We start from the raw sequence: 70,932 nt of genomic DNA on the forward strand, positions 1-70,932 counted from the left end.
CAAAACAATTCTTCTCAAGCGGAGTTGACTTGATCAAATCTGTGAGTGATACCAGATAAAACTCTGAAATACAAACATCTACAGTATGTGCTGTGTATCTTCCTGTATGATCATCCTGCATCAGCTTCCTGTGCTCACACTCATACACTGATGAATTTGGAGTCGGCCTATTTCATGGTGGAGACATTTTGAAATGTCACAGTGGGAAAGGTCCTGGTGTAAATAAGTAAATTAATAGGGAGAGCATTTCATAAGCACATACACCAACAGTCCCTTTAAATTCAACCGAGCTGCACTAAATCTCACACTCATAGATATCAGCTCCATAAATATGATTTTAAAAATCAAGATCCAAGAATTTGTCTCTGAGAAATTGGTAAGATTGTAAATAAAACACCCAACCTCAACATGTTAAAGAAAGTGAATAATAAAACAAAAATCCTGGATCTGCCCCTGATCTGGATTCACACCAAGCTCCTGATAATCCTTTCAGTAGTTTTTGGCGTAATCCTGCTGGTAATTTATTCAAACTTTGATCAGAACATAACTTCCTTTGCGTAAAGGTAACATCTAGTGTTGATTAACAGAACTGAATGTGAGAAGGGCATGCTGTTAATGTGTTTCTATTCACCCTTAACCAGTCACCCTCACTTTCCTTCTGACACACTGTCTTATGCTCTCTATTCATGTTGAGGTTTTTATGATTTCCACATTTTATGGGGTCATGTAGAATTTCATTTAGTTAATAAAAATATATGAAAACATAAGATATAAGATAAGATGGAGATGGGAGATTGTTGGGCCCTTTTTTCAAAGATTACAGCAACAGCACAATATACAATAGAGTTCAATACAGTAGAATAAAACTACAGTATTCAAAATAATCCAAAAACATGTAAACTTTATGTATTATTGTTTCTGACCATTTCCATTTGAAATGACATGTGTAAAATATAACAGCACACAACTTATTCGAGGTCACAATGTAGAATACTTTCTTCTGTTTTATTTATTTTATATAATGTACTAAATGATATAGATTAAAGTAGCATGTTATGGTTCTACACTTCTTAAACGACCTCCTGTGCAGAAGGAAGACTTCGTGTCACCTGACTGAGACGTCCTCCCTCTTGTCTAAAGACCGGATCCTGTCAACCAGGCAGGAAAAGGCGCACTGCCGCTTTAAATGGCAACAACACCTCCCAGCAGCAGTCACTCGATCCTGGATGAGTTCCACCGCAACGCACACTGAGCCTCATACTACAGACAGAGTGTGTGTACTGCAGAGAGAGAGAGAGAGAGAGAGACACACACAGAGGGAGCCGAGCAGCTGGGAGTGTGTTGACTGGTCTGATGTGACCACAGGAGAGTGCGAGGAGCTGCAGGTGAGTGTCTCTGCTGACTTCTCTGTGGACTGACGCGCAGATCATTAATTCTACTTCTGTGCACTTGATGGAGACCCACGTCCTCTGAAGTGTGGATGTGTCTCTCAGGAGGAATCAGAAGGTGTTTTAAAAAAAAGAAGTGCTGAGCTCTAGTCAAGATGGCGAGTTCCGCGGAAGCTGAGCCAACAGGTGTGTCCGGTCGCACCTGTTGGGAACACGCCGGCTACAAGCAGTGGTTCTATTCAGTGAGCAGTCCAGAGTTCTCACCTGTGTGTTGTGTATCTCTCTCCAGGTGTTTGTGTGTCTCCAGCTGGACATGGATCACCGGGGTCCGTCCTCGCCGCGGTGGATTAAGTGAAAACACACCGCGCCTCCCTCGGGCTCTTCCCCGGTGCAAGTGCGAGCAGGTGGATCCGGTTCCTGCGTCCGGCTCCGTATCCCCCCCCCCCCCCCCTCCTCCTCCACCTGTCACCCTTATGGGGAACCAGGTGGAGAAACTTACGCATTTGAATTACGCAGGGGTGCCCACCGCGGACCCGAATGGCTTCGACCCGGAGGACGAGGGACCGCGCATCGGCGTCTCGTACATCTTCTCCAACGACGACCAGGACGACCAGGACGAGCCCATGGACCACTACTCTTCCTCCTCGGACAGCGGGGGCCCGGGGAGCCACGAGGAGAAGCCCTTCGACCCACAGGAGGAGGTGCAGTGCGCGGTGTTCTACCGGGAGGAGAGCGTGTTCGAGAGGAGCAGCGGAGCCGCCACGCAGCCGGCGGAGAGCCTCCTGAACCGGTGCCGGCCCGGGGACCTGCTGGAGTTCGTGGCCACGGGGCAGTACCCGCACTGGGCCGTGTACGTGGGGGACTTCCAGGTGATCCACTTGCACCGGGCGGAGATCAAGAACAACTTCCTCAGCGACGTGAGCCAGGGCAAGAAGGGCCGGATCGTGAACGGGCTCTACAGGTACCGTGCGCTCCCGCCGGAGGTGATCGTGCGCAACGCCCGGGACTACGTGGGCTGCCGGGACCAGGAGCTCTACTGGAGGAACTCCGAGTGCTTCGCCGCCTGGTGCCGCTTCGGCAAAAGGGAGTTCAAGATCGGAGGGGAGATCCGGATCGGGAAGCAGCCGTACAGACTGAAGCTGCTGTTCTCCGAGAAGCAGCACCACGTCCTGGAGTTCCAGAGCCTGGAGGACGTGATCATGGAGAAGAGGAGGAACGATCAGATCGGGAAAGTGGCCGTGATGCAAGAGCTGGCCAACCACCTGAACGCCACACATGAAATCAAAGAGGAGCGATTTGTCAACTGAGAGTGGATGGTTCAGAGGAGAAGGTTGACAGACGTGAGGGAACATCCATGCCTTCCATTGAGACAACTGGGACCATGAGCCTGTGCCACAGACGTCCAGGTTGGAGCAAAAGCTATGACATCTGGAGGTGACACTTGTTCTGGTCTCAAGTGCATTACTGAACTTCATCACAAGTGTCAAAACAAATTTTTATTAGCATTAGAGTGAAAATCAGACGCCCTGGTGACACATTTCCTTTTTTTTTCTAGAAGAGAACCAAGGTTTTACACTCCACCCGACCTTCAGTGACTTGATGGATATATTCAGAGCTGCAGTCTGGTCTGTTTTTGCAGATGAAGTGAGAATCAAATTGTCCATAATTAGCTTTCTAATCCAATGAGTCTTTGCACAGAGGAGCAAACCCCCAGTGACGCACTTCAACCTGAGGAGAAGAGCCTCCTCTTGTGCCACTCAGGTGTTGGACACCGCTACAGAGACTGTGGTTAACTTGACTGTGTGTCAACTTGGAGGATCTCTCCTCTTGTGCTTTATAACTGATCATCACACAGCTTTACCCACTATGTGACTCTGTTGTTGACACGGCTAATTAGCCACGACTGTGCACTTTTAAATCGATTCATCCCTTTCAACAGTTTATTTTTTGGAATAAAATATGTTTGTATGAAGGAATATGGAAATAAATCTATATTTGAACAGTAAAGATGTTTATTTTTTATGTTTTTTAAAGAAGGGTTGTGACCTTTTACATATTTCAGCTGAAAGAGTACAGGTTATTCTATATTCGACCAAAACCCTGCATCCTTATCACAGCACTGTTTTGCACTGTGCACAGGATGTGAGAGCAGGTACAACTCCACCATCACACTCCCAGCTCCCACCCTGTTTTTTTTTTATTCTGATGTGTGACAAAGAGTGCTTAAAGCTGCTAACGCTGCCACTTTCCAGTTTTGCTCTGAATATTTGCCTCTGAGCGGCAGTTCCCCGAAAAACGACTTAAACCTCAACTTTGTTATTGGCGTGCATGTCAAGTTGTGTTTCAACGTTGTTGGACATTTTGCTCTGTTTACACCTCATGACATTTTTTTCAAAGTTAAGCTGCAGGATAGAAAATGTCATCCGCCCATGTTTGGCTTTCCTTCCTTCCTTCCGGGAGAATTACAGCATTCAGAAAGGTGTGTGTGTGTAAGTGTGTGTTTAAGCACAAATAGGCCTTTCTGCGCCACATTTCTACTCAGTATGTGTAAGAAAAAATAGTTATAAAGTTGAAATATACTGTATCAGATACAAATCGAGCTATATTTTTAAAGCGAACCTCTAAGTAATGTGAAACGACAAATACCTGAGAAACTCTTGCAGTGTGTTCAAATACAGAGGCTGCAACGGAAATGACTGCAAGCTCTGAGGTTGTTTTGAACTGCTAGACGTCTTGATTTCTTCTTTCCTCCCACTGTGGTTCAGAGCAGCTGATGGCTCTTTCACAGCCGGTCGGTGGATGAGTACTTTGCTGTTTGTCTTCCAGTATTTGCATGGAGATAATTCTGTAGTCACTTAGCTGCAGGTATGGTCCCGCTGGACCCCAAAACCAGGATCATCATCGGGTACCAAATAATAAAGCTGCTGGATGCATTAGCATTTCTTTAATCCTCTCTGGTCCACCACAGCGATGAATTGTGTGTGTGTGTGTGTGTGTGTGTGTGTATGGGCTGCATATTTATGATAATGTGACATCATATTTTTTAGAGGCATTGGGTGAATACCCAATGTTAATGCAGCTGCTAGTGGAGTTGTGTCACTGTGAAAATTAAACCATCTTTATCATGTGTGAGAAAATTGAAATGTAATTATACTGACATCTTCTAAAGGACATTACATTCAGTTTGATTTCCTCTGTTTGTGGTCTGTGCGTGAAGATGCTGTGTCATAAAGACATTTAGATAAGAAAAAAGCCATAAGGCTGTGAACTTATAACCTTAAGTTCAGTTTTATTGGGCAACTTCTATGTTAGTCAAATGTCAAAGCTGGGCTGCTGACTTTTGTATACAAAGAAAAGTTTACATTCTATGTTTCACACAAAAACGACAATACACAAAAACGACAAGTATGCTTGTAAACTATACAACATTTTGCAAAGCAGATTTTTTAAATAGTTGAAGCTTCTGTCGTAGTATGGATGAGCAAAAGTGGAGATGTTTTGGAAACAATGACGCTCTCACCCACATTAGCTTCCTGTTTGGTTCATCTAGTCACAACTCAACTACCAGCAGTGAAAGCAAAAGGTTGTTCACACTGTCAGTAACAGATCCACTTCATCATCGGCCCCAGTGTCAGAATCAGAAAGCTTTATTATCGTTTCACAAAACAGTACAACGAAGCTGATATGCAGCACCAAAAAAAAACAATCCATACACACACCTGTCCACACTCATGAATAATATATTGCAGTGAGAAAGATAAACCAGCATATTAAGAGCATTGTATCATACACACATGCCCAGTGCACGTGAATGGTCATGTTATATGAGTACGGGTGTGTTAGCATGGACGGGGAATATTAATGCTACAGGAGCTAAAACACTTGTGTGGACAGAGATCATTTTAGTTTTAAATTGAAACAGTTTCAGTATGGATGTAGCCTAAATCTGTTTCACTTCCAGTAATCTGAGCCATTGTGCATCCCTGACTGAACAACAACCGAACAGAAGAAATACCACCAGTGAGATCTGTCTCTATACAAAATTAGACGTGCTGGTGAGAGTGATATGTTACAAAATTCTCTTTTACCCTGCTCCACACACCAGAGGAAGCTTTTGGTTTGACACGTCAGCTGATAGGTGTCAGCCTTTCGGCGAGTCAGCCTGTCATGTTTATGCGGGACAGGAGGAGAGCCTGCACCCTTCAGGCTAAACTGGCAACACTACAGAAGCCGGGGACAAGCCGGAGCTCAAATCAGTCCCACCTTATGTTTACAAAGAGTCCTTATCTACACAAACTCCTCCCCACACGCACACGTCTGACTTGAAGAGGACCGTGCTCATGAGGAGATGATATCTAACGAGGGCTAAAGGAAGAGGGAGTGTATTTCAGACGTAGCCTCGAGCCTTACGATTGTTATCCATGAGAGACAAACACTGTAGCTTCAAGACGGATTATTTGAGGACAGTTTGAACCTTAGGGTTTTAGTAGCTTGCCAGTTTTCCGCCACTTAAACTTTTGCTCAAACATCGTCTCTGAGTGGCTCACGCACGTCTTCGCCAACAGACACGATTCCTTTTCAACCAATACAGAATATGAATGGCTGTTGGGAAAGAGGGTGCACTTGTAAGATAAGATAGTGAAACAGATTACTGAGATTACACCAGCCTTTGATTAGGAGCGGCATGTTGGATATTTCAATTATTCCTGGAGACAGGGCTGGGCAACATCAGGATAGACTTTGAAAACTGGGCCATTTTTCCTCTCCTGATAATGGTTGTGAAAAGTATGAATTTGTTTCCTCACCTTCAAAACTGTTTGGCAGACACAGGGGCAGAGTGCTGTGGGGTTTACTTTGTCAGGTAACATCCACAGGCCCACTCACCTGAATCATTCAGCCTGTGTTTGGAGAGACAGCTCCATTTCCTGTGAGTATAATGAACCTCCCAGAACCCTTGTAACTATATAATTAACTGCACTCTATTCATTAGCAATCATTGATCACACACAACTTTCTTATTTCCACACTCTACTGAAAACTTTATTTCTTCTAATGCCCACCCTGCACCAGGTTAATAATTAATACGGGGCTCCCACCAGTTTGGCTCGGACTCACTGTTTACTGTTCCTCTCGGACTGGCGCTGCGTTGTGATTCTTTCTTGTCCCGACGTGGGATGACTTTTTGTTTTTACAGCTGCACAATGGCAAAATCCATTCCCTCCTGGTAACATGGACTTCTAGGTTTCAAAGCTACATTCCCATAAAGCCAACTTTTTACACTGTTTCTGCTTCGCCTGCTTCTTTTCAACGACAACAATTTTATTTAGTCTGCATGCTACGGCACAAACAGACGAGTGACCAATGTTCTCGTCCTTCATTTGGGGGTTTCTTTTTCACCTTTACTTGACAAATGTGGATTCGCAGGAGCGAGCGTCAGGCTGTGAAGGTAAAGCCCTTTGTTGAAAGCCAGAGCTGGGGAATTGCTTTGCTCAGAAATGATCGCTTCGAAGAAATGCTGAGGGTTGAAAGGAAATAACAAGGAAACAAGAATACAAAATGATGTTGCACATCAGGCCGGGAAGACGATTGGGAGACATCGGGATATCTGTGCAAGACGGTGTAAGAATATTCTTGATTTGACCGTTTTGTCTGGAGGAAGAGAACAAATTCGTACTTCTTAGATGACAGGAGCTGAAGAGAGAGCGTTTCAGAATGGAATCAGGCTCTATTCTAGTTTGAGCTGTTGTGTGCGGTCAGCCGGGGCTGTCTGGTTTATATAAGCACGGCCAGACAATAGGGAAGGGCTCGGGGAAACCTTCAATTGACTTGCAGTGTTTGTTAGGAGGGGGATGAACGGAAGAGAGAAACAGACAGACAGACAGACAGACAGACAGACAGACAGACAGACAGACAGACAGACAGACAGACAGACAGACAGACAGACAGACAGACAGACAGACAGACAGACAGACAGACAGACAGACAGACAGACAGACAGACAGACAGACAGACAGACAGACAGACAGACAGACAGACAGACAGACAGACAGACAGACAGACAGACAGACAGACAGACAGACAGACAGACAGACAGACAGACAGACAGACAGACAGACAGACAGACAGACAGACAGACAGACAGACAGACAGACAGACAGACAGACAGACAGACAGACAGACAGACAGACAGACAGACAGACAGAAGGAAAGAAAGATGTTACATACTACCTGAGAGAGGAAATATTTAATAGACTAACCGTGTTTGTTCAGAGAGAAAGAAGGAAGGTAGGTAGGAGAGAGAGAAGGAGAGAGAGAGAGAGAGAGAGAGAGGAAGAGATGAAATAAGAAATAAAGAGATAGAGAGAGGGACGAAGGAAAGAAGAAAGAAGGGATGATAGAGAGAGAGGGGGAGAGAAAGGAAGAAAGAAAGAAAGAAGAAGAGTTCTGAGCCGAGAGAGGGAGCAGATATGAGAGTAGTTATTAAACTCACACACTTGAAGTGAGATGTGACTGAGAGTGTTCCAGTGCTCTGACCTGTCACTTCAGTTATTTACGGCCGCCTGATTCAATAACTATCAGCGTTCATCTCGTTTCCTGACCTGCAGCCTCGTCAGTTCCACTCACCAGCTCTGTGCTGGTTACCACCCATTAACAAAGGGGGAAAATATAGGAAAATTACAATTTAAGTGGGTCTAATTATGCTGATGATGGACCTTTTTTATGGACGAGGTTAACTAAGCAGAGAAATAGCTCTGACTCAATTGAGCTCCTTCTCAGTTGTTATCTTTAACTCAGCTTGTGTTTTGTTATTATTTTATAATTCACTTACATTACATTTGAATCAATTCAGTACCATTGTGAGTACTTGAAATTGTGTATCAGTACCCAACGATATTTTTTTCCCATACTTTTCTCTCTCTGTAATACCAGAAAGGGTAATAACGTAAAAATCGATTGAATAGACAGACCAGGAGGTGGCGCCCTGCATATTAAGGTTGCGATTCATATACAGTCAACCTCCACTAAAAAATGCTAACCACAGTACAAGCTAACCAACAGTTAACAAGAACGTTCTCCAGCCACAACTAATCCAGCTGGTGAAGTCTGTTGAGGATTCACATAAAGTTTTGTCGTCCACGGAGGGTTCAATCAAATATACACTGTTCAGCTTTATATTTAGTGTTTACATTTTACATTACTAATACTACAGACTGTTGTTCTCCTTTAACTTTTGAGGAGTGAAATCACACTTGAGACCACTTATGGCTCACCACTGCCTCTGATTACCGACACCGGAGCATGATGGACACATTCCAAGAAATGTAGCATCGCATGCCCCACAGATACTCTAGCACACACGTATCAATGCGTACAACACTTACAGAGGCTTTCATTGGATGCTACTTGCACCCAGATGATTTAACTTGCTTTCTTATCGATTGATTCAACATGAATCGGTGCTCGGTTGTACCCTTGAAAGGTAGCACGTTCGATACCCAACCCGATGTACATGTATGTGAATTGTATCACGCAATATCCCTAAATATATAACCAGGTTCAGACTCCGAAAAACAGCAGCAGTAAAGAACCACACTCTGACAATCTGTGAGATTTTGTGTGCAGTTCACTTTACCTGGCAGCAAGAGTCATAATCCCCCTGAGCTTCTCTTCTCTGACAATTAATAGAGCCTACCCTCGCGGCTGTCTTTTCAAACCTTCCTCCCAGATCTCAGAGAATCAAATTAGCGCTCATCAACTTTCTTGCTCTTCTTTCATTTTAATTCCGTACTGTGCACCTGTGCTCCGCCAGTGTAATTGTCAGGGATGGAGCTGTGTTTTCTTATGCCTTTCACAGAAATTTAAATAAAACACCATCTGTATTCTAATGTGCTTTCCCTCCTTTCTTCTTTTCCTCCTTTCTCTGTTGTCTTTCTCTTTGCTTAGTTATATTTCGAGTTGTTACAGCTGACTCGAAAGGATCTGACATTTCCACATCATGAATTGTATATTTAGATGACTGGATCTGGTTTGGATAAGTGATGGAGTCATGATCATTGGCGTGTGTGTCTTTACATTGAATAAATAAATAAAATAAAGTCCAGTTAGCTTTGCATATAAATACTAGACTGAGGGAAACCCCAAACACAAGGTAACAAAAACTCTACTACTTTTCTAGAGGTAAATAATTAACATGCTGTACCTTATTTTTTATAGCACGAAAACAAGTTGTTAAAAAACAACCATTTGTGGTTTTACAGGCAGGTAAGCCTATTATTCCTCGGTGCAGTTTCGTGGTGTTGTCCTCTGCAGATTGTCTGATAACCTCACAGTGACTCAACATGAAGCTATAGAGCCAGCAGGCGATGAGCTTGATAATGGCTCATTTGGAATTTGAGGATGATAATGTTGGTGCGATTGTGCTACACCGAAACGTGTTAGATGCTTAGACTTGTTTTTTACTGTGACCCTGAGAGCTCAACACACAAACGTGTGTAAAAAGACACAACATGTGTAAATGGAGAAATGTCACAACACGTGTGGAAAACAGGAAACTGCAAATACTCAACCAATTACTCACACACTACAAAATACTTCAAATATTACAAATAACTCACAACACAACCAATTACTACAACACTGCCAAATTCTCACAACGCTACCAGATACTCACAACTCAACCATATTCATACAACACGTCAAAATACTCACGACACTACCAAATACTCAGAACACTACTAAATACTCACAACACAACCAACCAAATACTCACAACTAAACCGAAAACTCACAACCATACAAAAATTCTCCACTTATGATGATTGCTATTACAATACGGCTTAAACTCTCCATCGTGCTACATTTTTGTTGCAAGGAGGCCAAATAAAAAGGTAAGATACTGAACCCAGAACTGCCCCTGGTGTTTGTGCTGCATTTAGCAGCCATTGATAAGACTAGAAAAAAACCGCACATTTATCTGTTAGATAATGCTATGTAACATTTAAGCACATCACATTCTGTCTGGGGATCAAAATTACCTATAAATATAATGCATTTTTCAATTGAACATACGCTTATCTATAATCCATAGATCTATTGTGTTTCCCTTTCTGTGTCATCTCTCCTGATTTAAAAATATCAATTAAAAAAGAGTATTGATCCGGGCTTGAATCACTGATCCGGTGTTTTGCAGGAGTGAGACTTCTCTGCATGATGGCTGTGGTCAGAGTGGGACCACTGAGGCTGAATGGAAAAAAGGTCTGCATGTTGTTGAGAAAAGGTTATAATCAGAGCAACATTTTATCTCTCTCTCTCTGTGCAACTTAACCTTTGCTCATTGACACACACACACACACACACACACACACACACACACACACACACACACACACACACACACACACACACACACACACACACACACACACACACACACACACACACACACACACACACACACACACACACACACACACACACGTTGAGAAGGAAGAGGTTTCCACGCTCACCTTCAGTCATTCATTAATCCATTCATGCCTTCCCACCAATGGGAAGAGCTGCAGTTTCTCATCCCACCTCCTACTGATAAACATCCCGTCATTCTTTGTGGCTGGCTGCTGTGAAAGCAGGTGTGCTCAGTTGTAACCTGAACAGCCTGCTGGCTTAATCAAAGATATGGAAATGGAAGTATCAGAGTGGGAGTGTGAAAGACAGTGAGAACACCCTTATGCACTTGTGGTCACGCATACCTGAGAGTTCCCTGTGTGTGTGTGTGTGTGTGTGTGTGTGTGTGTGTGTGTGTGTGTGTGTGTGTGTGTGTGTGTGTGTGTGTGTGTGTGTGTGTGTGTGTGTGTGTGTGTGTGTGTGTGTGTGTGTGTGTGTGTGTGTGTGTGTGTGTGTGTGTGTGTGTGTGTGTGTGTGTGTGTGTGTGTGTGTTCGATATGGAACTAGTGGGTGGCAGAGTAGCAGAGGTCTGGCCCGGCAGGCTGGATGTTGGCTGCTGATAATGAGACGCTGCTGGATCTAATAGAGGCAAAGCCAATTTAGACTCACTCAGTGGTCTTATGATATCAGCACATCGACCAGATTGATGAGAACTCAAAGACAAGCTGTTGTGAATCGGCATCAGAAGATTTGGAATTGCTCGGTCTAGAGTCTAGACAGCCTTAGGAGGGAAACAAAAAAAAACGGGCAGAGAACGGCATGGCAACAGGGCAGGAATTTACAAAACGAAATGTGGATATATGTCCTCTCCAAGAAACTGTCCAATTAAACCCTTTTTGTTTTGACACACTCACACTTCCCACACAAACATGCACTCACCCTAACCTGAGGGGTGTGTGCTCTGCTTGTTGTTTTAAAGCGGAACTGTGCTCGGCTCCACTTTGCTCGGGGAGATTTGTCACACTAACAAATCTTAGCAGGGTAATTGCAGCATCCCAGAGATCTATCAGTCTCCCATGTGTACCGCAGTTTATTGCCTCATAATTATGAGACTAATTACGGAGATGTATTACAACCCCCCCATGTGCAAAGATATAGATGCGCACGCACAATTCACACACACAAGCGCGCGCACACACATCAATCAGAAATACTGTAGCCGATGATTAAAATCTCAATTTGAAAATGGGAGGCGGTCATAACCACACAGCACCACCTTCCTGAGTCTGCGTGTTTTGCTCTGAAGCCAATGCGTCACTTATGTTCTCAGGTTGAGATTCATTGTCAACAAAGCACTTGGTTCCATTTTCAACAAAGAGCGTTGATGGCAAAGAAGCAATTTAGCGGCGTTTGGATTCCTTACACCCTCAAATCCATACTAGAGAGAAACAAAAGCCGTCATTGTATTCGCAGTTTGACATTGGAGAGTTTATTCTTCTAAATTAAGGTCAAACCGAGTCTTTTTCTTCTCCAATGCACGTATCACCAAGAGGATAGTGAAGCGTGGTGGGGCCGCAACAAGAAGCTCAATAATTGCAACAAGGCTCTTCTGTGTAACATCAATCAGGAAACAAGAGGAATAGTGAATGAATACGACTTCATATAAAGAGTATTATACTCTTGGCTCCTCAGGCGTATTACAGCAGATTATACATTCTTTGTTTGTTCAGAGGTGAGACGGGGAAGAGGAGGCACACACACACACACACACACACACACACACACACACACACACACACACACACACACACACACACACACACACACACACACACACACACACACACACACACACACACACACACACACACACACACACACACACACACACTTACTTCCTGGAGATCTCAGGGGATGCTGAGGACAATGGTGGGATACTGTACTCAAGGATGAGGTGTGGCTCCTGCAGCCCAGCAGGACTCGGGCAGTTTTTGTCTTTGCCCAGTGGGAGGCAGGAACCCTTGTGCGCCAAATTAATATCCATGACTACTTGGATGTGAGTCGCTGGACCGAGTCCACATTGGGACGAAGAAAATAACAATTGAAAGCTCCACGTAGGCTCTGTTTGTTTTGCACTCGGTCTTGGAAATAAAAAGATACAACCTTGTGTATGTTGTTTGTGATGGTCTGACCTCATGGACCCTCTTTCCATGAACTCCTCACGCTGAACCCACAGAGTGAGAGACTGCTAGAGAGCAAGCTGAGCTTCACCGCGGATGCAAATTAAACTTTGACTGAAGTTCATCAACGACTTTCTGCCCCCTCAGCAAATCGTGTTGTGCTCTTGATCGCTGTAGCAGTGAACCAGTGATAAGTAGTTAACTCTTTCATGATAAAGAATACATCAGTGCAACACCCAGGGTTCTGGCGAGGGGGAGGAGGAGGAGGAGGAAGACGATAACTCCATGTTCCTAAACAACAGGCAGGCTAATCTCCCCGTGCCTTCCCGTCCAGGATATCCCATTTGTCTCAGGAGTCATTATCCTGGCGGCTGCACTGGGATGTTTCTAAGCTCACAGTTTGTGCGAATTCTTGGGAAACTTTCACTTCTGTGTGGCATTGTCCGAAAACCATCTCAGCTCCACGAGTTCATCTCAGTTTTTGGTTGTGTTGTGAGCCACTTAGAGCAAAGGTTATCTCGGGTGCCAGATCCCTGCAGTGGCTGTGCAGACTGGCTGATGGGGCTGTGCCTATCTGAAGGAATGGTCTGTTTACCGGAGAAAAGCTCGGCAATTTCCTTTTTACAAAACAACACACAGCCCGCTGGCCACTGGAATCACCCGGTGTCTGAGTGCTGGATTGGATGCACGTATCCCAGCATCACACCCCCAATGAATCATGTTGTTCCTTTATCCTCACACACAAAAAAAGCACACAAATATTCAAATTCCTGTTTGGCATTTTCACCACGACCTTCAGATGAATAATTCACACCTAAAGTCCAGAGGGTGGCATGAATTGAACATACACCCGTCTGCGGCGGCCATTTCTGTCTGGTTTGCTGTGGGTTAGGTCGAATGATCAACAGACCGGCGCTTGGCCTCTTTGGCCCCGCCTCTCTCGCTGAATGTATGTACGTGGAATGTATGATCATTGAAAATCATTGAAAAGGGTCAGGCTGAATTTAAATACAAACACAGCCCCTAGCAACTACTCTTTCTCCCTCTCTCCCTCTCTCTGGCCATTCATTAATGATATCTATAGCCCTTTAAGCCCTTCATGAGTGTTGCTGGAGTGTCGGGAAGCTCTCTAATCCCCGCGTTGCTCTTTATTCTGCCCATGACGCTCATCCCCTCTGTGTCAGATCCTGAAACCTTGTTAATCCCCTGGTGGCATCGGGCGCCGGGCCCCAGCTGTCGGCTCCCATGCTGCGCTGCTTCGTGCCCGGCTAATTTGTGGCCCTGCTTGGGATGCTATTGATGTCACCCTGCCCTATCTGGTCCAATAACTTTTTTTCCAATCTCTCGCCCTTTCCCACTGCCTCCTTCCCCGCTCTCTCTCTCTCCCCTGGATGATGATGAAACTCCCAGCTGGCACCAAGTGAACGCTTTTTGTTCCCTCTGTTGAATTGAGAGTCAATGTCCTTTCCCTCCGTGCCTGCACATTACAAATCTGCCACAGAGCTCCTCGTCCCGTCCACCAAGAGCTGAATGGACGGGCAGCAGAGGAGGTGGAGATAAATGCAGCGCAGAGGGCGATTCACACTAAGCGGCCGAGAGCACACAGACTAAGCATTTGAATGATGGCAAATTAAGAATCCACAAGTTCAATTAAGAGGGCTTAACAATGCATCAGTATGCAGGGCAGCTCTCTTCGAGTTATTTTAATGAGGAGGAGGAGGAGGTGGGAAGGAGCAGACAGGGAAGGGTAGAGGGTGAGGGTGTGGGGGAGTGATTAGCACTGTTTTCTTTCTTCCTAAAGCTCCTCTGAGCAGCTCAGCAGAGCGGTGGGCTGCAGGAGGATTGTGGACACCTCCGTGTCGCCCACCCTGACTAACGCCACCAGCCTGGCACGCGGTGGCTGAAAGGAGGTGTGGACGCTCGAGAAGCTGCATCGGTGGAGATTATCACCTGAGGTGTGACCGAAGTGTTTGGATCATGTAGTCAAACACTTATCGAATGTGAAGAGGAAAAAGTCTGAATTTTAAGTTTTGTAAAAGTTCTCTGGCATGAGCATATGTAATCACTCTATTATGTTTTACACATAACACAGAGGAATAGTTAAACATGTTGGGAGAATAATTCATCAGCTTTTTTTCTATGATCCTGATCAGTCCCATCCTCACATGTCTGAGTTACATGCAAAGCTGGGAAGCAACTAACTTGGTTTAGCATTTCTTTGCAGAGCAGCTGTTTAATCTAGATCCTTTGGCAATCTAACTGTGACGACCTGGCTTCTGTCCACCAGGAAATAATTACAGAGCAAACAACTCCACCTACAAAAAGCATTTCCCTTTTTGAATGGAGGCACTAAGTAAACAAGATACAATCACAATCTGAGAACGCTAGTTACAAAAGTTGTATTTTTGAACTTCATAGAAAACCAGGCTATTGCTCTTTTCTTGTATTTAAAGATGATACAGTATTAAATGCAGCCGGTCAGATGGAGCAACTGGAAATGACACATGTGTTAAAGGTCCCTGGCTGGATACTAAGCATGATGGCCCTAATGGATAACATTAAGTAAGTTAAGTTTTATATAAAAGTATTAGAGTTATATTTATAATCCATCTTTGAAATGTATAGGGAAACCCTAAAAGAGCTGTGACTAAATGTAGTTTTTAACTCTTCCCTATTCTATAGGTCTATAGCATCTAGAGCAGGATCATCCATCCATCAATCAATGAACAAATTGGAATTTTATTTTATTTTCTTTCCATTCTATTAAACACAGCCCCCTGATCTACAGGGGCGGATCCAGGGTTAGGGTCGGGGGCACTGGCCCCAGCTGAAATCTCATTGGCCCCTAAGTGCCCCTGTCCTGTCAGTATAAAGTAAGCCAGCCACTTGCCACCAATGCAAACAATAAATAGTACAATTTTCTTTTTAAGTTAATAGGAGCTTGAACAAGGAAAAATTTTCAAAATAAATACTTTGATGTGTAGCTTAACTCAATGCTACAGAGCTAACAGTAAACAAGGAATGACTTAAATGTGCACCTTACTGAATCAGGAATTGTACATGGATGATGGAAGTATAAATTGCACCTCTGTGTAAATTATTGCTACAGAAATCCTAGATCTGCCACTGCCAAGCTAACTTCAAAACAGCTGAACCTTTATTCACATTTTATTTCCACTTATGTCACAACCGAAATGCTCAGATACTTCTAAGATTATTTGGTGTAAGGGGACATTCGATGGGATGATTACAGATTCATTTTCTATTTTGAACAAATAACACATTGACAATTACATTGACAGCCCCAGAATGTACAACCATTTGTGGAGCACATGAGGCTTTAAAGGGGCCTTGTTTAGTCAGTAAAAAAATCTGTCTCCAAGAACATTGAAGTGAATTGAAAAGAATTCGGAGAGACTATAGAGAAGGGAAAGACAAAGGCAGCAGTGACAGATGAATAGTGTCCGTTGAAGAAAGAGCAGAGAAGTAAAGGCGAGAACAGTCCAAGAGAAAAAGAGGCGGATTAGAGGAAAGAGAAACGCTAATACAGAGGCAGAGAAAGACCAAACTGATGATAGCAGAGAAAATTGGAGTTTAGAGCCTGGAGCTGAGACACTGGGAGACGGGATGTGGAGCTGACCCCGTTCCCAACTCCTCTCGGCATGGCCTCATCGATGTGACACGCATTACCATCGCGGCTCTTGTCGCTCGCCCCTCCGTCCCTTCCCGCCACCGCTGTCTCTCCAGCGCCAGTCGTGATCGCAGCCTCCCTCGAACACGCAGAGCCGAACCCAACGGGACGCTCTCCCTGTCAGCCCCCGACCCACTGTCACAAAGATAAAGAAGAGAAAAGAAGTCAGTACGAATTTTCCAACAGTCATTCTCCGCTGGCGGATTGTTCCTCACAGTCTCTCCGCTCCTCTATGGGTTTATCTGGCTATTCGAGGTCGGGTGAAGTTTTTACAGGTCTGGTACCCGGCGGCAGAACGATAGTTAGGGGGAAAAAAGTCATTTAGTTTGCAGAGAGTATGAACCCATGGCACAGGTGTCAGATCCCATTCTGCTGAAGCGACCATGGCTAGAGAGGAGACACGGAGGGAGTACGTTATGAGATTTAAACACCACTCAAATGCAGAAAATGCCCCAAAGGTTTTTGTTCTGTTAATTTGGGTTGGGTGCAGGCTGTGCAGACACATCATTAAACTCAACATGTTCACTCTCTCTTTTTGTGCGAGCATTTCACAAATGGAACCAGCTCATAGACCAGTAAAGACCCAAATTACTGTAATTTCAACCATCACTCTATGGGAGATGATTTTTTGTCTCTCCTGCCACTTTGTTGGAGGGAAATTGGGACGTGTGTTTGTCAACAAGAGTTTGTAATTTCTACGCACCAAGTATCTTGTCTGTGTTTGACAACCAAAAGCAAAAAAACCCAGTTATGCTCACAGTCAGAGGGGAAGCAGACAGAGAAAGTGAATCTTTAAACAGACTTGGTATGAATTCATCAGGCTGACAGATGGAGATCGTGAGAAAATTACTGGGAGAGAAATTGACGAAGGAAAATGTAGACTCTGTGGTAAAAGAACACTTACGTTTCCCATTGAGCGTGGTGGGAAGTTAAATCTAGCAGTCAGACTGACTCTACCCTGTTAGCTGAATTCAAATGTCTGCCTGTATAATTATGGCTGTTTGCATAACATTGACCTTCACCAGCTCCTGTGCCAAAGAGGTTATGTTTGTGTTTGTTTGTTTGTTAGTTTGTCTGTTAGAATGCACGATCACACAAAAACTACACGACAGATTTCCACCAAATTTGGTGTAAAAATGTGTAAGAAGCCATTTGATTTGGTTGCGGATCCTTGTTTTTCCTTCTCTGTCTTTATCATTATGAGATTAGGTGTTTTGCAACATTTTCATTGATTTCTCAGAGAATATTTTGTGGAACTTGATGAAACCAATCTGACATGTTAAGGGAACTGATATTATATGTGATTTTCAATGTGGTTTCATAAGGGGACTGTTGGGCCTTGGCAGAGGTATGCACTCTACTGGGTGACACTCTCTACAAGAGTGTTATTGTTTTAATCTTGCTTGTTTTAACAATTTCGAAGAAATCTGGCAGCTGCTGACAACTTTTAAGATGCATGCAACTTAATTGGTGCATGATGTAATATTCGAAGATATTAAATATGACAACTTTGTTTATTCCAGTTGTTTTTGTTATCTGGATCTAATGAATTAATAAAACAATGTGACATGCTAAGGAAACAAATAATTATGAGTGTGCAATTTGGTGCAGATCCAAATAAAAATCTGGATCCAGGGAATTTAAATGTGGCTTCTAAAGGGAACTGTTGTGCCTTGGTGGACGTTTATACTCTCATGAGTGCTATTCTAGTTCTCTCAGGGATTAATAGTGTCTCTGTAAAGTTGAATTTAAACCTTACTATCTGAAAATTGTATATTATCTAAGTCTGAGGGAATAAAGTTGTTGAAGACTTAAACAGTTTACAAAATCTCACTTTTTTCCAAAACAAAATCTTCAGCCTTTTAAGCAGTTGTCCCTAAAAAAAAAAAAAACAGCTTTGTGCTATTGTCCTGTCTGCTATTGTCTGCTGAAAGAAAGTATTATGTGCACCACAGTTCACACAAAGTTTGAGTGAGAGATTATGGAGGAGCCTGAAATGCCGGAGTGCACAAGGTTATGAGTTAATTCCTCGACAGCAGCGAGCTCATGAGTCTTGTTGATGGTGTGCGAGTAAGCAAACAATGTGACTCATGTGTGCATGTGCAATAAGGCAGAACAACTGAGTCACAGCATGTGCACATGTACGTATGTGCTTATTCCCTGATACATGGCTTCTCACAGACTCATCCTTACTCAACCTCCAGCAAGGTAGCATCTACAATATTTAATGCTGAATAGTTTAGTTGCCAATTTGTGGCTTCAGCCCTAGAATAAAATAATGTTTGGTTCTGATAATACATCAGATTGCAAATGTAATAGACACCCTGCAGCATCCTGCATGTAAACACAGTGAGATCTGTCTTGGATCGACCCTGGATTTACTTTATGTTAATGGCAGAGATCTTTGACACCAGAGCACTAATAACACACCGAGGTGTTGCACCATCGCTGGGAGAGAAACCCCAGGGCAGGCTTATGCCCTGGATTTCTATGAGGATCTCCAGCGGGGTGCAGAGAATGATTGGCATCGCCCTCTTCAGGCCCTTTCATCCTGACCCGGCAGCACCGTGCACGTGGTGCAACGGTAGCCAGTGCTGTTGCCCCGACAACTGATCGCAGGATTACAGGTTGGCAAAAAGAGGGGGAGGGAGAGAGGGAAAGGGAGTAGGAATGAAGGAGGGAGGGAGGGAAGGAGTAAGTGTTTGGATCAGTGGTCTTCAATCCGGGTGCTGCTTGATTTTTCATTTTGGTCAGTTAATGAAGGAGCGTCTGAGAGGGGACGCAAGGTGAACGCTATTAACTGACTGTTGGAGAGAAAACCATCAGTGCTCAGTGGACTGTGAGCTGAAATTGGAAACCGCTGGTTTGAACTGTGGATGTTTTCTTAATGAGAATGCATGTAGCTTTATACTGTGTATTCTCTTATTGCCATACACCATATTGTGTCGTGAAGAAAAAGCTGAAGCACAAACAGTCTGTCTGTTAGGCTTTCTCAGTATAAGGACCCAATCGCAGACCAAGATGCAAAAATACTTATTTATTTCAAAACAAAGGTAAAACCAAGGATCCAAATAGGCAAAAATGACAGCAGCAAAAACAGAAAATCCAATTCAAAAGTTGGCAAAAACAGAATTCCAAAAAGGGAAAAAACAAAAGATGATCAAAAATCAGAATGTCAAATATAATACAAGATAACAGACCTCAAAAACTCAGAATCCTGGCATGGCTTCTCACAGGAAAAAACGATACAATCCGACAGGGGACAACAGAAAGACTGGGCTTAGTTAGAAGGAGGAACAAAGGCAAGACACAGGTGAACAAATGAGGCAAACAATCAGGGTGATGATAGGGAACAGGTGAGGGGGACAAAGAGCGGGAAGCAGCAGAGGGCGGAGTCTCCGGACAATAACAGAAAACACATGGCCTGACAACATAAACACAACAAGCACATGACAACATAAATAAACAGGGGGAAACACATGGAATAACAAAACACATGCAGGAGGCACAAAGTAATAAGTCTTAGATCACCGTGATCTTAACACTGTCTGTTCAACTAACGCCACAAACTGTTCACTGATGTCTTCCTTCCCAGTTCGCAGTTGTGCTTCTCTTTATGTAACAAGATTGTCAATTTTATTTGGGGGAATTGTGATCGCTTCTGATCTTTCCCTCAATAACAAGTGAGAGCATGCTGTATACCCCAATGCTAACTTTTCTATATTGTTTTAATGCCATTTCATAATGCCATCATCTTTTTTATACCATAGGATGACAACTATGGCAGTTGCTCATCAGTGTTGGTGTGAATGTAACTTGGGAGGTTATCTGTCTTCATTGCGACATTTTTATTTTTTTATTTCTCTAACTATGATATGTGCTGCATTTAAACTGGGTGCAATTCTTTGTTTTTTTCATATTACACTCATATTCAGGCACAATCCCTAACAGAGGCAGTGCGACTCCTTCCCAGAGCAAATTGTATGACAAAAAAAGAACCTGTCTTGATGATGCAAACAGATAGTGAGCTACCTTTATAACAAGCTTTTGTTTGATTTTCTGATTGGCTTATTTCGTATCTGGTAGCTGTCCTTAGACGCCCTCTGACTGAGGGGTTGCCATGAAGTGAAATCACAGTCTGGACCTGTACAGTTCACAATATAGCTGTCAAAGGAAATGAATTGCACCAGCTGACTGGTTGGCCTTCCGACACAACCATCCCCTGATATCCAGTTAAGGAGCCTCTTCTCGTCTCTGTTTGACTCCATGTAGACCACACCATCAGACCACGGGCTGCGGTAGACTTGAATGTAATGTCTTCAAGAGAGAGAGAAAACTCGCTACTGCTGCTGCATATTAAAAAAAGCCGAGCTATTCTCTGCGAGTGAGACATGTCTTTATTCATCACCAGGGGCTCCGTAGAGACACAAATGGCTTTAGGCTGGCAGCAGTGTGGTGGGAGCGTGAGCTGCTATCTGACTGACTGATCGTTTTTAATAATCCTCACCCCCAGTGCACCCATTCGTCCATATTTAACCAGGGAGATGTTGAGAGTGGACCAGTATTTCTCTGTTTTTTCTATTAACCTAAAACAAGGACAAGTGTGTCATTATTTGTGGAAACAAGGGGGGGGGGTGATGCTCTGTCACTACCTAAATAACCTTGCATGGACCACACGTTGTGTTGAAAATGGTCATTACAGTTAATATGACAAACTGAAATCTCTGCTTACCGTTGACTCTATTGTCAGGTCTGTAAAGCTCCTTCAAAAGTTTGTATGTGACATAAGCACGTGGTATATTCTCAGTGATTCTCACTCCGCCCCCCCCAGGCATCTGAGAAATGTGCTTTATTTCTGTAGAAAACATGAATTCTATGTGTTCAATCTGTTTTGGTCTCCACAATAGACTGTGTGTATAGATGGATGACTATAGGCTCCACTTCCTCCCACTATCCAGACAAATTAACAAACGCAGCCATTTTACGACAAAGATTATCATTTGGAGTGCAGCAGCAGTCTGGGGATGGAGCTGCAGTGTCCTGACGATACATGCACTCCATCAATCCCTCAATCATAATCACAAATTCTGTCTCAGCTGTCAGTCAGGACTTGACGGAAAAATATGCACTTGTTTTATACATCAATTGATAAGAACTATACCTAAAAGTGCCAGAAACCATCTAAAAATGTATTCGACTTTTTACTTTTGTCCGTGCCCCATGCTAACACGGAGGGTTAATGACAGCAGGATGAATGACATTTCAGTTTCGGTTTTTATGCTTTGTTGTTTTATTCAGAAGAGTTTTACCCCTGTCATGATTCCTTACTCTCTGAAAATTGTGGCAACCTACTGAGATTATTCGAAGGCTCTTTTTACTAACATTAAGTTTGTCTGTCTTCAATAAATTATCCAGAGCCTCTTCATCACTGTTGTCAAACTTCCAACAAAGACCAATTACTCAGTTTTAACCTCATTACAACGGGTCAGGTCTGAATTTAAATAATACAAATCTTATTTTTTAAATGTTAATCACCTACAATTCATTTGCATGTCACAGCTCCAGAGAAGGGCTGTTATCCTTTTAAAATCACCCTCATGATGCTTTCAGACATGCAGTGAAATCCAACCATTCAGCCATTCTCCTGAAAGTATCCAGAGTTAGTTGCTCTGGATAATTTAGATAATAGAGTTTTTCTTGCCTGCCCCCTTGTAATATGTCCAAGTGAACCCATATGAGAATAGGCAGGAAAAGTCTGAAGAGTTCACAGTGAGCAAGTAATGGTGTCGTTTTCTTTTCTAACACATGAAGGATGCAAAACTGGCAAATGTGACATGAGAGGAGACGGACATTGGTCCACATTCACATACATGATCACTAAACAAAGATGTAGAATCCATACTTTACTGTAGCCTACTTATTATTATAACTCCTACTGTCCCTAAGTGCTGAAAGTATTGTACATTGTAAAAATTTGGGCTTTATTGGTCGTACACCATACAGAGGGCCAAATCACTGTAGGAATCTGATGATTATCATACATCTGGTAACACTGGTACTGAGTTCAGCATGAGAGGATAAAGAAATGTACCCCTGCCTCTCAGAGTGTGTATCATGATGATCTCGTGTCTCGTAAACACAATAAAAAACACTCTCGGAACGTAACCATTCAGTAACAGAGAAAACCTGCAAATAGCACTATACAACAAATCTACATATATGTTTGTTTTCGTATGATATAAGATTTTACTACATAAAGTTATTTAAGTCTTGTATAAGCCGTCTCTTATAATGAAAGGTGTTATAATATTTTCAGTATTTGCCCTCAGTAAACTGGGACATTACATAAGAGTTTAACCAAGGAATCTCGAGTCGTAAACCTCTTATCTGTTGATGCTAAACAACACCATTCAACAATGTTCCCTCTGTACCAAATGCACTTGGAAAATCTTGTTTGGATTTAATAGGCTGAGAGGAATTCAACAGCTATGTAAACATGTTAGTTACGTAAAACATGTTAGTTACATAAACCATATCTCTGTCAACAAGAGGCCTCTTTCCCACAGTGGGGTCAAGGTCAGAGCAAACTCAACATGTTGATGGAGAGGAATAAAAGCAAGGATTATGTTTCTTTTCAGTATAGTTAGATAAATATCAATTATATGGAGGCAACTGTGACTGTTTATCAGCCCTCAGTAATACATTTAGAGGGAAGGAGGACAAAGGCCAGAGTGCAGCTGGGACAAATCTGCAGACGTAGGTTTACTGAAACGGTTCACTGAGCCGACTACAGGAAAAAGATCCGCCTGCTTTTTATTTTAACAAATACTCACTGTGCCGTTATCAGAGTGTTTGGGTTCTGAACTTGAGCCAGCACATTAGCTGTAACAACTCGCAGCCATTCCAGGAAAGAGAAACAAGTGTCCAAAAGCACAAAACAAAACAAAATAGTGCTTTCACTGGAATGTTTGCTTCACATTGTCTCATAATATCTATGTTTGGAAGATTAGCCTCGAAAGAGAAGACAACCAACAGATCTGCTTTGAGAAAACAACACAATCTTACACAAGGTCAGAGCAGTGAACATCACCGAGCGGCTTTATCTGCCACCAAAGCACCTGCCTGTTATAGTGGCCAGTATTTAGAAATGCGAGGGAGGGCAGTGGGGGGGGGGAATGCATGGGCAGTGAGAGAGAAATTAGGGAGTTGGAGAGATGTGCAACAGGTTTCCAGGAAGAGAAAGGGAGGCTTAGAGAAAGGAGGGCTGGACAGGAGTGCAAGGACGATAACGTGGTGAATACAAAGACACAAGATAGATGATATGAGGAGGACGAGGAGGAAGAGGAGGAAGAGGAGGAAGAGCTCAGTAAAGTGAAAGAAACTGAGGACGATCAGCGATGGTAAAGCTAAAACAAAAGCTTGATGTCATTGGGTTTTCTGAGGGTCTAGATCTGTTCCCAATATTACTGAGGCTTGATTCTTTCTTCAGTGGCTGTGACTCGCGTTCCACGTGGCTCCCCCCACTTTCTCTTTCCCCATTTCACGCTACTGTCCTGTCAATAATGACTAAATGCCCTTGAGTTAAGCCCTTAACGATCATTGGTCTGTATCTTTAAAGCGACAAAAATGTACAGAGCGGCATCAGAGTTCATTTGGGGTTGTGTTTGCCCACTTTCATATTCACAGTCCTTTTTGTTCTTTTTTTTTCTCTCTACACCATAGACTGTATAGAGAGGGAGGGGGTATCTCCACCTCCTCCCCCTATTGAGAAATGCTGCCAAAATATTCAGGATACAAACGTTGCCATCTTGCGCCAAAAACATAATTTGGAGGCCGAGTGTGTGCAGTAAACTGATCAAGGGATGGAGCCTCGGTAGAGAGGTCCCCACAATACATGTGCTCGACCAATCAGGAGAGAGTATCAGCTGTCAATGATGACACTATTTTTATATCATCAAATACCTTATAGAAACCATCCTTGAGAAAAATCTACTTGATGTTTACTCTGACTCTATAGTTTGATCCATGTCTCATCTGCTCACGCTGAAGGTGGGGTTAATGAACCTATACTGCAGCCAGCCACCAGTCTGTCTGTCTGTCTGTCTGTCTGTCTGTCTGTCTGTCTGTCTGTCTGTCTGTCTGTCTGTCTGTCTGTCTGTCTGTCTGTCTGTCTGTCTGTCTGTCATCCCGAATGCAGAGGCAGACGAAAGCCGTGGAGGCCTTCAAAGACATTTGAGTAATCTCGCCTCCAGAAAACCTGCCTAAGGGTTTTTTGTCTCCCTCCCATCTCCATGTTTTCCATGTTTATCTACCTGTAGTGCTCCCATCCCTCTCTCTCTCTGTCTCTCTCTCTCTCTCTCTCTCTCTCTCTCTCTCTCTCTCTCTCTCTCTCTCTCTCTCTCTCTCTCTCTCTCTCTCTCTCTCTCTCTCTGTCTCTTCATTGCCTCTGTCTTCCTGCTGTCTTTCATGCTCTCTCTCTCTCTCTCTCTCTCTCTCTCTCTCTACATTTCTCTCTCGCTCCCTTGCTCCCTTCACTCTGTTTCCTCACATGCCCTCTCTTCCTCTGTACCTCAAGTACACCTGGCTGGCTGCTGAGGGCTGACACTTTAAAGACATTGGCTTCAGCCTTTGCCGCCAGTGGAATATCAATCAAGAGTGTACACACACACACACACACACGCACACACACACACACACACACACACACACAAACGCACACACAAACATACACACACACATACTCATCCCTCCCTCCCACACATGTGTCAACATATAGCACACGAGACAGCACACACATGTCCACAAACACCACCTTGCACACACCACCCACTAACCCACGCAGAGCAGCTGAGTCTATCAGAGCAGACATAAAGGCAGGCTGCTCTCTCCAGGTTCCACAGGACTGAAGGACCAGCGCACCAACCAAGAGGAACCTTGGGAGATCTGCAGCCGAGGGCACCATGAGTAAACACAAAGCGTTTCCCACTCCACCTCAGCATTTCTGTTGCTACAAAGCACCATTATTCCTTCCATATAACTTGTCCTGCATGTGTTGGTTACATCAGAAGAATTTTAAGCAGCTAGCCGTAAGCCCTTTTAGACCTCATCCCTGCTTGTACATGTGTGTATGTACAGAACGGCACATTCACACACTTCCCTTCCCACCACACCCCACCCTCTCTCTGTGTGTCTCTGTGGGCTGCTCCTCCAACCACCCTCCCTGCCCTGTGCTCTTTGTTCATTCACGCATGCATGTCTCTCCATCAAAGCTAGATTACCGCTCTCAGCGTTGCCCGGCGTGGATCTCTCTGCGCCTGGGAGTAATGCCCCGTGGCAAACTCACTCGAGAGATTTTCACATGATTGGCACTGTCCGATTCGATTGTTTGGGTAAATGGCCTTTTGAAACTTCACTCCATAAGTACATGTTTGCAGCGGTGGAAAGCAGTTGGCAGATATCTGGGGGATTAATAGCTTCATTTTCTTTCTTTGTGTCGTGCCGGGCCTAAAAATAGCTAAGAAAATAGGAAGACAAATCCCATCACAGCAGTTTAGGCTCTTCTTATGTTTACTCACTGACTGTGAGTTTAGCCCTGATAGCTTCGTGGGAGTCACAAGGGACGGAGATGGAGTTTTACCATTCTGAAATGTGCATAACGTTGGCCTGACACCTAGTGGATACAAAAAAGTTGGTCGGAAATTACAAAAGAATGAATTTCTCTTCTCCCGGAAGAAGCTGAGAGTTCAAGCCTATGTCTGAATAGCAATTGGGATGTAAATTTTCAGTTAAATTGATCCTAGTCAGACAGGAAATCTTGAGGCCTGTTCCAGTAGATAGCATTCAATGATCCTCAGTCATTGTTGTCGGCTGTGGCTCAGATGGTAGAGCGGGAGGGGTCCAATCCCAGTCTCCTCCATTCCCCATGCTAAAGTGTCCTTTGTAGACTGGATTCTGAACCCCAAATTACCCACTGTGAGTGTGTGATGTCTGATAGATAAAGTGCTGCACATAGATGCACTGTATGAATGTGTGTGTGAATGGGTGAATGGCTAAACTGCACTGTAAAGCCCTTTGAGAGCTCATCAACACTGTATCACCTCAATACAAAAAACAACAAGTCCCTCCTTAGCTTTTTTTCACTCTTCAGTTTCAGCAAATCCTGTATTTGTGACTCATTCAACTGTAGCATCAGTGCCATCAACAAAGAAAAATCCTTCATACCAAGTGTGAGTTTTATCACAGAACTCCAAGAAATTGATTTTGGGAAGAAACTTACAATGGAGGAAGAGAAACAAGTGTCATACTTAGTAAAACATTTAACACGATTGGTTTTCATATGGTTTTGGAACATGGTGAAGCTCTGGTCAGCACCATGGTTTTTAAAGACATGCTTAGAATCCACAAAACCTTTTTTATTAGTAGAAGAAGACAGACAATATTTGATACAGAGTTGTACAGATTGAAAATATGGCTTGCAACCAATACAAATGAGTGTTCCCCTGTCCCTTGTTTTTACCCAATGGTCTCTAAATTAAAAGGTATGTGGAATCATCCGTGTGTGTGCGTGTGCGTGTGTGTGTGTTTGTGTGTGTGTGGTTGATGAGATATAGAAAAGTCCAAGAAGTCAGGTACAAAACAGAAAATACACAATTTGAACTCCCTGCAGATGTTGGCGCAGTGAGTTGACCAAGGAGAGTTGATTGACCTCCACACACACCCACACACGCACACACAGCCCCACACACACACACACACACACACACACACACACCCACACACACACAGTCCTAATCAGTGAGATCCAAATCCCCTAGGTATGGGCTCTGTTAGACCGTGTGCTGGTGAGAAGATAATCATTTAGAGATATGGAGACACAGCGGTGGGTGGTGGATGACTACAGTTATGCTGCTGCATGAAAATGCTCTGTTGCAAACCGCATGTCGAAGCCGTAACTTTTAATACATTGCTGCCTCAGGGCTGACATTAATGAGTCGTTTTTGTCAAGGTGAAGTACTGGAGATAACACACAATGTGCTAAACTTTAAAAGATGCAATCACAGCTTTAAATATTTGAGCAGGGGTTATAAAATGACGCTGCCATCTTCTTGGGCGACGGAGATGACTTTTCTCCCCTTGTCGATACAGATTAATGACAAAATTTGAATGTCAGTACCATGCAGAAAGGACATATCTTCAGTATCGACATTTTGTTGTATGATGCAGTCAGCCTTCTTCTGCAAGTAAAGATAGCAACTTTTTATATTAGATATACTGGCCTGTTTAATTAATATTTAGCTTTGACCAAACTCCAAAAATGTATTTTGGCATAAAAAATGTCACTTATTTCTCATAATAACCAAAGTGAGTTTGTACTGATTCAACCACTAGATGGTGCTGCTCTGTTACACGCTGCTTATTATTTGAACATGTGGTGTCACACATGTGAATAATGTGACCCTCAGTTTATATTGTCACACTTACATTTCTGCCTTGACGTACAGCAGTCTGTGTTTGCATGTCTTTTTACAATATCAGCCACTTCTACGCTCATGTCTTCTTCAGTGTAGCCCTCAAACAACAGTATGATACGTAAACACGAGTAGTTTATGGTCTAATCTGCTGATTTTGTTGTGCAACACACATTGAATTGCACTCTAGTGGTCACGGTAGCTCAAGGAGCTATTTGAGTCTGATTCACAGAGCTCTGTAAACAAGCCTGAGTACAAGAAAAACATGTCATATCGCTTTCTGTTACGTCTGCGAATGCATTCAAGTTTTTTTGTTTTTTACGTACCCACATTTAAGAAAAAGCCTCACAAGCTTTGATGCTGCTCCAGCTTTAAGGAAAACAAACATTTTGCCACTTTGTGGGATGTACTCAGTGAAAGCTGGTGCTACATAAGCTTTATCTGCCTCACAAAACAAGGATTGGTAATGCAAGCATCTGTTGGGGATGTACACTAAAACTGAGGTATTTCTTTATGCTTAAAGGATGAGCACCATGTACAAAAGAAACAAAACAATGTAGAGGAGAAAAGGCTTCTTATTTTTTTCTCATAGCCCGAGCCTCTTGGTAAATAGGAAACTAGTTTAGTGAACTTCTGCCTTGTTTGCAATATTAATAGTTGTGGTCACTATGTTTTAAATGTGGTTTCTCTATATCCTTGTACGTGGACGGCTTCATATCCGTGTTTGTTTTGCTTCCTCAGTAACCTGATCTTGTTTTTGTAGTCCTCTGTCCCAGTTAGCCGAGAGACCGCAGCCAACAAAGTGAGTGTTATCAAGTATCAGAACCCTTTTCACTGCAGCAATCATGTGCCAGACACGGATAGAGATGATGGAGTGAGCAGGAATGCAAGCTTTGAAGAAAAAAGGAGAGGGAAAACTAAACAGTTAGAATATAATAACAGAGGAAGCATGGGAAAATAGATGGAGCTCGAGTGATGGAGCCAGACAGATACTGAGAAAGCCCTCCGTCATGTCACATGCGAGTGCAACGGCGTTGCCAAAGCTCTATTTTTAGGGGGAGGAATGTACACAGAGGCCTTGTGGAAAGAGGACATAACAACAAACAGTACGCAACACGCTCCTACAAAGAGACGGCCCCCCTGAGGAACATACAGCCACACAGCATCAGCACGAGAGAAAAGAGGAAGAAAGAACAGGAAAATGTCGACCCGCATCTTCTGCTGAGATCTTGCTTTGAATACAGAGTGAGGCCCCAGAACACACAGACAGAGAAGAGAGGAGGAACAGGTAAGACATTTATTCTGGTGAGGCTTCATGAACTAATGAGAAAGTTGTTGTATTCCGATGTTGGCATGACTTTGAAACATATGGCAAATACGTTTTTTATCCTTTTGTTACATGCTTAGGTCAGCTGAAGTCGATATTTGATGTTGATAATTGTGCATATTTGTCTCTCATATCTACTGCTGCAGTCCCTTTCATCAAGGTTGGATTCTAAATTAAAATCATAATGAGCTTTTTGAGGCTCCACGTAAAACATTGCCAAACAACAGAAGTACCTCTGCTCCCATGACGATGACACTTGTGTATCCGGAGTAGTTGTGCAGGGGTTGGTGCAGTTATCTGCTGAGACACAGTCTCCAAAATAATTTGGCAGCTTTATTGTCGGCCCTGTGCAGACATGTTTGAGTGCAGCACTTCTGAATGGGCTTGTGTGCCAAAAGGTAATGATAGAGTTGATGTTACCGTTATGAGATGAAGGTTGAAGATTACTTAAACACATGCTAACCTAGATATTTTAAAAGTTTACTACAAATATTTTCAGGCCAAATCTGTAATTTCAGACACAAGGCCTTACTGAATTTAATACCGCTTGACTTGTCTAAATATACCAGAGAGTAACCCTCTAATCCAAGTGAATCATTCACAAAACAACAACGACTGAATAGCAGCTGGTTTGACAATAACAGGGTGACCTCTCTCCTCAGCATGGACCGACCGGCAATGGAAGTCTTCCACTACAAAGACAAAGAGCAGTGCTCCAACCTGCTCCTGCAGCTCAACAGACTGAGGCAGGACAGAATCCTGACAGACGTGTTGCTGTGCTCAGAAAACACGGAGATCCCGTGCCACCGTAACGTCCTGGTCTCCAGCAGCCCCTACTTCAGAGCCATGTTCTGCCACAACTTCAAAGAGAGGCAGCAGACCAAAATCCACTTAAAGGGGATCGCCTCGACCATCCTCAGTAGTGTCATTGACTATGTTTACACCGGACTCATTACCATCAGCATGGATAATGTGCTGCCTCTGATGCAGGCAGCATCCATGTTGCAATACGGCCGCATCTTTGAGGCCTGTTCCAGTTTCCTTCAGGAGCAGCTGAGCCCAGAAAACTGTTTGAGCATGGTGAGACTCTCTGAGATCCTGAATTGCAACACTTTGAGAGCGAAGGCCAAGGAGATGGCGATGAAGAGCTTCTCCGACGTGTCAGTGTCTGAGGATCTGTGTGAGCTCTCCTTACCAGAGCTCATGGGTTACCTGGAGGACGACAGCCTTTGTGCGGAGGAGGAGCAGGTCTTCGAGACACTTGTTGCCTGGATCCACCATGATCCTTACTCTAGAAGAGGAGCCATTAGTGACCTTTTCAAGAAAGTTCGCCTACGACACATCCACCCCACATACCTCTTCCAGTTCATTGCCAGTGACCCTCTGATCCAGTCCTCCACCCTCTGCACGGAGCTCATCGAATCTGTCCGACGACTGATGTTTGCCGTCAACACAAAATGCATCGCAGAGACAGAGGTGAACTTCAAACCTCTTTGGGTGGCACCAAGGCGCTACACCTCCAGTGACATGCTGGTGGTTGTAGGAGGGAGAAAGAACAACGTGCAGACGTCGAGGGAGGCCCTGGTCTTCGATGAGGAGACCCAGAAGTGGAAGTGCCTCACCAAGCTGCCCATTCGCCTCTATAAGGCCTCGTATGTTGCCCTCCACAGCGTCATGTACGTGATCGGAGGCCTGACCACAAACACAAAGTACGGCCAGGTCAGCCCGACGGTCTACACACTCTCCCTCAAGACCAACCAGTGGCGAACCGCAGAGCCCATGCTGGAGCCACGCTTTGCCCACCGGAGTGTCTCTTATCTGCACTTCATCTTCGTCCTGGGGGGTCTTGGGCCTGACAGGCGGGTGACAGACAGCGTGGAGAGGTGAGATGAACCATAATTATCCTAAATCAGGAAAATATGTTGATAGTAGTCTTGACTGTGTGTAACAACATATGCTGTATAATGTGGTTATAAAATTACATAGATTATAACACATCTCAAATTTACCATCAGGTACAACAGTATGTTCAACCAATGGGAGACTGTGGCACCCATGCCTGAGGCTGTGCTGCACCCAGCAGTGGCTGCTACCAACCAGAGGATCTACATGTTTGGAGGAGAGGACGCCATGCAGAGCCCGGTCAGAATAATACAAGTAAGACTTTATGATCTCCACTTAATCACCCTTCACCGATTCATCCATCTATTCAGACTCATTCATTCATTGCCTCCATTTCCCCCACTCCCTTTCTGAAGGTGTATCACATTGCCAGGAACATGTGGTCCAAGATGGAGAACAGGACGGTGAAGAATGTGTCTGCTCCAGCTGTCCTTATGGACGATAAGATCTACATCATTGGAGGTAGTTACACTGATTGAGACGTAAAACCTTGAGGCACAACATGGAATCAATTCGGCGAATAAATGCAGAAACAAATGTATGAAATGAATCGTGTTGCGTTTGCTGCTGCTCAGCATTATCGATTGTTGCCCCAGGTGAATCAGGTTTTAGAAGAGCCTCATGTGTTGCCCCTCTCATGTCGAATTATCCCCCCTGTCACAGGATACACCAGGAGGATGATTGCATACGATACCAAGGCCAACCGGTTCATCAAGTGTGCCAACCTGAAGGAGAGGAGGATGCACCACTCTGCAACCGTGCTCAATAACAGACTCTACGTCACAGGTGGACGCTACATCAACGGCCATGACATCATCGAGGACTCGGACAACGTCGAGTGCTACGAGCCGAAGACAGACACTTGGACACCGAAGGGGACTCTGCCGTATAAAGTGTTTGACCACGGCTCCCTGACTCTGACAAGTGTCTCACAGACATGGGCAAAATCCTAGCTGCTGTTTGATATTTACTTTGAGACCTAATTCTAATTTCAATTATATGAATTTGAAAAAAAATCCAATTCATAGAAATGTGATATGTTTTATACATAAAGTAAATGTACTTCATATTTTTTTAACATTCATATATATGACATATTGTTTTTATAAACTGTCTGAAATTTTTGTAGCTGAAAATGTATTTCTCTATGTTTTGATTGAATATCTAAACCAATTATCCTGCACAGCCTCATAACCTGACTGACTTCATCAAGAGGGAACAAGCTATTCTCAGTCTGCTCTGAATCCAAATCCTGAGATATCACTTGACACATGTTCAATTCTGTGTGGGCAGTTTGGTGTGAGTCAAAGCTCTGCTCAGCTGTTTGGTTTGAACCTGCTGACTTTGGATCACTGTCTGTTTCTTCTGTGTAAAATATTGATTTTAAAATGTATAATTTATTGCAAGAACAGCCACATATTTCATTCACTGGTGAAATAGGCAAAGGGTAAATAAAGGCTTTAGGCATTAAGACAACTATTTTGGATGTTCTTAGTTTGTGCAGTTTTCCCATTGATTTGGACCAATAGAGGTCATATGAACAATTTTCTGTATCTTTACTGTTTATTGAAATACTAAGTAACTTTGGTAATGAACCTGTGGCTGGATGAATAGCCTCAAGTTCAGTTTTTAACAAGTGAGTTTTCTTTTCTTATATTTTCTATTGTTTTGTACTGTTTTTTTCTGAAAATAAAATCTCGCTCTTTACATGAGGCCTCTCTCCATCACTCTCTGTCTGGACTGTACGTCCTAACGGATCATCTGACTGTGAATGCCATCTGAGCAGCACATGTGTTCTGCACGTCTCATCATGTGTCTGTTTGAACCCACTCGCACTTTTGTCCTTCGCATGCCCAGGCAGGTTCCTGGCAACAACACACACGAGACCACAGAAGATAATTTAGAAAAGATTAGAAGCCCTAAATTTGATCCTGCAGGAACATTTTTGAAATGATTTTGGTCTGCCTGTTGCAGGTGAAATTAAAGCCAGTGCTGCCCTGAGAGCTCTCTACGTGTTAACCTGAATATTTATGGTTCTGCTCAGACAGAGAGGACGTGGAAATACAAAGGAGATTGATGGACAGAGTCTGTAAGGACACCCAATCAGATATAGTTGCGGTTCTAGTGAGCAGGACAGGATATCACTAGTGATTTATTATCTCTGCCAAAGAGTTTATGTTTTTGCTTTGTTTTTTTTTCTATTTCTTAGCAGGATTAAAAATTACTGGATAGATTACAACGCAACTTTGTGAAAGGATGTGGTGTGGGTCAAGAAAAGGCACCATTACATTTTAGTGTGGATCCGTATCAAGGGACACATCCAGGATTTTTTTTTCACTTTCTTTATAAAAACATTTTCCTGATAATGTCGGGGAATAATTCATGGGTTTTGAGGACTGATATTTATTAGTGTATGCAATTTACACCAGATCCAAATAAACATATGTATCTAGTGAATTTAGATGTGTTTTCATAAGGGGACTATTGGACCTAACTGCAGTTAGTAGATTGTATAATAGTGTTCTTCGGAGCTCAAAGAGGACTTTTGGGATTGCTTAAAAGATGACACACAATGTTGATAAGAATAGATGCTGATCTCTGTAAACTATTACGTAACCTCTTTTGAAATGGTGCCTTAAAGTAAATAGCTTAACTGATTAGAAAGCAACATCAGCGGTTTCATGTGGGGTAAACATAATGTACCAAGGAGTTCTTACCCAGGAGTCTATATGTGCTTTTCTTTGAAACCAGAAATCACCAGGTCAGATGCTTCAGTCACCCGCTGCCAGCGAATGGAGACCAGGAGACAGTGGGTGGAGTATGAGAGGAAAAGGTTGGAGGGGGTCTGGAAAAACTATAGTGTTTAGAGGATCTGATGTTATTTTGAGAAACAAACAAGAGGGCAAATGTTGCACCAGAGGCATGTGGCCCAGTGGGTTGCTGTGCAAGCTAGCAGATGTGAGTGAGGACGAGAGAGAGAGAGAGGGGGAGAGAGAGCAAGAGAGAGAGAGAGAGAGAGAGAGAGAGAGAGAGAGAGAGAGAGAGAGAGAGAGAGAGAGAGAGAGAACGAGAGCGAACGAGAGAGACTGATGAGCAGTGTTTCACAACAGAGAACCTGAGAGAGTAATGAAACTCAGTAGAAACAGCAACAGGTGTGTGTGTCTGTGTGTAAGTGTGAGAACATGTGCGTGTGTGTGTGTTTGTCATGAGGGGTTTTTGGAGGGTGAGTTGGACTGACCAGCTGTCACGTCCACTCACATCACAACAAAAACAAGGATGATCGACTAAGAAGAAAGGCAGAGACAGATTATTCACTACCTTTTAACTGAATTGATGCATTATACTTCCAAATGTCTCCTAAAAATATTGACATACATATGAGAGAGATTTATTCTTAAAAAATATAGATATATACATATAGAGTAGAATAAATAGAGATACATTGTACTTTATATCATTCCCATTGGGACAAGAGAGACTACACTGCTACATAGTAGTGATTTGAGCTAAATGCTAAAGCTAACATGCTCATAATGGCAATGCTAACATGCTGATGTGCAGCAGATATAAGGTGAACTATTTCAGTGTATCACTGAAATCATTGGAACACATCTGCTTGGGAACATGAATAACTTCACAGAATTTACAGCATTCCATTAAATAGATATTAAATAGATATTTTGACTGACACATAAACATTAACGTGCTGGTAGTGCTAGGTAGTCAGAGAATCGCTTACATCAATAGGAGTTTATAGGGATTATGAACGTTAAATACATGCAATTTACACGACTAAAAACTGTGACTTTTTCCTTTTATGTGAGTGATGGAGCTATGTAAACCATTCTATGTCTGTAAAAGTTGGACCAAGTCACAGAGCAGATGGTTTGTGATTCACAGAATTAACTCAGCCTTACCCCTATGAGCCATAGGTCATATCTTCCTTCTGAAACCGTCTGACCAACTGACCAAACACTTGCAGGGACTTTCCAAGTAATCTTGGAGTTTGGCCTGCTCTCAAAATAGATTCAGTTAGACATTAAGGACTCACAGCACAACACACATCACTGTATAGGCCAACCTGCTGCTCACATAATAATACATTTCAGACTTCAGGTTCCCCTTTTTATACACACAACATGAGGTTCATACGCGTGGGAAACTTTTTCAGTCTGGGCCACTTCTGCATTGGCAGCGATTGTAAATCATGATCAATATACCCAAGATTACATTTTGTGATGTCTCGTGTTATGTCTTCTTGACGGATTAGAACATGCAGGATGTCTGCAGAGCTGTCTGACCTTTTTTATATATAGGGGTGCTATATGAAAACCTCAGACCTAAAGCCACACACATGCACCTGTTGCAAAACCTTCAGCAACACAAGAGCTGTAATGAACATTACTTTTACTCGTTAATGAAAACCGAGACTGACACAACACGTTTTCTGCGTGAGAACAATATACTTACTCATTCTGGGTAAATGTCACAAAAAGGGAAAGTGTATGAATTGAGGAACAGAGGAAAAGGCATCAGTAGAGCCTTTGTCAACAATCTGCTATTTTTGAGGTAGTTTGTAGCCTCTGGTGATGAGTGTGCTTCAGGAAAACCACATCGACCACATCAGCAGCCCTGATCATGCTTCTCTCACAGGATGTGAAGAACGAGATGAGCTTACACAAGTGCACACTCGTTTCACACCATGTTCCTGCTGTTGACATGTTCTGCCCTTTGTATAGGGTGTCAGGAATTATGAAGACCCTGACCCACCCACCCCACCCCCCCTTTTTGCCTCACTTAGCAAACACTCAGTTACTCACATGGATGCAGACACACAATCATGCGTACTTGCTGCAGTGGCATTTTACTGGCAACAAATACACAAACAAAGCGATTGTCACGCTGCAGGATTTCAAGGAAGTGAACTTCAGTCCTTTGCACATCAGTGATCAGGTTTGTTTTTGCGTGATAACAGCACTTCCTCATTGATCTATAGTTGTCATTCTTATTGTATGCTAATGACAAAACAAATACACAACTCCTTCTGACCCTGCACAACACCAACATCGACGTTACTTTTTCAACAAGCTTCCTGTGTTTGAGAGCACAGTGTTAACTGGCATGAGGAAGGCTATTTAAGACTAAAACAAGCAGATATAGATATCTGAACTCTTTATCTAAAAGCCTCACAGGACGAGTGAGTAAATATGTCATGTGTTTAAAGAAGCTGATAAGAGGTGACCCAGTGCCCTGGACAGACTCAGTTACACATTATCTTTTAAAAGACAGGGCCCAAAACAAACACAGTACCCTCAACAATTCTCCACAGATCAGTGGATACTGTTTTGGGAAAACTGAAATACAACTGAGCACTGACGCCCCCACCCATCTCAGTCACACTCATTCTTATTCCCACACAAAGGAATCCAAAGGACAACTTCGGCTATTTATAATACAAGGACTGAGAATCGGGGGGACAGTTTTTTCTATCTTTATATTTACAAACACAAAGACAGTACTGAGAAGCTTGAAGAAAGAACCTCCTGAACAGTAATTACATCCGTTCATTAGCCATTCAAAACTGCAGAGAGATACACTCGTTTTTAAAAAGAAGTTTTAAAATTGTGGGTTCTTGCATGAGATGCATTGCAAAGTAAGTAGTAGGATGCAGTTTGGATGAGAGCATAAGAAAGATTACTCACCACGGAGACCCTGACAGTGGTGAAGGGATTCAGTATTGGTAAAGCTTTGTAAAAAAAATCAATAAAACAGTATGGTGCAGAAGTCTACCAGATGTGTTTTTAAAATATAAGTGAAAGTACTCATTATGAGTCATAGAGACTCCAATGTCTTGAAAGTTAATCATTTGGTTTTGTGTATTTTGTGTACTTCTGTTGTTGGACAATTACAACTTTATTATCTTTATTTGCAAACTGTGCATAACTATGCACTGCTCAAACCTCAAAAGGTGACACATCTCCCAACACAGATCTCGACACACAGGGCCTTTAGTTTATGGCCCAGGCTTCTAAGAACGATTCTTGACGGAAAGACATACAGTAAAAAGAAAACGCAAAATAACCAGAATACAAAGAGACACAAAACAACTACAAAGAGACAGAGGTCATATACACACAAATGCAAACAAACTGTGGAAATGCAAAATAAGCAGAAATTGGAACAAAACCAATCATAACAAGACTTAAAAACAGAACCAAGAGTCACAAAATAAAATCTTTGTGAGTAGTTGGGGTTTATTTATGTCTGTTTATTTACGTCATCCCTCCAAGACTTGACTACAGCCTTTAAATAAATAAATGAAGTGTTTTGTTTCGTACAAAATGTCTTTAAAATGGAAATAATTGAGTAACACATAACTACAGTAGAGTACTTGAGTACATGTACTCTTCCACTGATGGTCACGGCCTAGAGAAGGTTGCATAACAGCTTCCTGAGCCCTGAACACGTGATCTTACAGAGACCTTCTTCAAAATCCTGCAGAGTTCTGTTTCTCCATGTTGTCCTCCATCTCTGTGTTTTTGTTCCATGACATAAAAAGTTATGAGACCCCCTCTCTCTCCCTCCCTCTTTCCTTCTCTCTTTCTCTCCCTCTCTCTCCCCCTCCCCCTCTCTCTCTCCCTCCCTCCCTCCCTCCCTCCCTCCCTCCCTCCCTCTCTCTCTCTCCATACCTCCCTCTCTCTCTCCCTCCCTCTCTCTCTCTCTCTCTCCTGATGTTGCAACGCTCGGGTTGATAAACAAAGCCACGTGCTGCTGCGCGAGGAAGTTTCCGAAGTGGGCGGTCCCTCTCGCGTGTTTCCGGGTTGTGGTGTGAGCACATATAAGAGGAGCTGCGCGATGTCAACAGTAGAGAACAAGGAACCACACAAAGGAGACACACACACACACACACAGAGGAACTAGTTCACCACACTTTTTAAACTTTATTCTTACTGACGTCACCGCCCGGAGCGCAGGATGCCGTTCCTCGGACAGGACTGGAGGTCACCGGGTCAGAGCTGGGTGAAAACCGAGGAGGGATGGAAGAGGACATCAGCTGACGACACCAACAACAATGTCTCCGTGGAGAGGTTGGTCATTAACACATGTCTTGTCTCTGAAGCGGAGCAAACCCTTTCTGTCTTTACCTCCTTGAAGGAGGACGGTGGCAGGCTTTGTTTCCCCTGCTGCCATGTTCCCTTTTCCAGGACTAACCACTGAGCTATTAATAACCTCACAACAAGTGAGTGGATTAACAATCATCTGTTGAGTCTGTGCTGCTTCCAGGAAGGACCACACGCACAGCGATCACCCAATCTTTAACATGGCCTCAGGTTCTAATCAAATCACAAGGGAGCCTGCCGCAGGGTGTTTTCAGTTCAGAGGGAAGCAGCTCATGTCACTTTAAAAGCCGGAAGTGAAATAAGTCTCAATATGTTTCCCCAGCTACTGCAAAGCCGAGCAGGAGGAGTGTTTCACCAAGGAGAACCTGCTGCTTTCCTTCGGCTACGACATGGCTGCCAAGAAGAGGAAGAAAGACTTCATGAACAACAACTCCAAGGTCCCCTGTGAGTCACCGGGAAACAGACACTTTTCAGATAAACATGCAATGGGTCGTAAATTCATTTTTAAAATATGTGTGGGATTATAGATCATGTCATAATAAACTAAAGTCAGGTTTCCAGAGCAGAAATAGGCTCATTAATGGAAGTTATGCAACCTTCATGAGAGGGCCTCCCCCTAATATTATTGTCTATTATTTTACATTTTCCTTCATTTCCTAAACTCTATTTCCATAACTCGGTCTGAAATTGTAACTTATTTGAGATGTGTGTGTGTGTTCATGAGCTGCTTAATGAGAGCGTGTCGCTAATATAATCATTCTGCTCTCTCGCAGATTTCCACATGGAAAAGTGGATTTATGTTCATAAAGGAAGCACCAAGGAGGTAACAAACAAACAAACTCATTCAGTTTTCACATCAACTTTTCATATCATCACCATCGCTAATGTACACACGCCAAGAAAACTTTATACTCTGGCAGGGGATCACCATCTAATACCCTTATAATTAAATTCCCCCAGCGCCACGGATATTGTACACTGGGAGAGGCCTTCAACCGCTTGGATTTCTGCAGCGCCATCAAGGACACCAGGAGATTTAATTACATCGTCAGAGTGAGTCCACATCTCTTTTCTTCCTTCCAGTTTCTTTTGTTTGTCTTCCTCTGATGTTTTTTTGTGCTTGTGGCACAGACAGGGTTTAAGGTTAAGAGGGTGTGTAGGCCTCGGCCAGGCTCTTATCAATGCTCTGCAGACAAGGGTCTCTAAGTGCTGATGACATTGACCCAGGGAGTGTTTGTCCGTGTTTCTGCTCAAATAAAACATTCAAATGCTGCATTAATATGATTGGTAAAGCCATTTGGCATCTCTAGATTTAACTGTATAGAAGATAAGTTAAGTCAATTTGGCGAATTTCTTTTAAACAAGTCTGATATGTATTGTTGACACACTGTTTGTAACCGTACAAAACTCTCAAAGCTTATTCACCAGGGATGCCAAATGGTTTAACTAATTAGGTCCATCAAATCAATATTAGCCATCATACTAATTTATAATATACAATCACTATTGCATTATGGGAGATCTGCAGAAAATTCTTTACTTTAGATCGAGAGCTTTTACCCTTCACATCCAATTACCACATCACTGAAGTGTACACCAGCTCTCCCACATGTGCTCCCATGTGAGCCCAGAGCTGCATGTGGTCGTGTTCTCCTCTCCTGGTGTGAGGTGGGTGGGTGGGTGGGGGGGGGATGACAGCTGTGCGATGATGTGTGACCACCTGACAGGGGGGGGTTTATGGAACCAGAACCTGGTGGTTGTTTCAGGTGACTCAGGTGGCGCCGGAGCAGCACACAAAGACACACCACCACCAGACTGTAGCTTCCTGCTCCTATGCTAGTTTTGTGGTCTTTAACTATAATCATTAACCATTAAAAATGGATCTCATTCCATCAGCCTTTAATATTCCTGAGATATCAGCCTATGAAACCATCTGATATTCTACAGGTCATCCACCAGCTGGCTGTTTCTTTCTTGTGGGTTTTGGATTGACCTTTTATGTTCCAGCTAACGAGTGCAGGGCAGTGTGGTAAGCCCGGAGAACAATATGGCCGTGTAACTCTAGCGTTTAGCCTGGACGCCGTGTCCTAGGTCACTGCTCTCCGCCGCTTGCGTCTGATGGCATTTGCAGGTTCATTTAACCCCCGTCTCAGTTACACAGATCAGGTTCTTCCACAAACAGAAAAACAAGGGGTGCTCCCTCCTCTCAGGAGCAGGCACACGGGGTTATTTCAAGGAGATAGAAACCTTAGTAACTAGCTGTTAGCACGTCCTTCATATACTAATAAGATTTAGCATTTCTGATACTGTCTGTGTGTGTTTGTGGAAAGAGTGGGAGCCTCACGCCAAGTCATGAAGTGCAATATAGCGAACAGCGACGGCTAAAAGTAGATAGAGAAATGCACATTGTTCTGCCTGGCTGCTCTACAAAGAGAGCAACACTTGATGAGCTGCTAAAAGAAGACGGGCATGGGATTATGTTTGAGGAATGGAGCTGGAAAGAATGAAAAAAAGGAGCCAGGAGGTAGAGAAGGAGCTTAAAACTGGTAAAAACGGAAAAGGAGGTTAGAGCACGTAGGTGAGAAGTTATATAGTTCAAAGTTGGGTGTTATTAAGATCCTCAGACTCATCACTTTTTCATTTAGAGTTTATCTGAATGCTTGTTAGCAGTACATGTCATGATGTTGTATTTTTCCACTTAAATAAATTCAGAAATGTAGTTTGTGCAGGCTACTTTTGTTTGCCTGACTCACCTTCCCGTTTACCAGAGAGTACCCCACAATATGTTGATGTCGGCCTGATGACAAAAGTCACATGCTCCGAATTGAGCAAGGGGGTCAACGTGAATTTCTCCATGACGTCACAGCGTCCGTCGCATGCCTCTCATGCCGGCCTGGAACCTGCTGCTCGTCTGCTGGCCAATGCAGACACAAACACACACACACACACACACACACACACAAACACACAAACACACACAAACACACACACACACACACACGCACACGCACACGCACTCTGTGAAATGATTCAGCTTATTCATGTGACGAACAGTATCAGGAGTCAAATGATTAAGACCCTGTTTGTGGAGGCTGGTGTAGTTGACAGACTGGGCCGCTGTCCAACACGTTCCAGGAGCTTCTCTACCCCCCCATCCCCCCCCAAAGAGATTCTGACCGGGACTGATCCGATTCAAGAATGCTGTTATTTGTTCAGCTCCAGTTGAGAGTAATGACCAGGTGGAGCGGCTCCAGACTTTTATTTTTCCAGCGTTTATTGACAAATGTGCCTTTCTAAGAAACATTTAATGATGACCCGGTGGAACACAGTGTCTCTGCGTACGACAGGAGGAAATTTATGTTGTGTTTTCTTTCTTTCTGTCTCTTCTCCAGCTCCTGGAGCTTATCGCCAAGTCCAAGCTCCCCTCGCTTAGCGGAGTGGCGCAGAAGAATTACATCAATATTCTGGAGAAGGTGGTGCAGAAAGGTGAGACCTGTCACTTCCTCTCTCACTCAACTCGTTTTTCCTCTTAGTTTGTCTAAGGGTTTTATTTTACTCTCTGATACATATACAAAAATTCAGCCCCTAGTCGATTTGATTTTATTGATGCTTCAAGATTAACTCAAATAAAACGCACAAGTCGAGCACACATGAAATCATATGCACAAGTAGGTGAGGAAATGAGCTCTGACAGCATCTGAGGCAGGCAGAGCAGTAAATTTAGGGCTTTAATAGCTCAGTGAATAACACTGACAGTCACCAGATCCCCCTGCAAGCCACAGTGTAAACTCCAATGTTCCCTCTGCTAAACAGATTCAGGTTGTTAAGGTGGCGTGATGAAACCTGTCGGCCAAATATTATGAGGGCGACTGCACAGCCAATCCAAAACATTTAGTTTGACATTGTGATTTTTGAGGATTCTCAGTAAATAATTGACTGTTTTCCTGGTCGCTGCTAATCCCCCCTGTACCACACGTCACTTTCACATCATCGCTGAAGGAATGAATAGAGTCTGACTAATCGTTTTGGATTTCCTCCCACAGTCCTTAACGACCAGCAGAACGTCCGTCCGATCAAAGAGCTGCTGCAGACGCTGTACGACTCGCTGTGTGATCTGGTTCAGGACATGGGCAAGTCCGTCCTGGTGGGCAACATCAACATCTGGGTGCACCGCATGGAGCGCATCCTGCAGTGGCTGCTGCAGCTGGACAACATCCAGATCAGCAGGGTAAGGCTGTGGGCCCGAAACACAGGAGCACGAGCCCGACTCAAAAGTGCTCATAGCGTGTTGAATTTTAGCAACTTCATGTTTCCATCGTAATCAACTTCCACTAACTCTGCTTCCTGTTTCCTGCAGCCTGCATCTACAGGCATGACTCTGAAGGACCTGCCTGTCAACCTGCAGCTCAACATCATGGAGCGTCTGTCCGACGGCAGGGACCTGGTCAGCCTGGGCCAAGTGTGTCCCGAGCTGGGGACCCTCACCGAGGACCGGCTGCTGTGGAAGAGACTCTGCCAGCACCACTTCACAGACAGACAGGTACTTAGAAAATCAATGGGTGATGGGCTCTCTTGAATTCTTTGTCTGTGTCTTCTACTTGCATGGCACCACTTTTTCAACCAGGGCTATATGTTTTATTTTTGTTTGTTTTTTCAGTTTCGCAACATCAACATCACATTACACTGTTTTCTCACATGGGTCATTCGGACCTTCTAGGTCACTGGCAGGAAAAACACTGGAGAGAGTCCAGAGCCTCTCACTCTGACATTTGGGTTCTCCCATACATCCCCTCTGGAGAATATCTGGAGTTCAGTGCATGTCTGAAAGCAGCTTAAATATGTACACAATGAGAATGTGGCAGTACTTGTGCACACAAAAGCTAATTTTCCCACACTGCAGGTTAGCTGTCCTCCTTATTGTCCTTTTCCCTGCTTCAGCTGACCTACTGAGATATACATTTCATTAACTCAACAATTGGGTCAAGCATCTGTGATAAACCAGACTTGCTACTGGATAAAGGGAGGGCACAGGGTTTGCATAGGGACACTGCATGACACTGGAAAGCATTCGCCTGATAAGCGAGTGAAATGCACTGAGCTATGAGCTAGAGTAGGTAACAGAGATGATTCCTATAGGTCAGAGGGGTTTAGATTCAGTTTGTGTCAGGGAAGCAAAAACCTTGATACATTAAGGGTTCTTAAATCTCTCTTTTTTTTTGTACATTTGAAGTATTGAATGTGGGGCGAAAGACATTCTCAAGAAGGCAAATGTTAAATCCATTTTAAAGTTAAAGTATTTTTCTTGGGTCACGTCTTTAAAGTCTGTTTCCTTCTCTCTCAGATCCGAAAGCGCCTGATGGTGTCGGATAAAGGTCAGCTCGAGTGGAAGAAGATGTACTTCAAGCTGAGCCGCTGCTATCCTCACAGAGAACAATACAGTGACACCCTGCACTTCTGCTCACACTGTCACATCCTCTTCTGGAAGGTACTTCCTTTTTCTGTTTTTACCTTTTCACCAAATTGAAGACGTGCATAAAATGTTGCACGAGATGAAACTGAAAAACGGTCTGCATTTAAAACTGACGGTTTCTTTTGTTTTTTTCCGTTTGCAGGACACGAACCACCCGTGCACGGCCAACAACCCAGAGAGCTGCACCATGCGCCTCTCCCCTCAAGACTTCATCAACCTTTTCAACTTCTGATTCCACATGAACTGACTGTACATACTGTACATAGAAATGTACGATATTGTTTTTTTTCGTTAACGGCACAATTCCTGGATGTATGTTTAGTGGAGGTGTGACTCTTATGCATTCGAGCTTTGCTTTGGAAGACGCGTCGGGCAGGGTTCACTGTTGAAAAGCGAGCGAATGTGACGGAGAGGTAAAGAGACGTAGAAGCAGTCGTCCTCATGATGGATGAGAGGAGAGCAGGGGGGGAAAGGGAACACTCAGCTGTCAGAGTCTTAGTTCAATGTGGCTTTTTGGAAATGGACATACGTCTCTCGACCTTAGCTGTGTGCACTTGTTTTTTTTCCCCAGTTTGGAGATTTTCTTTTATTCTTGGTTTTCAAACCTTGTAATTGTTCTTTTCGACGCGGGAGGTAGGGACAGTATTTGATATGATTGAAATGCTCATTTTGTTCAGTAAGACATTACGAAGCCTGCTCATGTGGGCAAGGAACGTGTCAGGTGGCGTTTGCAGCAATATTGTTCGGCAGATGTAAATCGTGAATTGCTGCAGAACCTAAGAGATGATGAATGTAAGTAAATTAAGTTGGTAATTAATCAGTGAGAAATTATTGTTGTATATGTAAACACCACGATATCTTTCCTATATTGTTCTTTTTCACTTTTCTATGGATTTTATATGATTTTGTAATTAATTGTGTTTTGTTCCTTTTCTGCCGTGGCTGCTATAGCAACAGCACCTGAGTGCAGTATTACCAAAGATTGTAATCAGAGTTTAATATTACAGTGGTGTGTGCCTTATCGTAAAACTTGAAACCCGGTACAGCTTAATCCTTGTTTGCAATGGTTTCAGATCCGGTGGCTGCTTTTTATCATTATCATCACAATCATCATCATCATCATCATCACCAACAAGAGTCTCATTTACAGAAGAGCTGTGTTTAGGATCCGTGGCTCTGATACAAAAGTTGAATCGTTGTATTTTTCTGTAGCCTCCTGCATGATTTGTTTTTTTTGTTTTTTTAAACACCCAGCTAGTTGTGTTTAGGGATTTATTTATTGAGCTTCTGGCACGTGGCTCATCTTGCACTTTTGAATTAGATATTCCTCTGTCACTGCTCACACTGAGGAATGATGTACATGCTATGCAATGCATTAAGTTTATGTTCTGTTGCGTGAATAAAAGAAAATAACAAGACGCCTGGCCCTTAAGTTGATTTTGTCTCAGCTCTCACTGGAGCATCATGGGCCTCCCGAGCAGGAGCTGCCCTGTGGGTTCCCTGTTGCTAAAAGCATACGTGTGCTCTCTGGTGGAGAAGTTGTGAACTGCAAGTTAGTCTTTTAAAAAAGAAACATTTGGTACTGCTGATACTCGGGATCATCAGCATATAATGAGAGATGATGTTTTCTGTGCCTCAGACTTTCCATTACTGCCCATTAATTAAAGTATCTTCTTGGAGCAGAGAAATTCAACTGTGCTCAGAAGAAGAAACACTGAGCTGAGTCTAATAAAAAAAACTACAATAGCACTCACTGTTTACTTACGCCCAGGCCCAACAGTTGTTGAACCCACATTTAAATTCACTAGATCCAGATTTTTTATTTAGATCTGCTTCAAAATTGCACAAATTCATAAATTTCAGTCCCCTAAATGTGTCTGATTTCTTTTCATAAGATCCATGAGCCTGAGAATTTGCCATCTACTTCTGACATGAAATGTTTTCAAACAATGGTTTTATTTGTTGCAGCAGGACAAGAGCTTCAAACAATATTTTGAACATGACACAGAAAATACAAACAACGTTTGCTGCTTGTCAGGCAGCGTTATATAAATAAATAGTATTTTTTTACAAATGTTATGCAAATATGATTTTACTTTTTTAACAAGTTAAACCATATAGCACATACATTAAGTAGTCATGGTGTGCGTCTGCATCTGCTGCAGCATTGCACATACAGTACTGCCCTGCTCCTCGGGGACAAACAGGCAGCAGGTTTATGGAAGTGAGTCAGACTGGGAAAGACATTATACTGCTGCTGCACAGGCAATTACACACATGCTGCGATTTAAGGCCTTATAAACAGGTTAAAAAAACACACAGAGTGAGTTAATCCAACATTTGGCTACACTGATCACTGAAGAACAATCTGTATGTCATCTCCATCTTCTGCATTTACCCAATTACAAAACTGCTGGTCGCCTGTTACCCCGTTTCCACCAATGTGAACCTGCTGATGCTGCTGAGCTGGTTAGGAATGGTTCAACTTGTGTACCTTTTTAAGAGCCAGTTTGCTTTTCCACAGACTTAAGTCACCACAGAGCCAAGTCATCACGTCACTGTGCATGTCGCTCAATACGCCTCGGACTATTATATGTATCTTCTTTGCAGGCATTACACGACACAAGCTCTGTTCTTGTAAAGAATGGTGGTGACGATGTTGTGGTTGGTCGTACTGGTCTTGTAAGGTGTGATACCCCCCCGTCACAAGAGGTTCTTTCTTCTGGACCAGGAAAGGGTCGGTGCCGAGTGGAATCAGTTGTTCTGCTCGAGAGCCGGTTCTTAAATTGTCAAAACACAAGGAACTGGTTCCAGATTAAGAATGACTCTGAGCAGCTGCCTTGGTGGAAACGGGGTATGTGTGTGCCTGTGTGTTGGTGCCTCCACAGCAGGAAAACAAGGCAATGTCAAAGGTACATTCCCATCCTTTAAAAGAAATGATTTTTTCTCATATGAATAATAAAATTTAGCTAGCTGCCTGGCAACCAAACTACCCATAACCTCCCTTCCCTTGTTTTTATACTGTAACTATCATGCAAACATATTGTCTACAGTTTGTGCCTCATGAAACACAATGAGCACCTGTAAAAAGTCTCTGGTCTGAACTCCTACTATAGGAGTCTCTTGTGGTTGAGAAAAAATATATATATATCATGTAAATGAAATGATGAAGCTAGTTGCATATTATTTTGTAGTGTACCTTCTGCGTCTCCCTATTTCACCCTAATCTTTCTAATCGAAGCCAGGACATTAGAGCCAAGTAAACATGCTTTAGTAGTAAAATATTCTAACCAGCCAAGTTGCTGGTGAGGTTGATGCATTTCCTCGTGGAAGATAAAACGTTCACAGCAACACACAAGACTTGTAAACCCTGTGGTCACTCACCAGGAGAGTGTTAAACACACTGAGGAACTGTCATGGGTTCCTCAGTCTCTAATTAGACCGACTGTTAATGGGTTAGTGAGTCCAACCACAAGCGTTGAATCTATGACACTTCCTCATAACTGTTGAGCTTTGGCAGCAATTGTCTGTTGGAGCTTCCAGTGCATGTTCTCTAGAGGTGAGAGGAGGCATGTGTGTCTGTGTGTGTGTGTGTGTGTGTGTGTGTGTGTGTGTGTGTGTGTGTGTGTGTGTGTGTGTGTGTGTGTGTGTGTGTGTGTGTGTGTTTGTGTGTGTTTGTGTGCATGAGAGGGAGCTCCAGACAGTCTGAGCACCAAGTGCAGAGGATCCCAACAAGCTGAGGACCTCTGGATGTTCAGGACCTGCAGCCAGAGAGAGAAGTCATCACAGTGGAGCTGCAGCCCTGTGTATGCAAACAAATGTTTGGTGACATAAACACTAACCTCAAACTTCTCTTTGCAGTTTAGAGAAGACCAAAAACAAGAAACATGCTTAAAATGGTAGTAGAAAAAAAAGTTGCAAAGGAAAGTAAAGAAGTTACCAGAGTAAGTAAATGTCAGAGAGGAATGTTCTCTGTTTCAGAGTTCTGAATAATCCACTCAATAGCATCCCAGCCCTACAGATCCACAGAGAGGGACAGGAGATTAAAGAGGAGACACTGGAACATCAGAGAGAGACAGTGGAGTCCCAGCATGCAAGGAAATCCTTTACTTTATCTTTACTACTGGAACCAGAGTTCAGATGACATGCAGAAGGGGAAATAAGTGTAGAAATAGAAGAATGTTTATTTTCTGTTACCTTCCTGGCATTGGCCGACATTCTCATGGCCATCATCCCCTCCAGGTAACTGCTTAGACTGACTCCCTTGACTGTGATGATGGCCTCCTGGGTCAGGACGGTACTGAGGAGTGAGGAGGAGAGGGAGAGAGAGGGAGAGAGATGGAGGGAGAGAGAGAGAGAGCATGAATACTGCAAGATATGAATAAAAAAACAGCATAACATTGGCCCGGTTCAGAGATCTGATCACAGGTCACAGATTGAGTTTGTCTGTTCAGACCTGGCATTAAAATGTGTCCTAAACGTGTCTCCTGTGACCACTTGTGATTGGATCTCACTTCCTCGCTCTATTTGCAAATACACACGTACGACTTTTCTATTTGCACAAACCAAATGATGTTGCCTTAAACCAGTCTGAATTTACATGTGTCCTATGTCACTGCATTTGTGTGTATCAGTGGTTGTTGGCCTGAGGGAGGGAGGGAGAGAGAGAGACAGAGAGAGAGAGAGAGAGAGAGAGAGAGAGTAGAGGCTGAATGGATCTTGTGGAGATGTGCTATGAAGAAAGATATTATCAATTTAACAAAAGCATTATTCGGTGATAAGTGTTGAAATTGGAAAGATTACTGTAGGAGCCACTTATGTTAATTGTTAACTGGTCATAATTACTTATTGGACACTTGGTGGCGCTCATTAGAGACACTGGGTGATATACACAGGGCATAGGTAACAGGGGAGGACACAGGGACTGGGAGAGCTCACAGTTCTCACCAGACTCTCAGACTAGGAGATAACAGACTAGTACTGTGGATCACCACAGATCATACCAGAGAAGAACTAACTACACACTAACATACACCTGATATGTTCATACTTTCTTTCATCTCACTAAATAAACATCAAACGAACCATAAACATCCAGTGTGGAAATCAATTACTGAGTCTGTGTGAGATCACTCTGTGCTCTTATACTAATCATTGATTGGTGGAATGAAAAATTGCCATTAAAGGGACAACAAACAAATTAAGAGACTTCAGCAGAGTAGGCGGTCCTTCGCATGTGGTGTGAACAGGGTCATTGTGTACCTGCAATCACACAATGTACAGCACTTCCTATTTCCTGTATCAGGTGCACTCACACTCGCTGTGACCTTAACAATCTTTCGTAAATGAAATGTAACTTGTACTTACACCTCAGGGTTGTCTGGGTGGGGCGTGTAAACAAGCCTCTCGTCCACTGATATGAGGTTGGTCAGAGTAATCTGGAAAATAAAACAGATTTGCATGTGCTTAATTTATTGATTATTGTTATTAGTGGAGGCCCAACTTAAGTAAGCATCTTTCTTTACATTTTACTTATTTTATTATTTTGTTTAATAATGGTATGCATGGTGATGAATGCATATATATATATATGTTGTCTCTTATCCAGAAAAATAATCCATCCATCCACCTATTGGGACCTCAGTAAATAGTTAAATAGCTCTTGTATCCATGTGTTTTAATGTGCACACCAGCTTTGAGATCTGTAACCCAGTTATATTGAAACTACCTGAAGCATTAACAGTCATTCAGTCCCTTCAGCAGGTCGCATTATGCATTAATTAATTTTAAAAAGATGTTAAAGTGCAACCTGCTAAATTCTTATTTGATCTGAAATGTTCCATGAACACAAAATGTTCACTTTGTGAGACATTATTTTACTTTATGCTGGAAACAATTTAACAGTTTGCATAAAGGTCTTTTAAATGTCCATGCAATACTGTGCAGGAGGTTGTGTTTTCACTGCTGAGTGTTAGTCACTTTGTTTCTGAGCAGGATTACATAAACTACTAGACGGATTACCGCAAACCTCAAACTTTGTTCACTTTCTTTAATATTGCACGACGGGGTGTTTTTCTAAATTTTCCCAGGGAATAATTCATGGATCTTGATATGACAAAATCAGGCTCATTTGGGGAACAGATATCTATGAGTGTGTTATACTAGGTGCAGCTTGATTGATTTGACTGTTGGGCCTTGGTGGAGGGACGTGCTCTACTGTGAACCATTATAGTTAAAATGTGGAACCAGTCAATGCTATGTAACTTGCTGGACATCGGTGTCTGAAGGGCTCAATACAAAACTCACATTTGTTGAGCACAGCTCCATCTTTTTCTCCTGTGGGTCGACGATGGAGTGCTCCTTCACGTAGGTTTGTGTGTGGTTGGTTCCCAGTATCTGCAAACACAACAATACACAGTAAATATAGTTAATGACATGTTGGAACCTCTTCTCAGACCCTTGCAGGCCCTTGAGCATCATTGAGAAACGTGTATCTTCATCCTCCTTGTCAACATGTGTATACATTCTGAGTGTGGGTGTATGGTGTTGTCCACTGACCGCTCGTACGATGCTCGGCAGGCCCCACTCTGTGCTAAGGAGTCTGTGGCTGTGCAGGCGTCCCTGGGCGTCCAGGCTGCGGTCCAGCACGTCCACGCCGACCACGTTAGGGTTCATGGGGTTGGGGTACTTTCTCATGGCAGCCTTGATCACCGTCTCCCACGGGTAACTGCACACAAACACATACAAAAACCAAATTCACAAATGGGAAGAAACATAAGTGACAATAGGCTTATATTGCACAAGAACAGATTTAGTCATGTCCCAATTAAGTTACGTGCACATGGGTTAATGTAGTCGGTGTCTAATCAACCAAAACAGGACAAACTGTGAGGGATGCTCTGTTTGTTTGGTTTCATTTGTGTGTTCTGATATGAAACATCTGACAGTTCACCGACTCCTGGTGTTTAATACTCATGTGACCTCCCATCAATCTATAGAGTCATAAAATAGATTATTGGGAATTTACTGACTACAACCACACAGTTGTTCTGCCTGAAGTTCCATCCTGGTGCTCTGTGTTACCACACTGAATTTCCCCATAGTGGGGAATGAGTCGAGAAGGATTCTCTATTCTCATCTCATCTCATCTTCAGAGTTCAACGCTGCAGTTTAACCTGAGATAACCAGTGTGAAGGTCCCATCGACCTTGCCCTGCAACTACATCTCACTTCATTCTGCTTTATCAATAATCTAAGACGATGACGACCGTTGGGACCCACCTGAAAACATGCTCCGTGCTCCAAATCTTCATTGTGTTCTTCTTTGCAGAATTCTCGGTGAAACCCCTCTTCCTGGTGCCTCACCGGACCATATTCCCGTGAGGAACTAACTCCACTGGCCAGAGAACAGGGCCTGTGATGGGTGCTCACGACCATCAATGAAGAGAGTCCCAGCAGCGCATCTCTGCTTTCCTACGCATTTCTGTCGTGCGTGAAAAGCTGCGTACAGACGCACTGGTCCACCCCGAGGCGCAATGTGAATCCCTGGATAATAGCAAGAAAATATTGAATCTACAGATGAGAACAAACGGTTCGTACATGTAGAGAGGACAAGAGAAAACCCGGTGCAACAGCAGAGCCACCGAGTGTCCAGTTAGACATAGTGAGATACAGTATCATGGCCAGGAATATCAAAATAAAACCAATTTATTGATATTTCATGTCTGCAGCTTCTCACTCTTAAAAGGTTTACACCCTTAAATTCACTGACATTTCTTCCGTGTGTCATTTAATTGTTTTTCACAATCATCATCCACTTTTATAACAACGATTTACGGGGGTTTACTGCAGGGTACGTTCTTTTTGTCGAATGGGACACTAGTTTATTTGTCTTATTGTGAAAGCTGAGTCACTTCTGTTCCTGTGTCGCTCTGGTTGTGTCTCGCTAATGTGTTTCTGCTGCATCCGCCTCCGTGTGTGCGCATGCGCAGAGCATCTCTCCATCATTCCAGTCCGGCGGCAGCAGCACAGGAGCGGAGCTGCGTCAAGTTACCAGGGAGCAGTCCGACTCAGACCGGATGTACAGTGAGACGGCTTCAAATAATAGACTCGTGAAGTGTGCGCATATAATATAACAAAGTGAAATAAAATATATGTTAAGAAAATAAATTAAATTGCATCGAACATAATATGTCAACTAAAAAGGCTTGGACTCTAATCATGAGTCAGAAGTTTGGTGGTGATAGGACAATGCACAGTGGAGCTTTGACAACATCGTCTCCTTTGAACCTAGGATGAACCTTTGGCCATACCTCAATGTTCACACTGTTTGAGGAAATGTCCCAATTGTGAGAGAGAGAAAGAGAGAGAAAGAGAGAGAGAGAGAGAGAGAGAGACATCACCTTGGCAAGACATCAACGATTACTGTGATCTATGACCACTGACCCTGCAGGGGTGGAGTTTGACGGCTAAACATTAAAGGATTCATGATCCTTTGAATATCCAAATATAATCCAATCATGTTTTAATGGTGTGTAATCAAACTTTCACGCCACGCCAGTCACACCATGTGACGAAAAATCATTCTTTCAGTTAGTTTGTATCTCCATCTCAATTTGAAGCCGATCTGATGTAATACCTCAAAGTAAAAATGTGGAATATGGCCAAAATGGTCACTAAAGGCAAAATAGCAGGCTTCCTGTTGCATTTTCCCAATTGCACCTCAGACATTTTTGTTTGTCAGGTCAAGATACACCTGTGTATCGATTTTTGTGAAGATCGGTCAATGTGAACACGTTACAGGGCTCTCTGGGGGTGCCGTTGAGCCATTTTGCCACGCCCTTTGAAAATTCTTCCAGAATACATACAATTTTCTGCCAGTTTTGGTAAGAATGTGAGCATGTTAAAGCCCTCAATAGGCCAATTCATTTGCCTGAAAAAAATAAAAAAATAATAATCCTTACAATTCCAATAAGGCCTCACCCTGTCTCACTCTGTTCATTGCTCGGGCCCTAATTATTGATGCAATATAGCCTCTCACTCAGTTAGTTAGGCCAACGGGAGCATTTTGTGATCTATTACGATGGCTATAAAATCTAACACCACATAATTTGAGGTTCACACGCGAGCCGATGCCACTCTCAATAATGATAGTTATAATAATATAAAATTATTCCATTGGCTCTGCAATAACCAATTTTGATTAATTATGCACAGTACATTTTAATGCAGCCTCATTTTCTGTAGACTTATTGTTGTCATCATTACCTTTTTATTTGTTGTTGTTGCTTAATTACCTATTTTTAATATTGCAATTTGGAAACTTACAGTCAAAGTTTGTTTTGCTATGATATAAAACATTCCCAATCATACAATGTGTATGCAAAGAGAGAGAGAGCATCTCACTAAAGGAAAAAACCCATTAACCTTTCATTTATTATGAAAGTCTGACCGGAAATGGGTGCTGGATTGTGTCTGCCTTGACGCTGGCTCTGGTTTGGACCAGAGGAGAAATCCATTGAAGAAGACGCAGTGGAGGCTGGGGTTGTCCCGAACAGACTAATTGTGACCGTCGCTGTGAACTCAGCGGCTCCTCTCATCCTCCTCTGGTCTGTGGACCCGGACCAGTGGAATCCGTCTGATAGGAACTGGGATCGGTGGATCGGAGCGGGCAGAATCACGCACGGTGCGCGGGCCTGCGCTGAATGTCATAACACAGGGATATTCTGCAAAGCACCGACACGGTAAGGTGATGAGCATCTCCACCGGCACGCAGACCAGTGTGGGTGTTATAACGGTCTGTGGGGTGTGTTTGCTCCATTCACACACTTATCATTCGAATGGATCGGTGTTTAAGCAGATGTGAGATGGGAACAGCTGAGGTGGGTTTTTTAAAAAGCCTACTGGTGATGGAGTGAATGCAGGCGGTGTGAAGGCCCGGTGCATGCCTCAGGAGGCACGTTGAGATGATTGAAATCCTACTCTGAGAATAGAATCATCCATATCTGTAAGAAACGCGATGTTCGGTTCGAATTACGTCCTTTATGAATGGTTAATGCTCCCAGCAGGTTGTACTGGGGGAGCGGGTGCGGGACAGTGGCAGATGCTGCAGCAGAAGCTCGATCAGCGTCAGGCCGGAGAGAGGGGGAGGGATGGAGGGGGAGGGAGGAAGGGAGGGATGGAGGGGGTGCCATCAGTTTTAAGGATCATTAAATCACATTGTGCGTCTTCGCTGTTTATCGGCATGTGCGCGTCAGTCAGTCCGCCTCTGTCCACAGCAGATGAAGCACTTCAGTGTGAGGAAGCGGTGCCACGAGGCCCACCCTCTCGATGTGATGGACCACCAGGTCGGAGGGTGGTCGCGCTGAAGCCAAAAATCCGCTGACACATGCGCTCTGCTGCCTGCTGCTCCCTGCCTTTGTGCGCAATGAACCCCACAGCGCGTCTCTCAGAGCCTCATGGGGCCACGGGCTCCTGTAGGGCTCACAGCTGGCCCCTGCTCTGTTTATTTTACAGATCCAGAGATGTATGAAGCTGTATTAACGTTATGTTCCAGTCAAAGAGAAAAGCACAGTTGACAGGAGGTCACATGATGAGTAACGGGTCTCTCTGAGGATGTCCCCCCTGAATGATTCGGTTATATCCATCACATGTTGGTGGAAAGCTGAGAATTGAAAGGCCTTGTTCACATCTGTCCTTTTCATTCCAGGTCCTCGGCTACAACCATGGAGGTCGTGACACATTTTATCAATGACACTATAGAATTCTACAAATGGACCCTAACCATTGCAGGTAATAGTCTTGGGTTTTCGTTATGATCCATTGTCGGAGTGAACGATCATTTTAATGTTTTAAGAGACCAAACACACATTTCCGTGTGTGCTCTCACATACAGCATATATACAGTATATTAGTTAGGAGTCACAGTGAGTCACAAAGTGGTGGTGCTTTAGTGGGAATTTGTAATTGGAGTCAAAGTAGTACCATTGAGTTGAAAAAAGTGAATGTATGTTCCTAATACTACTACTACTACTAATTGTAATAATAATAATAATAATAGTAATAATAAACCTCCGTTCTATAGGACTTAGGGTGCTTCACAAAATGATATATATGTGGAAAGATAGCAAATAATAGAAAAGCCAGATAGTACTCAATCATGCAATATAAAGAAAAGTATAGTGTTATATAGTATTGTGAAAAAGGTATAGTATAGTAATTCGTTTTGTTACTGTAGTGTGCATACTATACATGCTATACTATACTTTTCTTTACTTTGCTATAAATGCTTTACCATATTATACTTTTTTTACTATAATGTACATATTATACTATACATACTATACTGTAAATACTATACATGCAAAACTATACTATACCATAACGTTCCGTACTATACTATACAGGCTATGGTATACTTGTCTTTACTATACTTTACATACTATGCTGTACATACTTTACTATGGTATACTTCCCTATGCTATGCTATACTATACTCTGTGCTATTCTATGCTATACTATATGATGAACAATTCTATCAAAGAACCATAATTGAGACTCAGATTCCACCAGTACCCCTACATCATTAAGAGAGAGTGTTTACATCCCGACGACCTCCAGACAAGTCACATTGGGACACATGATCCATCATCTGCACCGAACTCACTCTGAGTCAGTGCTGTGCAGAGCAAACATTAAGAATAGTTATATAACGCTGTGAGAACTTCTGTTCCACAGACAAGCGAGTGGCGAAATGGCCTCTGATGAACAACCCCCTGCCCACACTGGCCATCAGCACCTCCTACTTGCTCTTTCTCTGGCTGGGGCCCAAATACATGAAGAACAGAGAACCCTTCCAGCTCCGCAAGACCCTCATCGTCTACAACTTCAGCATGGTCTTCCTCAACTTCTTCATCTTCAAAGAGGTTGGTTGTAGTTACAGAATAGGCTCAGTGGCCTCTTTTTATCTGCATGTACCAATGAAACTGTAGTGAATGCATGAGGAATAACGAATCTGTGGAAGACGTCTTATCCCGACTAGAATTATCCATCTTCTAGATGAATATGTTGCAGCTGCAGTTCTGACCCCTGGGATTAGACTAACCTTATTACAGTGTGTTCCGCCTCCTGCCTGCAATCCATCTCTCGTCTGTCTCCTCCCACTGTGCCTCTCTGCATTCATTAATTGACTGTACACCACTGATTCCATCGAGACCTTCTCTTGTTCTTTAGCTGTTCATGGCGGCGCGGTCTGCAAGCTACAGTTACATCTGTCAACCGGTGGATTATTCGGACGACCCCAATGAAGTCAGGGTGAGTGTTTGGAGCTGCAGACAAACACACACACATACACACACACACACACACACACACGCACACACACACACACAAAAAGGCACATGCAAACAGACTTTTATTAAATCAAAAATGTATGCAACTTCAATTGTAACAGTTGGCAACTTCACTGCCATTTGTCACAGATAGATGGAGATCTCACTTCACTGTGAGAGTGAAGTGCTCTAACCAAATACGTAAGAAAAGTCTTGTCTGGGCTTCAGGGAACCTTCACGCTCAGTGCCTTTTGGAAACATGATCAGCTTCCACTAACTTGTGCCCTGTTGTCAGAAATAGTGCAGCTGGAGGAGGGATCGTGTTCAGTTTCACCTTCCTTCCTTCCTGCTGCTCCATGACGCAGTTACACACCTGACAGAGAAAGCCCAGTCCTCTTGTCTCAGGTGACCCTGAGGTCGAGGTGTGGCAGAATAAATGAGACTCCTCTGCTCTAGCTGTCTAAATTCCACTTTTTCTTTCTTGTTTCTTTCCCCCCTCCTGTATCTGCCTTCAACACATTTCTGCCTTTGTGTCTGAGACAGGTGGCAGGAGCTCTGTGGTGGTATTTCATATCCAAAGGCATCGAGTACCTGGACACAGTGTTTTTCATCCTGAGAAAAAAATTCAACCAGGTTACCTTCCTGCACGTCTACCACCACTGCACCATGTTCACGCTCTGGTGGATCGGCATCAAATGGGTGGGAGGAGGACAGTGTGAGTAGCTCAGGCTACAGTAAATGTCAGGATTTTTCTTTGTGCCTAATTCCTTTTTATGCAATAATTCATTGCAGCCATGGAGGTTATGTTTTTGTCTGTGTTTTGGCCATCTGTTAGTTAGGATTATGCCAAAAGGGCTGGATTAATTAGCATGAAATTTGTTGATGTCAGGTTCAGGGAAAAACTCTTGTAATTTTGGTGCAGTTTCAGATCAGTAGGCAGATCAAGGATTTCTTTTTAAAATTTCGTTAAAATTTCAACATTTTTTTCAACACTCTCATTCTTATTCAAGGATCTTGGTGACAAAAATGTTTAAGGGACTGATATTGTGTGTGCAACTGGGTGCAGACTCAAATATAAATCTGGATCAAGTGAATTTAAATATGCTTTCTTGGCAGAGGTATGTGCTTAACTGAGTTCCTCTCAAGTTAAATTAGAAATAAAAATTGTTATGCTCTTTGTCCTGTTTCGTTAGACCCACATATATAGTTCACACAAATTTCATCAGAATGTTTGGTATGTTCACCATATTTTAGCATGTTGGCATGCAGTTATTTATTACAGGTATTGGGTCATAAATACAAATATTTCGCAATTTAAAATGTTGACCTGACTGTAAATGGAGATGGTAACTCTGATCATTTTCACCCTGTTCCAAAGTTCAATCCAACAGCTGCTGAGACATATCACTCAAAACCACAAATGTCAACCTGATCTGTATAAATGTCACCAAAACCATTAGAATGTATCCTCATGAACTACTGACTCTCTTGAGCAACACCTACTTGTAAAACAGAAACATCTTTTAACTTAAAAAGCGCTTGAAAGCAAACCTATTCGAGACGTATGAGTTTGTGGGTTGAAGCCGTACAATTGGCAAGTCACAATTTTAAACCTTTTTATTTTATTTTCTTCGCAGCGTTCTTCGGTGCGCACATGAACGCAGGAATCCATGTCTTGATGTATCTGTACTATGGCCTGGCCTCCTGCGGACCTAAGATCCAGAAGTACCTGTGGTGGAAGAAGTATTTGACCATCATCCAGATGGTTAGACATTAGTTTCCTCTGTGGAAACCCTTTCGTTTAACACATTTCAATCTAACTGTTATACTAAAGTGACATGAATAAGCTTTACAAAAATATGAATAATGTCTTTCTTTGTGTCTCAGGTTCAGTTCCACGTCACCATCGGCCACACCGCCTTGTCCCTCTATGTCAACTGCGACTTCCCCCACTGGATGCACTACTCCCTCATCTGCTACGCCATCACCTTCATCATCCTCTTCGGCAACTTCTACTACCAGACCTATCGCCGCCAGCTGCCCAGACGCGACGCTTCCTCCTCCTCCAAGGCAGGCAAGGCCCTCTCTAACGGAGCCCTCAACGGCCTCAGCAAGAACACCAACGGAGCGGCGGTGATGGGAAGCAAAGAGGAAAAGCCCCAGGAGAACTCTGGGAGGAGGAAGAGGAAAGGAAGAGCAAAAAGGGATTAGAGGAAGAGGTGCGAGAAGGGTTGAGGTGAGGTAGGGCCTTGCTTTGGGTTCTCGGTTGCTAGTGCTAAACCCATGAAAGACTTCATGTGAGGAAAATGTAGATGAATGGATGTGTTAAAGTGTGACGTGTTTATTTTAAGCCATGATGCGAGTGTTGTAGAAACAATCTGGAGACAGGCCTGTGTTGAGAGAGGATCATTGTGTTAGAGAGAGGTGTCAAAGGTCGTGCTTGTTGCTGACCGTTATCACAAATATCCCAAAAATACAGTCGTGTTCTTGTGGTGCGGGACAGAAGTTAATATTCCTTCTCTTTACTGCCGTGGCAGCTTCTGGAGATCAGGCTCGAAAAATAACGACTTTCAGCTGTAACCTGACAAGGAAACATCCAACGCAGCGTTAAAATCTGTACCATCGCTACGAGTGATCACTGCTGTACTGAGACAGGAATACACATCATAACACACGCACAACCGTGTCATCCTTATATTTGAGCTTATTATTTCCTTTGTTCTTCCCCTATGCTGATATAAATCTGATGATGATGTACAGTATCATGCCATGTTCTCATCTTATCCAAGATATTATTGGTGGTACATGAGAGAGACCTGCGTTTACAGAACATGACACCTCGGCTGTTATCCGCGTATTTGTGAAGACAGAGACGTCATTTTTGTTACTTATTTCATATTATGGACTCTCACTTCAGCTACATTTTAAAGAAGGAAAATAGATAGATATCCAGAGGTAAGATGTACATGGAAAAAGAAAAAACATAGATTTCTAACCCTCCCTTTGAGACCGGGCTGAGATTGTTTCATCACCGTTCAAAGATGAAGTAATCATCAACTGCAGCTCACCGAAGGTTAAAATTTAGATTTTCTATTTCTGTATACAACCATTACATGTTTTTATATATCCCTACTTGTATGTAATGTGATGAAATATAATGAATATTATCCAGAGAAATAATGAATCTTGGTGATTATCTCAGTGTTTTGAAAGAGAAGCCGGTGGAGCTTTTGTCTTTGCAGATATTTACTTGTCTTTTTATATCCTCTCTGATATCGTTGTTTGTCTTCACACTGGGGAACGAGCTCACAGCCTCCTTCCACCCTGAGTTCACTATACACTGATTTTCTTCCAATATTCAATCAAATATTTACGTCTGTCTACGTTTTCAGGCTCGATCCCTATCCTGAGCTGGCTTGAATGTAAATTGATCAGGGGAAAACAAATTAGGATTTAAAAAGATGAAAGTTATGGTTTATTTACAAAAAAAACTGTGTATGTTCTGCCACTATGAAGAATAACTTTGCTCTGTCTGTAGTATATAGAGATGAATCAGTGGTCGGCTCTATATCTGCAAATCCAGCTCTATGTCATCATCCATCAACCAATGCATTTTGATGTTATTTATCGGTTTGTTTCATGTAAATACCAAACTTCATCTAGCTGAGAGTGCTCTTCTGTGTATTTGTGTTCTTTTTGTGTTGTACATATGACATTGTGATATTTTGTACTCTGTGCATTTGGGAATCTGCCTAGCTTCTTAGCTTGGACACTTCTATGGCCACATTGCTTCTGTGTGTGTGTGTTTTTTTTAAGTATCATAACTTTGAACTCTCTTCAAATTAAATTAAACTGAATGCCTGTAAAAATGTTGGCTTCCCCTTCACTTCATTTAAATGACTACTTAATTATGTAGTAAATGTCATGGGGTTTTAATAAGGATATAAATGTATGTACTCTATGGATATGTTTTTACATTTATTAATTGCATTATTGGAATCCACAGCAAAAAGGTTCCTGGTTAGAATCCCAGTTCAGCGAGGGACCTCCTGTGTAGATGTTTGTGTGAGATTTCTCTGGGTATTCTGATTTACTTGTACATACCAAAGAGATTGCAGATTGGAGTTGAGTTAATTGGAGACTCTAAATTGTGTGAAGGTAAGAGTGAATGGTGTATGTTACCTGTTCAGGGTAAACCCCGCCTCTAGCTCATTGTCATCTGGGTTTGGCTCCAGCTCCCTGTGACCCTCAAAGGATAAGCTGTATAGAGGATGGGTGGATGGGTGGAGGGACGGTAACAGAATTGCAGAGTATGTTTCTGACACTAGAGGGCAACCAGGTCTCATTTTGGTAATGAGCATTACAGTTATACAATTATATTCACTATATTCCAAAGCTTTGGAAACATCCAGGTTTTATAACACAAAATGATCATTTTATAATCCATAGTTTTGTTTTATGTATGACTGTCTGTGAATTATAAAAATTAACTTCCCGGCTTAAAATTATTGTAATTACACAAATTCTGCGTTTCAGAAAAACATATATATATAAAAGTATAATTAACTATAAAATTTTCTCTATACATTGTTGGCAAACTGTCAACACTGCTCAATTCAGTGATCCCTAAGTATCAGGCATAGATGAGTATTGGGGGTGGATCATGATATACATGAAGAAAAAACTGCCAAACGCAAATCTGGGGCAACTTGTGTGGTAAACGCAAAATGAAAGAAGTTAAATTTGAATTTACAGCCCGACTCATCCTTCTCCATTTTGACAGGCTCAGACAAAGGTTTCCATGGTTACTGTACACAGCAGCTGTCTGACCTCCACACCCCCGTCACGCTCCCAAACCCCTCCCACTCCATCCACTCAACCCCCCTCCAGCATCTTGAATCAGCTGGGGCCTATATGGGAAGCAGCTAAAGCTCAATAAACTATTAAACAGGGTTTTACTGCATGTGTGTGTGTGTGTGTGTATGTGTGTGTGTGTGTGTGTGTGAGGGGGTGGATTTGTGAGAGGAGGTTACATTTACGTGTGGGGGTCTTCTTGTGTAATAGATGGAGAGATTGAGAAACACATTTGGCTTTGTGTGTGTGTGTGTGTGTGTGTGTGTGTGTGTGTGTGTGTGTGTGTGTGTGTGTGTGTGTGTGTGTGTGTGTGTGTGTGTGTGTGTGTGTGTGCTCATGTTGGAGGAGACTGCCCCCCACTCATAACTGGACCCCTCAAAGATTAACATTCTAATCCGCCTGGAAACCAGCGCACATACAGATACAGAAACTCATATTTACCATGGAATACAAACCAAAGACACAGCAGCATGTTTATATCTGTACACGTGAAAAAAAACTCATGTACATGTACAACTAGGCCCTATTTCAAAAGCCCTTGTTTCTGTACAAAAGCCCTTGTTTCTGTGCACAGCTCTAATACTTTGGATATTGTAGTAACATATCAGCCAATACGAATACAGCCGCTAGAATAAAATGGCCAATCACAGTTCACTGTCTGTTCTGACTTCTACTTACGCAATAAAATCTTAACCCCAAATTTGAAGTTTTTCGTACATTGTGATGAGCAGTTTTTGAATTAAATGGGAATTGAGACTCATAGTGAAAGTGTGCAAAGAGATTTTGGGTAACACACACACACACACACACACACACACACACACACACACACACACACACACACTCCTCAGGCAGTGTAATGTGGAAGTTATTGTGACATTGAACCCAGCACCTTCAGGCACTTCCTCTCTTCCTCTGTTCAACTGCACATCAAGTCCATTTATTACAGTCTAACCAATCACAGAGCTCGCTCCTCCCTCCGCAGTCATTGAGCTGAGAGGATCAAGCTCTGGCCCAGTCTTGAGTTAAAGGTGTTCTGTGGGAAGATGTGATGTCACCATGTTCTGTCTTCTGCAGTGCAGCATATTGAACCCTTTTGAAACATCTTTAGTCATATTAGTGCTTTGTTTACATTGTGGTTCATAGGACCCAAAGTAACTTTTCACTCTGCCACCTACTGATGGAATTGTTATGAAAGTGATCAACAATTAGTGTAGTTCTATTCCTACTTGAGTTGATTTGTTTTCTATCTATGTGACTCAAGCTGACAGTGTTTTGAGTGACGACAAACTGAAAATGTTCCAAGATGCTGAAATGCAGAATATCATGAAGGTGTTTGGGGGTTCTTGACGTACGACTTGTTCTCATCGTCTGACGTTCTCTTTCTATGGAAAAACAGTACAACAGAGGGAGAGCATGAATCTCTCTCCCTAACGAGGATTAAGGTACATAAATAGATAATAAATATAAGATAAATGAGGTGCTTTGTTGTGGTCAGCCACAGATGATGAAGCAGTCAGGCGGACTTACTGATTGTTGCCTATAGAACACTGCTAGTAGCGTGAAGCAATGTCCTTTTGATTTATACATGAAATAAGGCAATGATTCACTTGCATAAGTATATATGTTAAGGATATTATAGGTTTGTCACTTAATTAATTACAAGCAATAGCTTTGGTTTAATTAAGATCTTAACAGTGTTATGACATCAGTGAAATGCATTCACCAATGAGGCTCTTCAGCTTCTCAAAGCCCTGCACTAGAGAATAAAAATGATTAAATAAATAATAGCATACCAGTCACATCAAACACAGTCATATTGCCATTTAGTGTTGAGTCTTTAAAAAGCTGCCAGTTCTCCCCAGAACAGTCATTTTAATTATAGTAATTATACAACAATGTGTCATACTCAATGTTATGCATAAAGACCTCAGAACATATACAATGTAATACAATAAAGTTAAAACCCACAAAGAAATTATAACACACAGCCTGACACTGCAGATTAGTCCCGATCATGTTCAACAGCAACAAACACACTGTCTGGAATCTCTGTCTACACAGAACGTCACTGAGGTTATCTGAGGTAAGAGTGTCTGTAAATAATGGAGACAGCGAGACAGGAGAGAGAGAGAGAGAGAGAGAGAGAGAGAGAGAGAGAGAGAGAGAGAGAGAGAGAGAGAGAGAGAGAGAGAGAGAGTGAGGGTGAGGCTTGGGTGAGTGAAATGAACGAAGGGATTATTTTTAGACAAATGTTCATCAGGCTCTATCTCTCTCTTTCTCTCCTTGTCTCTCTATCTCTATCAATTTAAACTATTTAACTATTGGATTTAAATAGCAACATGTAAAATCTGCTCCATAAGCCTCATTACTTTCGATCACTTTAGACGAAGAAGAATCAGCGATTCCTGTTTGGTACATGGGAGCCTCCACAATGGAGACATCTGTCACTTACAATGCAAGCTAATGATTGAATAGTCCTGAGGCAGAATAGGGGGTGATGCATGTGTGTGGGTGTGTGTGTGTTTGTGTAAGTGTGTCAGAGAGAGAGTAGGTGTGTATGTGAGGGGGAGGAGGGGAGGGGGGGGGCGACATCTGTTATCCTATTCAGAGAAAATAGATAATTATTCTTGCCCACATCAGCCTGATTGGCCCCTGAACATTTTGTCTGGTAACTAAAGTGTGATTACGAGAGAGAACACTCTTGTTTCTGAACGCACCAATATATAATGTTGTTAAAGTCTGTTGTGACAGTAGCAGATTGATTGCACAGAGGTAAGAGCTGCTGTTGTCGAATCATTTACTGAAGACGAAGTCAGAGTCATAAAACTTTCAGAGCAGAGCAAATCCTTCCATCCAACTCAGTCCCTGGCACCTCCTGCAAACTTGGCACAGGGACGATGCATCAGTCCACCTCTTCAGTGATGTGATGTACATTCTGCAGCACCTCAGATGTGTGTGTGCGCAGATTACAGTGATTAGAGAAAGGTCAAAATTGATATACTTCAAATGACTGGTCAGATGTATTGCCCCCGTCCAATGTTATTCAATCAGAGAAGAGGCCTTGAACTGATGAGGAGCTCAGGAAACAGAATAAAGGATCCTTAGTGAATAACTCAAATAGAATCAACCACATATGATCCTGTGTTCAAATATAGTAACAACGTCCTCCGCTGCCACATGTGGTGATTATTTTTGTTTCTGTCTGTGAGCGATTGAGTTGTTGTCATGTAAAGAGAAAAAAAAACAAAGCTTATCAATGTGCTGACCACAGCTCTCACTTCGTACCTGAAACGTAATTGAATGTTTGACATAATCCACAGCTTCCTGAACAGGTAGAGTTGCCACTGTTACAAATACACCAAATGTTTATATTTCTTCATATTTTGAAAGTTTTTTTTAATGATTACACGCTGCCTGACAACTGCTAGAGGCGGGCTTTTTCGTGTCATGCTCACGTACTCATAGATATATGTCTTCACCTGTCTTTGTACATGGGCAGGGCACTCACAGGCAGGTCAGTAAGTGATAGGCAGGTACACCAAATGAAAGGATTGGTGGTGTTTATTCCAGTCCTGCTAAGGACCCCAGACACCAGCATTATCATTTTTTATAAAGAAAAACTTGACTTATTGATGGCCATTGGGACGTGAAGAGGATTTCAACAAAAAAGAAAAAAGTGTTTCAGAAGCAAATGACCAACCCTAAGTTTACGCTGCAACTATCGGTCGGTTACATCCTTGTCAGAAGAGATCATACTAAAGGTTAGAGCAGGAACAGGTGTTCAGCAGCCTAATTCTCCCTATTCCAACTCAGTGTAGCATAGACACATTTTGAACCTGCTATTCTAAGGTAAAAAATGTAATTGTGTTGCATTAAAATAAAAAAACCCATTACCAGCTGCATATTTTCATACAATATATAACACAGATGGATGAATCATTTCTTATCGACCTAAAGTAAAATATGAGCAACCAGCAAAACATATATTTTTTTATTAAACTCACTTCAAATTACTCAAGACAAGGTGAGTGGCAATAGCTGCTATTTTTGAAAGAGAGTTTCTGTGTGTGTGTGTGTGTGTGTGTGTGTGTGTGTGTGTGTGTGTGTGTGTGTGTGTGTGTGTGTGTGTGAGCATCCTGCCGTCTGCCAATGAGAGCAGTGTGCTGTGTGCAGCCTCGTCTCCGTGCAGCCCTCCCTGCCGATGATGTAATGTCATGAATATTGAAACAGGTTGCTTGGTGGTCGGGAGGCGCTCGAGTCAGCATCCCTTCTGCCTGCACATCACCACCACACCACCCTTCATTCAGCTTCCGACCAAAAAAACGACCAGAAAAGGTAAGAGAATCACCCATTTGGAGCTTTTCCATGTGATAACCGGCCGGTCTTTGTGCTCAGAGGCGTATTTGACGTGAATGTGAGCTGTGTAACCTGTATGAAGGGCAAAGCAGTGACTGTGGTCCATATCATGGTCTGTGCTGTCATGGCCTCGGAGCTGCCTTGATGTACTGTTGCTGCTCTCTGTTGTTCATCCACAGAAAACTACAAGAGAGCTGCCTCTCTTGTTTGGTCTGATTCTAAATTCTTAATTTTATAAGCAAAACGAGAGAGGGAGGGAGAGAGAGAGACAGAGACTGTGTGGGAGGAGAGACAAAGGCGATTATTTGCTTTTCAAACTAAAGAGAAAACATGCGTAAAGTGTGCCACCTGTGCGTAAAAGACATATTCTGCCGACACTGTTACGAGTCATTGGGGCTGGTTGAAGATGAGGATGATGGCTTACAGGAAGTGGTTCTGTCTCATCTATAGCCTGTACGTGGCCCTCCTTTGTCTCTGTAGACGAGTATCCGACCAGGGGCCACTCAGAACCTGTCCTCTGTCAACAGAACAAGCAGCGCGATTTAATTGGCTCACTGCTTCCTCGAGTTGAACAGCCAATGACATTTTCTCCTCTGCGCTCCCTCTCGTCCTCTGCCCTTTGGGCGCCGCGCACGACACATGTGTGGATTGTCTAATTGCCCGAGCTGCAGCTGATCTCACACATCTCATCATCAAACCTGGGCTGAATGGCTGACTGCATAATCACTGGTGGTCACGTAGCCCATTCCCCCGGGTGCTAACGACCGATTGTGGCCTAATTAGCCGTGCGTAAAAGAACTTCATCTAAAATGCAGGGTGCGTCCTGGTGTAGGCCTGTAACCAGTGGGTTCCCATTCTTTTTTTCAGTATGATCCAAATAACAAAGTTGAATTATTTGGTCAACAGCCATTTCTCATTTATGTCGCGTACATCCCATCATCTCAGCCTCTAGGTGTGAAACGGCTGTTGCTTCCCGGTGGGAGGGACACAGGCGAAGGGAATTGATGTTTCCGAGGATGAGCTGAGCCTCTGACACCATGATGAACCCGTCATCCGCCGACTCGCCGCGGCAACCAGACAATAGCAGCCGTAAACAGCCGCGGTCATCATCTCCGGCCGGGCTCAAAGACAGCGGATCCAAAGCTGCACAGAAAGGCAGCCCGTCGTCAAAGCTCATCCCGTCTAAGCAGGCAGGAGCTGGAGGAGGAGGAGGGAGAAGCAGCCGAGGTCATTCACCCGTCTCCACCGGCAGGGAGCGGCCGGCCGGAGGCGCCTCTGCCACCAGGGGCCCGGCTGCTGTCCAGGCTGCTGGTGCTGAAAGCCCCACGACGAGCAGGCCCGCGGCGGCAGCGGCAGAGAGAGCTGGCATCCACCCACCGGAGGACTCACCACGCCCTGCCGCCGACGCCTCCTCGCCTTCCAGGGCGGATGCGAGCCGCGTTGTTTCCGACCAGCCCTGCGCCTCCAAGTCCCCCAAACTGAGGAGCAAAACCCCGAAAGGAGGGGAGGCCACCGCCGCAGCAGCAGTGACGAGCGGCGGCAAGAAGAGCTCCAAGAGCACCGTGGGCTGTGGACCCGGTTTCTGGAAGGAGGGATGTTTGCAGTCCGAGCTGATACAGTTTCACTTGAATAAGAGCTTGGGGAAGAAAGGGACAAAGATGCAGGCGAAATCAGCATCACCGCCGGCCTCGGAGCCGGAGCTGTCCCCGGAGCCCTGCATCCCACAGCCGGCTCCACAGCCGGACCAGCGGCTGCAGGAGGAGATGGAGAAGCTGGAGGATGAAAACGATGATCTTAAGGTAAACTGGTCACTTATTACAAATCTTGACAATAAAGATTTGCGTATCTGTTGTATTAGCACGTGCATGTAGGCACCTGTAGCTGTTGCATGAGGCTGCAATGATTATATTCTACTGCTTATATACACATCCAGGCTTTGTTATGAAACATTTTTTTTTTTTTTTAAAACACCTAGCAATATTCCTCTGTGGCCCTATTCGCTGATTTAATGACTTTGTGATGCATTTTCCTTTTGTGTATATGTTGTTAAATACGATAAGATACAACTTAAGTAATCCCAAGCCAGGGAAATTCAATTGTTACAGCAGCAGATAGTCAGGCTGAAGGAGACAGGAGAAGATATAAGGCAATAGAATAAAAATAAGTAATTCCATAAAAATTCACAGAATTAAACCTTTTACTATACTATCTACTATACTATACAATGGTAAGCCAGTGTATGGGTCAATTGCACAATAAGAGCTATACATGTGGAATAATGTAACTTATATACATTATAGATTGAAATCGAGGAGATGCGGGCAGAGATGGATGAGATGCGGGACACATTCTATGAGGAGGACGCATGTCAGCTGCAGGACATGCGCAGAGAGCTGGAGAGAGCAAACAAGAATTGTCGGATCCTTCAGTACCGACTCAAGAAGGCAGAGAGGAAGAGGCTCCGCTTCTCAGATAGCGGCCAGGTGGATGGAGAGCTGCTCAGGAGTCTGGAGCAAGACCTGAAGGTGAGTCTACGGAGGGCTCAGCATCCTACATGTTGTATTCTACATCCAGAATTGATCACTTCAATCTCTGCCTCTTCCTGTTCTGTGTTGGTGCCAGGTGGCTAAGGATGTGTCTGTGCGGCTGCACCATGAGCTGGAGAGTGTGGAGGAGAAGAGGACAAAGACAGAGGAGGAGAATGAGAAGCTGAGGCAACGGCTGATAGAGGTGGAGATCACCAAGCAGGCCCTGCAGAACGGGCTGGAGAAAGCCAAAGAGGTGAGGTAGTGGGTGCAGTTATTTTTTACCTGTCATCGCCTGTGTGCTTGGAGACATGCAATGCAAATTGTTTTCTGAACCTTAAGGTAAGCATAGAATAGAATAGAACAGAAATGGAAAATTTGTCTGTGATTCACCAATGAGGGGAATATATTCTAACAAGTAAACAAGACAAGCAACATCAGTCATCAGTCACACACACAGTCATAAAAACAAGCAACAGCATGAAGCAACATAGAAACAACAATGGGAAGTTAGTAAAACAGGCACATAGACATGTTGTAGGTTGATAAATTCACAATTATTATCATTCATACACACTACATGACTTTCTAAATTGTGGCACTGTGAAAATAAAGTAATTATTTGAGATTCATGTCTGTGATTAAATGCACAGTGACCAAAAATAATTCAGAAGAATTAAAGAAAGACATTGTTGACATTGAATCTGAAATCATTTCAATAGTTGAAATTGAAAAATATTTCCCCAAAGTCACAAATAGTCCATAATACCAGCTGAGTCTTGAGTCTTGTTCGTTGTCAGTGGAGCAGCTCCCTCTGATTGGCAGTACAGTGACATATGAGCTTTGTGTCCTAATATTTTTTAAAGATGTGTGAGATACTCATTCTTAGAAATAAAATAATTCACATATGCAAACTTCGCAGGTGTTTTCCATTTGAAGGCTTTCAAATCACCAGAAATGTTCTGGAGAGTGAGTTAGACGCGGTCCTTCTTTTCCATTACTGAGCCGTCAGTGTTCCATACATCTGGATGATATCATTTGCTGCAGTAAGAAAAGAGTGAGCTGCTGCTGATGATTTAACCACTCATATTTCTCTGCAGCTCTCACTGAAAAGAAAAGGAAGTAAAGATGGACAGAGGGCAGAGAGGAAGACTCCACAAACCCCTATCGAGGTGAGTCAGCATTTACATTATTAATTATTAAACTTTGTAAGCTGCAGTAGAGATGTTTAGGGTATTCTCTAATGTAATGTCTAAATAAAAACATGTTCTATGAGTGAAAATAGGTTCAAGGAAAACAATAATGGGCAAATTCACAAACTCTCTTCCCCCTTCATAGGAAGAAAATGAGGATCTGAAATGCCAGCTAGCCTTCATCAAGGAGGAAGCCCTCCTGATGAGGAAAAAGATGGCGAAGATCGACAAGGAGAAGGACCGACTGGATCAGGAGCTGCAGAAGTATCGCTCCTTCTACGGGGACGTGGACAGCCCTCTGCCTAAAGGGGAAGCTGGCGGACCTCCCACCACCCGTGAATCAGAGCTGAAGCTCCGCTTACGCCTGGTGGAGGAGGAGGCGAATATCCTCGGGAGGAAGATCGTGGAGCTGGAGGTGGAGAACAGGGGGCTGAAGGCTGAGCTGGACGACATGAGGGAGGACAGGTACTTGGTATTCAATCTACAGAATCTCGAGTATTTAATCAGTTTCCTGTTGAAATGTAGTCATCGTCCAGGAAGAATAAAAGAATAAAAAAGAAGAATAAAAACCTGAAATTGTGATAAGGAGAAAGATAAAAGAAAAGTGGGTGCTGAAAACAACCTTCACAGCTATCACTGCTTCTCTCTTCACCCAGCATGGCGGCAGCAGGCGTGGATGGGTCGGGCCGAGGAGGTCAACAGTGCAGAGAACAGGGCGAGGCTCTGTCGGAGCTGAGGCAGCAGCTCCAGCTGGTGGAGGATGAGGCAGAACTTCTTCGCAGGAACTTAGCAGATGTGGAAGAAGAGAACAAAAAGGTAGATCATTCAGATCATTCCCAAAAACAACATTTCCCATGATACACTGCATTGGTATCCACAGACAAAAACCGATGCAATATATATACGCAAATACAATATGTTTGTTTAGGAACAGTCTGCTTTAGTTTCCGGAGATATCTGTTTGTTCTGTTTGAGAGAGACTGTACACAATATGTATGACAATGTAAGATTATAATTTGTGTGTTTCTCTTCTTTTTTGAGTGACTGTTGCTATTTATAGTATCATCAATGACTTAGAGGCCTTTTATAAAAGCTAGCTGTTACGTAACAAAGTATTCAAGTGTGTGAAGTATTCACTCTCACAGCAGTAGGCATGCACGAGAATAACATCCAGTTTCATCTTCAGGTGACAGGTGAACTCAATAAACTGAAATTCAAGGCCGGATCCCATGAAGCTGGATCGAGACATGGAGGAGGTTTGTTATTCATTAGTTCTGTCACTGCCTTTCACTGTCATTGTTGCAGGAAATGAGTGACCTGCACTTCAGAATGAGGATCGTTTTCTTCTCCTCTCCTTTCAGCTCAATATCATAGATGGAAAGTGTGTTTCATGAAGTCTCTAGTGGCTGCACGATAAAGTCTCATTTACAGAATTGCTCCACTTCTCATTGTCACCTTGTTTCAACCCCAGGAGGAGCCGACCCGGCTAAAATGGAGGCCGCGCAGGAGGAGCTGAAAGCAGCCCGTCTGCAGATCAATGAACTGAGTGGCAAAGTCATGCAGCTCCAGTATGAGAACCGCGTGCTGCTCTCTAACATGCAGCGCTACGACCTGGCCTCCCACCTGGGCATCCGGAGCAGCCCGCGGGACAGCGACGCAGACAGCGACGGTGGGAGGGATGACGACGCCCCTTCGGCCTCGGCTTCCTCGCCTCGCCTCCTCCCGCCACACCGCAAGCGGGAGGG

At 43.3% G+C, this 70,932-nt stretch overlaps 6 protein-coding genes across 6 annotated transcripts in view; 5 read left to right on the plus strand and 1 right to left on the minus strand.

Moving 5' to 3' along the window:
* The first annotated feature begins 1,227 nt into the window (after positions 1 to 1,227).
* Positions 1,228 to 3,395, plus strand: lratd2b (LRAT domain containing 2b). The gene is made up of 2 exons (XM_061081088.1): positions 1,228 to 1,385; positions 1,678 to 3,395. The coding sequence occupies exon 2, from the start codon at positions 1,862 to 1,864 to the stop codon at positions 2,693 to 2,695; it is 834 nt and encodes a 277-aa protein (XP_060937071.1). The 5' UTR covers positions 1,228 to 1,385; positions 1,678 to 1,861; the 3' UTR covers positions 2,696 to 3,395.
* Positions 3,396 to 29,319: 25,924 nt separating this feature from the next.
* LOC133014505 (kelch-like protein 38) lies at positions 29,320 to 32,308 on the plus strand. Its single transcript, XM_061081770.1, has 5 exons — positions 29,320 to 29,396; positions 30,098 to 31,318; positions 31,451 to 31,592; positions 31,694 to 31,799; positions 32,001 to 32,308. The coding sequence occupies exons 2-5, from the start codon at positions 30,099 to 30,101 to the stop codon at positions 32,288 to 32,290; spliced, it is 1,758 nt and encodes a 585-aa protein (XP_060937753.1). The 5' UTR covers positions 29,320 to 29,396; position 30,098; the 3' UTR covers positions 32,291 to 32,308.
* A 5,867-nt stretch (positions 32,309 to 38,175) lies between these two features.
* fbxo32 (F-box protein 32) lies at positions 38,176 to 44,745 on the plus strand. Its single transcript, XM_061081262.1, has 9 exons — positions 38,176 to 38,425; positions 38,781 to 38,902; positions 39,232 to 39,281; positions 39,419 to 39,511; positions 41,851 to 41,944; positions 42,502 to 42,686; positions 42,816 to 42,998; positions 43,800 to 43,943; positions 44,071 to 44,745. Exons 1-9 carry the CDS (start codon positions 38,313 to 38,315, stop codon positions 44,158 to 44,160), a joined length of 1,074 nt encoding a protein of 357 aa, XP_060937245.1. The 5' UTR covers positions 38,176 to 38,312; the 3' UTR covers positions 44,161 to 44,745.
* Positions 44,746 to 47,883: 3,138 nt separating this feature from the next.
* prelid3a (PRELI domain containing 3A) lies at positions 47,884 to 51,240 on the minus strand. Its single transcript, XM_061081936.1, has 6 exons — positions 51,209 to 51,240; positions 50,487 to 50,655; positions 50,235 to 50,324; positions 49,296 to 49,366; positions 48,126 to 48,228; positions 47,884 to 47,943 (listed from the first exon to the last, which is right to left on the minus strand). The coding sequence occupies exons 1-6, from the start codon at positions 51,238 to 51,240 to the stop codon at positions 47,884 to 47,886; spliced, it is 525 nt and encodes a 174-aa protein (XP_060937919.1).
* A 3,408-nt stretch (positions 51,241 to 54,648) lies between these two features.
* On the plus strand, positions 54,649 to 58,467 carry elovl4a (ELOVL fatty acid elongase 4a). The gene is made up of 6 exons (XM_061081202.1): positions 54,649 to 54,718; positions 55,664 to 55,851; positions 56,159 to 56,239; positions 56,800 to 56,971; positions 57,894 to 58,021; positions 58,144 to 58,467. The coding sequence occupies exons 1-6, from the start codon at positions 54,652 to 54,654 to the stop codon at positions 58,465 to 58,467; spliced, it is 960 nt and encodes a 319-aa protein (XP_060937185.1). The 5' UTR covers positions 54,649 to 54,651.
* An 8,570-nt stretch (positions 58,468 to 67,037) lies between these two features.
* The window catches only part of LOC133014358 (protein SOGA3), a 5,312-nt gene continuing 1,417 nt past the window's right edge, over positions 67,038 to 70,932 (plus strand). The window contains exons 1-8 of the mRNA XM_061081572.1: positions 67,038 to 67,268; positions 67,770 to 67,994; positions 68,092 to 68,250; positions 69,095 to 69,166; positions 69,333 to 69,652; positions 69,844 to 70,003; positions 70,374 to 70,443; positions 70,665 to 70,932. The exon at positions 70,665 to 70,932 is cut by the window's right edge and continues 273 nt beyond it. Of these exons, the coding sequence (XP_060937555.1) occupies positions 67,128 to 67,268; positions 67,770 to 67,994; positions 68,092 to 68,250; positions 69,095 to 69,166; positions 69,333 to 69,652; positions 69,844 to 70,003; positions 70,374 to 70,443; positions 70,665 to 70,932 (1,415 nt within the window). The 5' untranslated portion in view covers positions 67,038 to 67,127. The remainder of the gene's footprint in view (positions 67,269 to 67,769; positions 67,995 to 68,091; positions 68,251 to 69,094; positions 69,167 to 69,332; positions 69,653 to 69,843; positions 70,004 to 70,373; positions 70,444 to 70,664) is intronic.

Source organism: Limanda limanda, chromosome 11 (assembly GCF_963576545.1).
Source record: "Limanda limanda chromosome 11, fLimLim1.1, whole genome shotgun sequence".
NCBI lineage: Eukaryota > Metazoa > Chordata > Actinopteri > Pleuronectiformes > Pleuronectidae > Limanda > Limanda limanda.

Coding starts and splice junctions, on each gene's coding strand:
- lratd2b (XM_061081088.1), top strand. CDS start 1,862: ATGGGGAACCAGGTGGAGAAACTTACGCATTTGAATTACGCAGGGGTG.
- elovl4a (XM_061081202.1), top strand. CDS start 54,652: ATGGAGGTCGTGACACATTTTATCAATGACACTATAGAATTCTACAAA. Junction 54,719..55,663: donor ATGGACCCTAACCATTGCAG/GTAATAGTCTTG, acceptor TCTGTTCCACAG/ACAAGCGAGTGGCGAAATGG. Junction 55,852..56,158: donor ACTTCTTCATCTTCAAAGAG/GTTGGTTGTAGT, acceptor CTTGTTCTTTAG/CTGTTCATGGCGGCGCGGTC.
- fbxo32 (XM_061081262.1), top strand. CDS start 38,313: ATGCCGTTCCTCGGACAGGACTGGAGGTCACCGGGTCAGAGCTGGGTG. Junction 38,903..39,231: donor CAACAACTCCAAGGTCCCCT/GTGAGTCACCGG, acceptor GCTCTCTCGCAG/ATTTCCACATGGAAAAGTGG. Junction 43,944..44,070: donor GTCACATCCTCTTCTGGAAG/GTACTTCCTTTT, acceptor TTCCGTTTGCAG/GACACGAACCACCCGTGCAC.
- prelid3a (XM_061081936.1), bottom strand. CDS start 51,240: ATGAAGATTTGGAGCACGGAGCATGTTTTCAG. Junction 49,367..50,234: donor TGGAGCTGTGCTCAACAAAT/GTGAGTTTTGTA, acceptor TTTATTTTCCAG/ATTACTCTGACCAACCTCAT. Junction 47,944..48,125: donor TGTCGGCCAATGCCAGGAAG/GTAACAGAAAAT, acceptor GTGGATCTGTAG/GGCTGGGATGCTATTGAGTG.
- LOC133014505 (XM_061081770.1), top strand. CDS start 30,099: ATGGACCGACCGGCAATGGAAGTCTTCCACTACAAAGACAAAGAGCAG. Junction 31,319..31,450: donor GTGACAGACAGCGTGGAGAG/GTGAGATGAACC, acceptor ATTTACCATCAG/GTACAACAGTATGTTCAACC. Junction 31,800..32,000: donor TAAGATCTACATCATTGGAG/GTAGTTACACTG, acceptor CCCCTGTCACAG/GATACACCAGGAGGATGATT.